Genomic DNA, 72,089 nt, shown 5'->3' with positions numbered 1-72,089 from the left:
TCTCTTTTCCTCCTCTTTTATGTATATTGTATTTTTCCGTGATAATGCATAATGTGTCGATTTCCGCTTCTGTAATGGAACTTCACCCTTCCTTCAAAAATGTCGTGACGACCCATTTAAATTCCGACTCTTCTATAATGGCTTAAGAGATTTAAATCTGCATTCCTTTTTTGGCCCGAGCTGGATTCCCCTACTAATGATTTCAAGAATGCCTCCCCTAATAGGCAACCGACTGAGTTGTTGCACAGAATGTTGTTGCATAGGTAGTCGGCTCAAAAGTTTACACAATGTTGCGTATTCCATCTCTTAGTCCATTTACAAATCGTTCAGCCTTCTTCACCTCCATGGGCACTAGGTCAAGGGCAAAGCAAGAAAGCTTATCAAATTCCTCCTCACGTTCCTCCACGGTTATTACTCCCTGCTTCAAATTCATAATTTCCATCTACTTGTTGTATCTCACAATGGCAAAAAAATACTTCGCATAGAACCATTCCTTGAACTGGTCCCAAGTTGCCTGTCCACCATTAGTTTCTATCACTCATTCTGTTGAGCGCCACCAATGTTGGGCATTCTCAGTGAGTAAGAGGACGGCGCATTAGGATTTCTGATCTTCGGGCACTTCATATATCGAAAAATTGTCTCCACAATGGACAACCATAGCTCTACCTTAGTTGGGTTCTTCAGTGGCCCATTGAACGTAAGAGGGTTATACTTTCTAAAATCTCGCAAATGCTTTACTTCCAGAGACAAGTCCTGTAATTTATGATTCTAAGCATGCACATGTGGCGTACTTGTTGTACGGGGATGGTACTTGTTGTTTCTGGGTTTGTTGAGTCTGATTAGTATGAGCTACCGGTTCTGCCACTACGCTGCAAACTAGTTCCTGTAACCTCCCCAACAAAGACGAAGTCATAGCTCTCCCAATTCGCTCTGCCATTGCATCCTCGTCAACCTGAGCACCATGTGGCGTCGGAGGTAACTAGAGATGTCCACGGGGCGGGGCGGGGATGCCATTCCCCATCCCCATCCCCGCCTCATTTCATTCCCCGATACCGTGAAATTCCCCACGGGATCGGGCGAGAAATTTTTCCCCGTTACTTTTTTTTTGTTGTAAAATGTCAATTAATTTAAATCACTAATATGAAAAAAATTTAATTAAATAATTAATTTTATCACTAAATTTTTTATTATGGTTAGTTTTATATGACAATTTGAATTTAAAGATAAATTACTCAAATTTTAGCCTAAAAAAGCTAATTATTTTTTAGTAGAAAGAAATAAATATAAATCAAATTATTTACATATATAATTTAAATTTAAACATATTCATTATCTTTCTCAATAAATAATCAAATTTGAAATTTAAATGTAATATTTATATAATAATAATAATAACATAACGTTAGATAACTATACTAAATAAATATGTAAAAGCTAGTCGGGGTGAAGAGGGGAACGGGGCGGGGACGGGGAATGTCCCTGTCCCCGTTTAGCTCATAGAGAATTTTTTCCCCCACTCCCTCCCCCATTCCCCACCTAGTCGGGAAGGCCCCCCGTGGGGAAATTGGATATCTCTAGAGGTAAGAGTCTTAAACTTGGGGATCTCGAATTTAGGGGTCCTAAACTTGGATCTTGAACTCCTCCCCTAACCTTCCTCTTTACCCTAAGTTTTGGTGTCATAACCTAACGTTCACATATAGTGAGCTCATGTCAAATTTTCTACCAACAAAAACATAGCAATTACAACTGTAATTCATGCAATATTCCATGCATATAATGCTAAGGACTTCTTCTTCTTCTTCTTTTTTTTTTTTTTAGTTAAAGAACATACTTGGTGATGATGAGGAATCCGTTAATGGCCAATGGAACAACCTGGACTTTCATAGTAAGTCAGTCTACAGAACCTAAAAAATTAGACTCTAATATCAACTGTAACGACCTGAATTTCTAGAATGGGAATTGAATCGTTACTACATGCATGTATAAATCTCAAAACAACTTTTTCACGTAAATTGACCAAAGAATCTAGCAAAACAAATTTCTAATATAAAATCTCGAAGATCATAGATCATAGATCAGTTGTTCAGGGTACCCCTAACTTAAATAAAAATAAATAAATTAAATACATATTCGAATAAATCACTCAAGAATTTAAATGTTTAACTTCTAAATTAAAATACGAAAACATGAGGAAAAAATTATAGGTGGAAGCATTTGACAAGTCCTAAGACCTAGTCATGTATTCTTCTTGAATTAAAGTATTCTTGGACCAAACTCCTAAAACAAAATCATATTCAAACTTAAGTCAAATCCTCGAACCTCACCCCAACAGACAATTTGACCTATACAATTCCAAATTACTTACTCAAAACGTGGTTGAACCAAAACCACCTCAAATCAGCAAGACCCAAAACCTAAACGCAAAGTTTTAAGCATCAAACTCGATTTACAACATTCATAATCAATATAATCATCGTTGAAAATACTTATAATCTTAAATATTTACCAAAACCGCCCAAAATCGATCCTTAATATTGTTGGATAGCCGCTTCAAAGGCTCCAAACCTTCCATAAAAAATCCAAAGCATACGACTTAAACCAGAAACTTGTTGGACATTAAAGAATCAAACAAGAAGAATCCAAAATGTCCAAAATCTTACCCCAAACAGCAAAATCCAATGAACTCCGACGAGCAAAAGAGGCGATTGACGAAGCTGACGTCGCGCGTAGATCGGCGACGGCTAAACAGCTCGAAACAGCGATGGACGGTGGCTGGCGGATAGTATGAACGACAGCTGGACGAAACCTCATGCAGTTAGATGGTTAATGACAGCGTGTGTGGCTGGCGTTTGAAGACGAAGGCTCCAACGGCTGACGCGGACAAGCGACGTCCAGTGGCTGGTCATGGTGGCCAGCGGAAGAGAGAGACAGAGAGAGACGACAACCAAAGGGTTCACGAAGAAGGAGAACCTCACTTCTTTTTTCCTTTGGTGGCATGCTTCTCAAGGCAACCCTTATATATATTTCTTTTAAAATCCTGATCCTTTTCCTAAACAAATATACATATATCTTTATAAATATATTCTTTTTTTTCTTAATTTCCTTTCCATTCCATCAATTTCCCCCCTTTCTCCCAAATATATAATTTCCCTTTTACTTCTCAAATTCCAAATTCAAATTAAACCCCAAAAAACTTTTATTAAACGAGGAAGTCTTTTCCAAATAAATATCAATTTCCACTAATTGAATTAAACATTACTTGAATTAAGTTCAATCTTTTCAAAGTAAAACATCTAAGCCTTAAAGATTCAACATACATCCCAAATAATTAAAGTTGATTAAATTAAAATTTACCTCAAAATTTGGGACGTTACATATGAACACAAACGGTTAATACTTGTTTAAACAATATCCTTAGAACTTTCAAAAGTCATTAATATTCTTGACCTTACAAAAAATAATAATAATAATACTTTCACTATAAGTATAGTGATCAAATTCTCCCATTAAAACTTATCAAACCAATAAACAAACAAATATAAAAAGGACAAATTTGGCTACTAACATACAATTTTGTTAAAACATATAAGTCCTAAGGTCTTTTTGGTGCTTTCATTATTTACTTTCTCTTTGTCATAATTTATATGCCTTAACTGAAGAAATGGAAGAGGAAGGTAATGGGTGTAGATAAATGGTTAAATCATTTTTAATCTTTTTTTTAAGATAAAGATAATAGCTCATGCATCTTTTTGAAAGTTTAAAAGTACTTTTGGAACAAGGTATTAACGATTTCAATTCATATATTAACCGTAATAGTATTTTTGAACTCTTATTTAAGTTTAAGGATATTTTTTTAACTTTTGAAAGTTCAAGAGTTTTTTTGGAAAGAAAACATTAATGGTTTCCAACCAAAACTAACAATAAAATTATTTTTTAACATTTTTTTAAGTTCAAGGGTATTTTTTAAACTTTTGAAGATTCCGGAGTATTTTTCACACAAAGTATAAAGTTCAAGGACATTTTTTATATTTTAACGTTTTCAAAAATTAAATGATTTGTTAAATATAATATGTTAACCTCAAAATAAATATAATATGTTAACCTCTAATAATTATTTTGACTTTTTGATCAATTTTAATAATTCTTTTGACTTTGAAAAGTTTCATTTCTATACTTTTTGAGAATAGGTGTGTTCAAAAAACCCGATAAACTGAAAATTTTGATCAACCAACCTATCCCATACAGTTTGGGTTGGGTTATCACCTCATTTGGGTTGAGTTGGATTCAAATAAATGAAAATTTTATGGGTTGAGTTGGTTCATAGTTCACCTTAAATAATTCAAACCAACCCAACTCAATCCGAACTCATTATTAATTTTAAAAAAATTATTTAGGATACAATTGTATATACATATATTTGTTTTAATTTTATTTAACGTCATTATTTTTTAGACAATTACATCTGGAGATGGCCCTACACATCATATTTTGGCCATAAACCCTAAAAATGAAAAAACGGTTATATTCCCAATTGGATATTGTGGGTTTTCCTAAAATCATGGGACTTTTTTTTTTATTTGTTGGTGTGGGTTTGCCTAAAAAGAAGGAAAATATACATCATCCATATATGGGAGGCATTGGAAAATTATGCAGATGGACCCTGTACATCATATTTTGGCCATAGATCATAAAATGAAAAAACGGCTATATTTTCAATTAGATATTGTGTTTTGGCCATCCAACACAATTTCTCTATTTAATAAAGATCGTTTGGGTTGAAGAAACTTACAGCCCGAACAATTAGATAAGGTCTAAAAAGTATTTAACCCAATTCAATCCAATATATGAACACTCCTATTTGAAAATTGTCGATCCCATTTCAATTAATTAGATAACTTTTTTTTTAAGTACATTTAACTTTTCAATAAGAGAGGATGAGAAAGAAAAGAAACAATAACTTACTTGAATATATGAGTAATTAATGATGAAAAACCAAATAGTTATATTACATATATAGTAACTAGTGAACCAAGAAGTTTACAATAAATTTATTGTCTACTTCATATTTTCTGTAAGAATTTTACATTACAAATATAAACATTTGACAAAGAATGAAATAATGTCCTATTTGTAAGTAGCACGATGTCCCTAGTATCTAATATTAAGATGGTAGTCAATAAACAACTTACTTTAAGGGTTGGTTGGAATTTTGTAAAAAGTATAAATTGATTGACTTATAAAATTTTTGGAATTGATTTAAATCATAAATTTCGACATAAACTAATACATTTACGATAGTTCACGTCATAATTAATTTAGAGATAGAGTTAACTTCAAATATAATTTTAAAATTCACTGGTTACCTCTATAATTATAGTTCTGATTATAGTTCTAGAAGATATCAAATACCATCCCATCAAATTGTATCATTAATACGAAAAGATTTTTAATTCTATCCCATGATTAAGAAAATAACACAATCGTTTTTTATTCAGGCCAAAATTTAATTCCAGTTGTGAATGAGCTTCTGATCTGCAAATTGGCTCCAATGGATTGGCATTAGGCAGTGTGACATATATTAACTATCCTAAGTTAAATCAAATGTATTAAACCAATTTGAAAAATCTTTCAGATTCTATACATTAGAAAGAAGATAATGTAGAGTGAGAGGATTGGGAAAGAAGTTGATGATGAGCATTGCTGCATCAAACACAGTTAAAGTTCTTCCAATATTCAGAAACGTCCTCGGCGAACTCGGGCCCAGGCTAAGGCTGCAACTGCAGCACCCCCCAGGTGCGCAGATCCTGAAATTTGGCTGTCATTCTGCAGAGAACATACAGATATTTATGAATTTGTCTAACAGGAGAAGACCAGTTATATGTAACAGCGATAAGAACTGAAGGTCGAGTTGGATGGAGAAGTTTAGGTATTCAATTAAACATCCTACCTCTAGTATCCTCAACATGTCTTTTCCAATGAGAAAAATGCCCTGTAATTAAACAAGGAATCTTTCAGGATTTTTCATAGTGAACTGTGATTCTTTCTACTGTTTAGGGTTGAGCTTACCAGTAAGATGGCAGGAACAGGTATAAAGAATTCGAGATAGAGGGTCGACTTTGGGAAGAGGAATATATCAAGCAGCATGATAGCATTTACCGCTCCGCTCGCGCCCTAAGCAATCAAACAAAACAAATACCAATGATTATACAAGTTCTAATAAGTATGTTTGAAAGTCAAAGGTGATCAATATAATGCACACAGATATTTCAGAAAAACAAATTTCATGTTGGAAGTGATCAGGTTTATTAAGGAGATAACTGAGTTCTTCAGTTGGCTTCTACATTTGAAGAAGTAATAAAGCGAAGAATTTCCAAAAGCATACCAATCCTTGTGCTCGTACTGGGTCCTTTCCCCAAAATGGTCGGCTCTGTAGAAAGCAAGAAACCAGCAAACAATGTTTAAGATTCAGTTTGTAAATTAATCGACAATCGGCAAATAACTTGCATCAAAGAAAAAAAACAGTAGCCTAAGGGCAGGGGTTGAGGAAACCCCCTCCCACAAAATGGATATGTATATTCATGAATATATCAAGAGAAGTCCAATCGAAGTGGTTTGTTCCACTGGTAGATGAACTTCCCTTCTACCATTGTGAATGCACAATTGATATCAAAGTGCTCTCAACTACATGAAAGACAGCAAACGAAGCTCAGGTTCTGGTTTAGTCCATTGCATCAGCACAACATACATCTAAATCAAATTGTTTATGTTGCCTTTACATCATATAAGTAGCAGTTACATCTCCACTCGGAAAATTTTGCAAGACAAGCGTCCCTGCAATTTGAATGAAAGAACTGAGCCCATACACAATTTGCATACCTTTGAGGACGATGCTTGAAACAGATTATGCGCCAAGTAAAATGCTGACCCACCAATTGCTCCAGCCAGATACAATTTTAACAAAAACTCAGGACCAAATACCCTACCAATCTGTTAGAGGCAAAATATATAAGGCCAGGTATCAATGCTAAAAAGGCTGGGGAACAGGTCAGTTTTAACATTAATGAAGTATTATCATATTCTGGAAAGATCGTGGCAAAACAGTAAGACTAACTTTATAAGTAGCATACAAACTTGTGAGACAAACAGAATGGATTGGATTATAGTTCACATGTGGACTAATGGTGAGCTTGGAATGCACGGTTCCTTGGCGAGCACTCATAATTTTTTTTTTTTAAAAAAAAAAAAACATCGTACGGGAATTTTGAAACACTCTTTTAACAGGCTTGAATACATTTCACATATCCAAAAGCCATCTCAAGCTCACCCTATAACAACTTGAATCAAAATATATTACTCCGAATCCAGTATGAACTCTAAAATTGACATAAAAGGCACTCATAATGTTCATTAATCAATATTTATTGAAGCAAAGCAAGTATTTTCAAAATTCTTTCTAATCACAAGGCATAACTTTAAGATAGACGGTCAAATTTGGCTGTTAAAAATATTATATTACCATAGCTACCCCAAAATGAGATAATACCAAAGCGACAAGCAGAGTATATATAACTACGAGATTATGTTTAAAAAAATGCAACTACAAGATTAGAATATAAGCCAAAAAGTGGAAAGCAGTAAAGATCAGATCATAACAAACAGAAAATTATATCAGCCACACACATGTAAACAGAAAAATAAAATAAAATAAAAATCAGGACCAAGTAGAAGTTCAAAGAAAGAATGCCATACGTTCATCCCAAAGAAGTATAGTCCAATCATGTTGGATACTATATGGCCAATTTCTTTATGACTGAAGGCTGATGTAATCAAAGTATGTATGCGGCCGCTTCTAACATTTTCTATAGAGATCTGTGTAGAGAACATTGAAACACAGAAAATATAATGTAACCAACGGAGAACAGTTGAATTGAATTTCCAAGCTTTGAATCTTTAAACTCAAAAACAGCATCTAATATCTTTCTTAACCTTGCCACAAATATTTCTCAAACCATGATAATCAATTTGGAAAATAAAAATAACAAATAATAATAATAAAGAAGAAAAACTATTGATGATGTTAAGTTGATCACAACTATTAGGGCCATTCATTTTGAGAAGTCTTGAATGTCGGTCGGCGTGGTGGATATCTCAAATTCCATGTATCTCTTTCAAGGAATGTGGTTTACTGAGCATCGTGGGTGTTTAAGAAGCCAATGGAGGGATAATTTGGATATCGATGAGATGAATGGGTTTTAAAAATATATATTCTATTTGTAATCTAAATCCACTCGTTGCAATTTATAGAGGCATGAGTGGGACAAATGGATGTTTCATCACAATTATATGGACAAATCTAATATATTTCGTTTCTAGCTCAACAATGCAAAGGTGGGAAATCGAACTATCAACCTCTGGGATGGTAATTGGCATCTCTAACCACTACGACTACTCAAATTGGCAACGTAGTTATCTAATATTTTCAGCCATCATTACAAAATTGTCATGAATATATCAGCAAAACCAAAATGAGTATTCTTGATTCCTAGCCATGCAAATACCCATATATCTAGATTTTTAGACATTATTAACTCCCATAAATCCTGATTCCCTCATGAATGGCTTCCCATACACCCCAATCCCCTCATGAATTGGCCCTTAAAGAGATCCTATGCAAATTGAGAGGTGAGAAGAAACAATGTCTAGACGTGCCTACAATTCTGAGGCATGTAATTGCAATCGAGGGACTTACAGTAAAGTTTTTTGACATAAAGATAGGATCAGCAATCTGCCAGAGGAGGAAAACAGCAACATTAGCTATAATCAAGCCCAACACCACATCATTCGGCGTCAGCCTTTGAAACCATGATTGCCTGTGAATAGGAGAAACGAAAATAAGGACTTCCCCAACAATCAACACTGTTTATCAGATACCAAGCATCCTCCCCTTTGTTAAAAAGATTATAACCTGTTTTATTGTATTCAATTCTAAAAGATTCACCAAGCCAATTCAAATGCAGATGATTATGAAGTTATTTTGATATGTTATATAACGAGTTAAGAAGTAACCCATGATAATAACAATGCTAATCACCAACAAAGAAGAAAGTTTCATAACAGCAAGCACTAAGAGTCTATATGCTATGGAAGACAACTAAAATACACGTGCTAGTCTCCTATGAAACAGAAAGCATCACGACGTTATCCCTACAGTTGTAAAGATCAGGTTCCAAAATTTTCAAGAACTCCCAATATCAAAGAATAACCGTTTGTGTTCTAATGTCTACATAAAACCCAGATAATATTTAGTGAAAATGCAGTAATTGGGTACAAAGAAATTTGAATGGTTGAACCTATGTGACCAAGTCAGAAGTTTCACGATTTCCTCATGTCATTTCCAGTAGTAATCAGCATAACAATTGTTCTTGAACAGGACAATAACCGTTTGCAAACTTCAACAAGACAATACAATTGGGAAAATTCGAATTCACCATCGAAAAATGAAATTATGGACATCATGATATTCAGCGCCGAATGAGTTGATTTAAGCAAGGACTTCACATTCTTCGGCGATGAATTCATTTGTAAGAAGTCAAGTTTCTGATAAAACAGCTAAAGATGCAAAAAGAACAAACACATTACCTGCCTCCCCATTGACGATCAAAACCTGGTTTCAACTGAAATCTCAGTTTCGAAAATGGGGTTCCCGTAAAGAGCGAACTGCTTTCTACTAGACTCTTAATTGACCCCTTAAAAAGGGTGTTTGAAGGATTCAAGATGAATCTCTTTCCGACCACCGCGACTGAGGAAAACCCATGAATTTTCTCCGCAAAACTTCGATGTGAACTCCATGAACGCGAGCGATCCTGAAGTGGGCGAGTGAGGGATGAGGCAAAGAGATGGTTTTGGTTATGGGTTCTCACTAGTGTGGCAAAAGAAGCGCAATCCTTACAATGTTGAGAGTTGGCGAAGGAATTCGAAAGCCTTGATGCAAGTTTGCGAGAAAAGAGCTTGTTCATGTTTTCCTCGATTATGAGCTCTGGTTAGGAGTTACTAAATTCCTTTATTCGGGAGTTGATGTTGATGAAACAGGGTTATACTTGGAGTGACTATGTCTAGGTGGATCTATAAAGAGGGGTGGATTTATAAAGAGGGAAATTATAGAGAAATCAATTCAAAAACCTCATTTTTAAAATCTATTTTTTTAATCTCTTTTCCATCTTTTTGCCAATGAGTGAGGGACCATCTACATGAAAATATCATTTTATCTCTTAATTAATGGTCATTCAATTGCCTTGAATATAAATGGTCATTCAATCTTCAATTTCACATTATTTTCAAGATAGAAATGTTTTATGTGAGAGTCCCAAACAATAATCCTTTTTAGAAGGTCCTAAGTTCAGAGGAACAATTTATTTCCTTTTTAAGAGTTCCAAAAATGGTAGGTATATTGAAAAGTAGTCTTTTATTTTTTTTATATTGAAAAAGTAGTCGTTTGTCTCGTAGAGTTGAGTTTATAAGTAAGTCTTTTGTCTCGTGAAATAACTTCACAAAACAAACTTACAACTTTACGAGACAAATGAGATAGACAAACGAGATAGTCTATCATTTGTCTCGTAAAGTTATAAGTTTGTCTTGTGAAGTTACTTCATGAGACAAAAGATAGAAATGAACTCAACTTTACGAGATAAAAGATTGACTTTTGTCTCTCGTAAAGTTGAGTTCATTTTTGTCGACAAAGAGCTTTCAAGTTAATTTACAAACTTCCCATTGTTGCTTCTCGTGAAGTTACTTTACGAGACAAAAGACTTACTTACGAACTCAACTTTACAAGACAAACGACTACTTTTCAACGTAAAAAATAAAAAATAAATAAATAAAAGACTATTTTCTAATATACTTGCCTCTTTTGGAACTCTCAAAAGAGAAAGAAATCGTTCATCTAAACTTGGGACCCTCTGAAAATGATTATTCCTCTAAAGTTGTGATCCTCACGTAAAACATTTTTATCTTGATAATAAAATATGAAACTGAATATTGAAGTTTCTAATTTAAGATATGTGAGTTAGGTAAATTGGATGATTTCATATTCAAGACAATTGAATGACGATTTATTGAGGGACAAAATGGTATTTTCACCTGATGGATCCCTCCACTTAAAGATTGAAAAGATGTAAAAGAGGTTAAAAAAAATAGATTTTAAAAATGAGGTTACTTCTGAATTGGAAAATACTTTTTGGGTCAAAATCAACAATTCCCGAAATTATACAACTTTGAATTCTCCCTCTCCCCTCTCAAAGGTTGAATTCTTTTTCGATTAGTAGCATCTACTAAACTTTATATTCACTTTATATATTTGGTTCTAACCTCTAGCCTCAAGATGGAGAATCGAACCATTCACCAAAAGATTGATAGAACAAATACTATGTCATTTTAGTTATGCTCATTTTGACAATTCAACCTCTATTCATTCATGATTAACACATATACATGTGTTTAGTCCAAATTTGTGTATGCCTAATAGGTTTTTTTAAATATATATATATATATATATAAGTTTTTTAACTTTCAAATGTGTCTAATATAACTCTTAATTTTGTGTCTAAATGATTCACAGACTTAAATATTATCTACTAAGTTCTTGAGCTTTCAATTTTGTAATATGCTTATGATATATTCAAAAATTCTAAAAACTAAATAATTTAAGTTATAATAGGCTAATCTCTACAAATTATTTCGAAACTTTTAGATAAATTTTAGTTCTCTCTCTTTCACTTTGAAAAATCCATTTTTATCCTTATAAAATGGATCCGATGGATGGATAACCCAAAATTGGGGGAGAAAATAAAATTTTCCCTACTTTTTGAAGTCAAGGTTTTTTTTACCCTTTTACTGACATCATATTCGAGTGAAATTAACAAAATGAAACCTTCGCACGCGGATTAGCCTTTCGCTCTCTCGTTGTCTTGCTTTCTCGCTCTCTTGTTGTTTCAATTGAAGGAACTTTTGAAGGTCCTTGAGCAGAAGCGTGGACGATCCAAAATTTATTTTCACATAATCAAAATTACAGAGTACAAATGTTATGCTTAATTATAAATTTACGGCATGCAAACAAAAAGGAAATGAGAGAATTAGGGTGAGAGAAAACTTACCCTTGAAAAACTTTCTTCACGTATTTCCTTTCTCCTATTCTGTCATGAACAAACTCGATCCAAATGGTCACCACCACGAAATGAGTCTCATGTATTCTCTAATGGGATGAGAATCACTAAAGAGTTTTGGGCTCTTAGGATTTTGGAAGAGAGAAAGTGATTGAGAGGAAAAACTGTTTTTCTAGAGAAAAATTTCTCTCTCTTTTTGGAATTTTTGTAAGTTTATTAAGCACTACATCCACACATGCATTAAAATAGAGAGATAAGGGGAATGGAGTTACAACTCCCTCCCAATATCATTTTCAAAATAAATTAAAATAATTTAATATATAAATATATGATAACTACCTTATCATAAAATATATATTATACTATATGTTATATCTAATATAACACATAACGTATAGTTTAATATTGTATCAAATACAATATAACATATAGTTTTCATTCTCTCAACAATGCATGATATTTAATATAAATCTTATTTATATTAAACTTAATTATATGAAACCAATTCACATAATTAATATCTGAATTAAATTCAAATACCTCAAATAATGTATCAAATACATTATAGTAATTATATCATATATAATTAAGTGGAATGAATTATATCACATATAATTAATTCCCTCAATTAATTTGAACAATCCAAATTAATCCAAAATTGATTATCATTTAATCCCTGTTGAGCTACAGAAGGGACCTTATAGACCTGTAGATTGAAACTCTAATGGTACTTGAATAATTAATTAAACTATTTAATTAAATTATTCAACATCCATTAAGTGTCAGGTACTCCACTAAAGACCGACAACTGCACTCTTCGCATTATAGATATATTTATGTGTCCATTGGATATAACCAGTCAACAGTACGATGACCTTTCACAAATTGCTCGTAAGTATATCTAGGCCAAAATTACCATTTTGCCACTATAGTTACATCTAACTCCTTAAGTTTCACTGATCCCTCTAATGAACAATAAATCATAATCTAACTATGACCAAATCCCTCTCGGGTCAGGAGAGAGTGTGGCGCCACATTGTTCAAGCCCCGGAATCAACTCTTAATGGAGCAATTTATCTACTTTCCCCGACATTGAGGAATGAGTAAATTTCGTCTTGTGTAGTTGTGTTCCAAGCTCCTCAAAACGTTAGGCTTATTGAGTTGGCGATCTAGCCACTCTCGCTCATACAAATCAAAGGACCGCTTGAGTTCATAACTCACTCCGGATTCAGGTCATGTTACCTATGGTCATTATGGTAAAATGTAAGTCTCTATTGTGAATGGTGTTATATAATAAGACTAGTCATTTCGTGGTTCGGACTCATACAAACTCCTTTGTATAAAATATCCCTGATGTCTCCACATGAATGATCTAGATCAAATCATTTGTAGCACTTTACAATAATTGTAACATCTACAAAGCGGGTTGTACTCATAGTATTACCAAGATAAAGTATCCAACCTTATTCATCTACTACAAACCATTTAGATTATCACTTAAACATGATCCACCAATATGTCTCTACATACATGTTTAAGCTACAAGGTAACCTTGGATGTTAGTTTATTTGTTTGTGGATTAATGCAACTAAATGTCAAATAAAATATCACATATTTTATTAAATAAATAAAATGTTTGTACATTATAATTACAAACTATAGGACCCTACGAGATTTAGGGCATCAACCCCAACAATCTCCCACTTGAACTAAAGCTATTGGAGTGTACAATATATAAGTCAAACTAATATACAAAATACACAAACAATAAACTAGGGCATAACATGCCCAGTACAAATCTTCCACTTGATGTCTTATAGACTAAGGATGGCAACAGGGTCGGACCGAGCCGGGGATGCATTCCCCATCCTCGTTTTGGAGGGACGAGGGACGAGGTCGAGGTCGAGGAATTCTCGGTTGGGGATTCAGATCCCCGCGGAGAAAAATCCCCGTTTTTTATTTTATTATATTTCTTCTATAAAATTAACTAAATATAGTATTTATATTAAAATTGTTAATTTATTAATAAAATAGTATATTGTTACATATATGTTGTTTAAGTAACAATTAAAAGAAATTTTTTTAATTTTATTATTAGAAAATTAAAAATTAAAAAAACTAACTAAACGGTAGCTTTGAAGCTATATATATAATAATAAATAATAATAATAATTAGAAAAAATGTATAATTTGAAAGTTTTGTTAGTTTTTTTTTTCTAATTTTATATTAATATATTCTATTATACTATATGTATAATAAGTTAAAAAAATGGCGGAGGCGGGGCGGGGATCGGGTCTACAGGTTGGGGAGGGGATCCCAACCCAATTTAAATCCCCGGTTTGACCCCTATACCCGGTCAAACTGGGGATTCTCCGCCCCGATGAGGTCGGGGACCCGACCTCGCATGGAATTTTACTATCCCTATCATAGACCCATACTCTGTAGGTGACCCTCAAATACCTTACTCGTGAGGGCATTTGTAAATAGATTAGCAACGTTGTGCTCCGAAATTATCTGCGTGACAATCATGTCCCCTCGATACACAATCTCTCTGATGAGATGATACTTCCGCTCTATGTGCTTCCCGTGCTTGTGACTTCTAGGCTCTTCGAAATTAGCCACAACACCGATATTATCATAATAAAATGTGATGGACTTTGACATATCTAGAACAATATCCAGATCAGTCAAGAATTTCCTGAGCCAAACAGCTTCCTTAATAGCTTCACAAGCCGCTACTTACTCAACCTCCATGGTGGAGTCAGCAATGCACCCTTGCTTGGCACTTCTCTAAACTACTGCCCCTCCGTTAAGGGTGAACATTGATCTTGATGTGGATTTCCTAGAATCCTTATTAGTTTAGAAATCAAAATCTGTATATCCTATAAGGATCAGATTCTTAGAACCATACACAAGCATGTAGTCTCTCATTCTCCTTAGATACTTAAGCATATTCTTAACGGCGGTCCAGTGATCATATCCTGGATTAGACTGATATTTACTGACTATCCCCATCGTATAGCAGATATCAGGTTTAGTATATAACATCGCATATATTGGGCTGCCAACAATTAATGCATAGAGGATCCACCTCATTTCCTCAACCTCTTGAGGTGTCTTAGGACATTGTTCCTTAGATAGTATAACTCCATGCTTGAAAGGTAGTAAGCCTCTCTTGGAGTTTTACATCGAATACTTGACAAGCATTTTGTCAATGTACGATGCTTGAGACAGAGCTAACATTTTGTTCTTTCGATCTCTAACGATATGAATTCCCATAACAAATTGAGCCTCTCCCAAATCTTTCATTTGGAATTGGGTTGCTAGCTAGTTCTTAACTTTAGTCAGTTGACCTACATCATTCCTAATGAGTAGGATATCGTCTACATACAACACTAGGAAAGCTACTGAATTATTGATGATTTTCTTGTAAACACAAGGCTCATCAACATTCTGATCAAAGCTTTAAGATTTGATTGCAATATCAAACCTTTTGCTTCAAGATCGAGAAGCCTGCTTCAGTCCATAAATAGACCGATTAAGCCTGCAAACTTTTTGCTCTTGACTTTGGGATATAAATCCCTGGGGTTGCTCCATATAAATGATCTCCTCAAGATTGTCATTCAGAAAGGCAGTCTTGACATCTATTTGTTAAATCTCTTAGTCATAATATGAGGCAATAGACAGGAAGATCTAGATAGACTTTAACATGGTAACAGGTGAGAAAGTCTCCTCATAATTGACTCACTCAACTTGGGTATAACCTTTTGCCACTAGTCTAGCCTTGAAGGTTTGCACATTCCTATCAACACCATGTTTTCTCTTGTAGATCCATTTGCAACCTATAGGTTTAACCCTATCAGATTGATTTGCAAGATCTCAAACTGAATTAAAGTACATCGACTCCATTTCGAGATCCATAACTTTGATCCACTCATCTTTGTCAACATCCTTCATTACCTTCTTGTAAGATAATGGATCCTCAACATCTCCGTTAGTTACTATAGCTAGGATTTTTGTTAAACCTATGTAATGGACAGGGGTTTGCAACCTTCCCACTGCGTTAAGGCTCCCTCAACACTTGAGGTTGATTTGACCTACTAGATGATCCAATTTCCACAACTCTTATTGAGGTATCAGGTTCTTCAACAACTCTTGTTGAAAGTTCAGTAGATTCCTTGGAAAGTTCATTCAACACAATTTTACTACGGGGCTTGTGCTCCCTTATGTGGTCTTCTTCTAGAAAATTAGCGTTTGTTGACACAAACACCTTATTTTCCTTAGGGTCGAAAAAGTAACCAACTCTCCTTTGGGGTAGCCTACAAATAGACTTAGTTTTGAACGAGGTTCCAATTTCTTGGGATTTACCTCAAGCACATGTGCTGGGCAACCCTAGATTCTAAAATGATGTAACTAGCTTTACAACCATTCCATAACTCCAAAGGTATTCTAGTAACACTCTTGGACAGAACACAACTCAAAATATACATTGTAGTCTATACTACAAAATCACAAAATGAATCAAGTAAAGAAACATAACTCATCATGGACCGAACCATGTCCAACAGGGTTTGATTTCTCTTTTCTGATACACCATTCTGCTAATATGTATTAGGTGCTGAGAGTTGGGATACAATTTCATGCTCTATCAAATAGTTCTGGAATGTAAGATCCAAAAACTTTCCACTTCAATGAGGATTGAAATGTCTTAATTGTTCTATTTAATGCATTTTCAACTTCGACCTTAAATTCTTTGAACTTTTCAAAGGAAGAATTCAGACTTATGTTACATTAAATAAACGTATCCATATCTTGAATAATCATCAATAAAGGTGATGAAATATTCAAACCCTCCTCTTATTTTTACATTCATTGGACCACAGAGGTCTGAATATACTAGCTGTAAGGGTTATTTGACCCTGTGATCTTTTTCAGTAAAAGATCTTTTAGTCATTTTGCCTTCAATGCATGACTCATATACTGGTAAAGAATTTTCTTCTAACTCGCTTAGAAGTCCATTCTTCATCAACCTCTCAATCCTATTGAGATTGATGTGTCCTAATCTCAGGTGCCAAAATTTGGCATTTTCTTTATGAAAAATTCTAAGTCTTTTATTTTGAGTTACCGCAGTTTTAAATATTTCAATGTTATAGAGGGCTTTAGTTGCTAACGATCATAGCACATAAATATTGTTTTCCAACTTTTCAGAACAAATATTAATACCATTCTTTGAAATAAATACTTTATTTACTGAGAAGTTAACACAATATGAATGTTCTAACAAACACTTTACAGAAATTAAGTTCCTCTTCAAACCAGGAACTACATATATATTTTCTAGTAAAATAAATTTATTTGGTAAAGTCAACTGGAAACCTCTCACTGCCATAGCTGAGACGACGTGCCCAGTTTCAACTCACATCGTCATCTCCCCAGCTTCCAGTTGCCGCCAGGAACTAATTCCCTAAAATGAAGAACAAACGCAATTAGTAGCGCTCGAATCAATTATCCAGGTCGAATCATCATTCTACACTAATCAGGTTTCCAAAACAAGTAAATCATATTTACCTTGCTTGGCCTTCTTCTTTTCCGCCAAGTATTTAGGACAGTTCCTCTTCCAATATTTCTCCTAGTTGCAATAGAAATAGATTCCTTTGCAACCTTGGCTTTCTTGCCCTTGTGGGTAGCAGCTGGTGGGTTATCTTTCTCCTTTCCACCTTTCTTCTTCTTTTTCCACTTTTTGGTGTTAGAAGAAAAAGGCACAGACTTCGTCCTAGAGGTCGAACCTCTGTGGAACTTCTTAGAGGACAAAGCAACATTTGCTTCATCCTTTTGTTCCTTGGTTTCATCAAAGACGGGAAGGTTTATAGCTTGTTGAATAAGGTGGTCAGGTTGTAGTCAATCTTATTTACAACAACATTGATACGGAACTATAGGAAACTTTCAAATAAAGATTTTAGAATGAAGCTAACCTAACTAGCTTCATTAATGACGAACCCATTTATCTCCACCACGTTGAAGTGGACCATCATGTTGAGAACATGTTCTCGAACAGATGTCCTTTCTTGCATAGGAGCATTGAAGATGTGTTTGAGAGCATCGTGCCTGAGTTGTGCGGACGATTGTCCAAACATTCCCCTCAGGGACTCCATGATCTCATGGGCCGTGAGTATGAGCTCATGCTTCTTGGCCAATACTTCGAAAAGTTTTGCCAAGATGTACGTTCAGGTCTTTTCGTTTTCCCATGTCCAACGCTCGTATGCTTCTCGAACATTTTGAGAAGCATTTGGAGCTAGAATGGGAGGACAATTCTCTATTAGGAAAAAATGGATGTCATCAATGATTAGGATTCTGTTGACCGTATTTTTCCAAGACGTGTAATTTATGCCTGTTAATTTATCAGCAGCGAGCAAATTAAGTGTTGCGGAAGTCATTATGAAAAAGTTTGTTGAAACCATACAAATTATTTATATTAGTTTATTTGCATTAGACCACTTAGAAAAACCAATCAATTTTTTTAGCAAAATAATCTAATGCACCCTAAGCACGACATCTATTTTAAAATGATATTTTAGTGAGGCAAGACAAAAGTCACCATAGGGTGATCAGGTGCCACCTTCACTAGAATGAAACAATCTCAACCAATAGACAGAACATTCCTTGTTACTATAACTATCAGTCACCATTGTTCGATCCAAAAATTGTTAAACTCACTCAACATTTCTTGTAAGTGTAACCTCTCATTTTAGATTCTAAAGTTCCACCCTAATGAGTCAACCATAGGGAAAAATCGATTGGGATATGAAACTAAAGTAACCCTATCCATTGCTAGAGTTTGAATAAAGCGTCATGCAAAAATGTCATCCATAGGGGCACACTCAAGGTGCCACGAGGCCGTGCATGAAACTTTACTTCAAACTAATGAGATGTGTTGTCACATGAGACCGTGGGATGTGTTGTCACACGTCCCGCTCCCACTTACTATAAACACTCTCTCCATTTACTTTGATATTGATCTATGCAAATACTATCCGTAGGGAGACACTCAAGGTGCCTCGAGGCCGAGTATAGATTTCACGGTGTGTAGGAAGAAACATGAAGAGGAAAAATGAAGTATCATATACCTCATCTTCCTCCCACTGAGTATTTTACCTAGGGTTAATTAACTTAGAAAAATTCGGCTACTAACTTTAACTAAGTGAATGTTTAATTTGTCCAAAAACAACACTTGCTTTAGATAGTTAAACAATTTTTTATTAAGGTTTATTAAACACTTTAATAAACTTTAATCAAACATTGCATGCTTGTAATAAATCTATCTAATTCATATCTTCAGGTAAGTTTCCTATATAGGGGTGTTATGTTTCCGTCAACTTAAATACCCCAGCCCAGACAGAACTAGCCTTAGACAAAATATCCCTTATAGATACATTTATTACAAATTTAATCTTTTAATTAAGAATCAATTTAATCCTATTAAACCGATCAAAAGATTAAACTTAAATTTCTAATCTCATTAGAAAAGTAATCTTAGGTCTATATGAATCATATTTTAAAACAATTTTAAAAGATGATTTTAACTTAAGGTTTGCATGCAATTCTGAATAGTTGATTTTAATTTCTAAATTCATTTAATTATAACGATTATAAAAAAAATGAAACTAATTAAAACTAATCAATTGCATCGAATGACATGCTTAATAAATTATAACAATTATAAATTACCTAATGTAATGTCATGCTTCATGCAATTTCATTTCATTACTAACTATATATAATAATGTAATGAAATAATTAATAACATCCATCCATACATACTCAAAACTATATATTATAACATTTATAATATAAATGATGCATAGCAATGTTATTAATGCATGCAAACATATAGTATAACACTTATATTATATGATGCATGAGCATGCTATATTAATTAAATCATGCAACTATATATATGAGAACACTGATAATATAAATGATGCATGACATTTAAATGCATAATCTACGGTGGGATTTTTACTATATGGCATACATTATGACATATAATAATAAATATAAATACATCAAATGCATAATTTAAAAAATAATAATAATTGGACCGGGATTGGACACCTTAACAACTAATTAAATTAATATAACATTTATATTAATTAAATTAATTAGAAAACTAACTATTTCAAAATAATAGTCAATCGGTTCGAAATAAGTGAACCAGACCTTGAACCGCTCGAACCGAACCGCCACCAATGATTTCACAGTAGCGATCTCTTAGTAGCCATCTCTTAGCAAACGTTGAGAGATTTCTTAGTAAACCCTGCGCGATCTCTTAGCAAACACTAAGCGGTCTCTTCCTTATCGTATCGTTGCTTTTTTTTTCCTCCGAAACACACCGGGAATAGCATGAGAGACTCAAAACTTTAAAATACATACTCGATCACAAACAATAATGCCCAAAATAAGGGCCCCTACAAACCAATCTATAAATTAAAAGCGATAAATCTAAACAGTCCAATCTCGAAAATATCCAATAATTGTAAATCATTCACATTCACAAACATTCATCACTTAAGCATATATAGAATGCTACCCACCAATTCTGTAAAATTAAAATCTGGAACAATAAAATTAGGGATCAAAACCATGCTCTAATACCAATTGAATGAACCTTTGAAGGTCCTTGAGCGGAAGCGTGGAGATCGATCTAAAATTTATTTTCACATTATCAAAATTATAGAGTACAAATGTTATGCATAATCATAAATTTACAGCATGCAAACAAAAAGAAAATGAAAGAAATATAGTGAGAGAAAACTTACCCTTAAAGAACCCTTCTTCATGTATTTCCTTTCTCCAAATCTGTCGTGAACAAACTCGATCCAAATGGTCACCACCACGAAAAGAGCCTCATCTATTCTCTAATGGGATGAGAACCACTAAGAAGTTGTGGACTCTTAGGTTTTTTTAAGAGAAAAAGTGATTGAGAGGAAAAACTTCTATCTCTATTTGGAATTTATGTAAGTCTATTAAGCACTACATCTAAACATGCACTAAAATAGAGAGAAATAAAGGGAAGGGAGTTACAACTCCCTCCCAAAACCATTTTCAAAATAAATTAAAATAATTTAATATATAAATATATAATAACTACCTTATCATATAATATATATTAAATTATATGTTATATCTAATATAATACATAACTTATAATTTAATATTATATCAATTACAATCTAACCTATAGTTTTCACTCTCTCAACAATGCATGATATTTAATATAAACCCTATTTATATAAAACTTAATTATATGAAACCAATTCACACAATTAATATCTGAATCAAATTCAAATATCTCAAATAATGTATTAAATACATTATAGTAATTATATCATATATAATTAATTAGAATTAATTATATCACATATAATTAATTCTCTTAATTAACTTCCCCAATTAATTTGAACAATTCAAATTAATCCAAAATTGATTCTTATTTAATCCCTGTTGAACTACGGGACCTCATGGACCTGTAGATTGAAGCTCCAATGGTACTTGAATAATTAATTAAACTCTTTAATTAAATTGTTTAACATCCATTAACTGTCGAGCACTCCACTAAAGACGATAGTTGCACTTTTCGCATTACAGATATATTTTTGTGTCCATTGGATGTAACCAGTCAACAGTACGAGGACCCTTCACAAATTACTCAAAAGTACAACTAGGCCAAAGTTACCGTTTTGTGCCTGTAGTTACATCTAACTCCTTAAGTATTACTGATCCCTCTAATGAACAATAAATCATAGTCCAACTATGACCAAACCCCTCTCAAGCTAGGAGAGGATGTGGCACCACATTATTCAAGCCCCAGAATCAATCCTTAAGGAAGCAATTTATCTACTTTCCTCGACGTTAGGGAAGGAGTAAATTCCGCATTGGGTAGCTATGTTCCCAGCTCCCCAATTAGACGAATTCCCAAAATGATAGTTTTATTGAGTTAGCAATCTGACCACTCTCACCCATACAAATCAAAGGACCACCTTCATAGACAGGAGTTCACACCTCACTCAGGGTTCAGGTCATGTCATCGTGGTGAAATGTAAATCTCTATATTAACGATGTTATATAATGAGACTAATCATTTCATGGTCCAGTCATATACAAACTCCTTTGCATAGAACACCCCTGCTCACATGTCTCTACATGAATGATCAGGATCAAATCATATGTAGTACTTTACAACAATTGTAACATCTACAAAGTGGGTCGTATTCTTAGTGTCACCAAGATAAGGTACCCAACCTTATCCATCTACTACAGACTATTTAGGCTATCACTTAAACATGATCCACTTGTATGTATTTACATATACATACATGTTTAAGCTACAGAAGATAACTTTGGATGTTAGTTTATTGGTTTTATGGGTTAATGCTACTAAATGTCGAATAAAACATCTCATATTTTATTAAATAAATAAAATGTTTGTACATTATAATTACAAGCTGTTATAATTCTATAGTTAAGGTTTTCCATTCTTGTAAATATTTTGTGATATTTTTCTTTTCTATACTTCGACACTTGTATATATTCATATCTTTGGTGAATGAATAGAGTATTCTGATTCTTTCTCAAACCTAAGAGTTTTACATGGTATCAGAACTCTCTAAACAAATTTAGAGTTTTATGAACCTTAGGGTTTGAGAATTTTGAACCTGTTTGTGATATGTCTAGGATTTTGTGGAGAGGTGAGTTTACACTTTTGCTCACAGTCGCCATCTTCAATTCATTCGCCATCGTTAGCTGCGCCACCGTCGAAAAAAAAAGCCGTTTTTTTTTCAACACCGCCCAGTCCAACGAGGAGCCCAGCTACCGATCTACAAAACCCCAAAGTCCGGTTGCCATCTGACCAGCGCATGAGTCTCACGCGCAAACTGTTTCCATCTTGCCATCCGTCCACCTGCGCGCTGGCGCGTATAGCCGTGTGCGCCGTCGTTTTTTCGTCCGTCTTCTGTGGGTTTCCTCAAATGTTGTTGGCTCTTCTTGGTGGTGTATTTTGTTTGGGATATATAGATATACTCACTGCTTGTAAAGACATCTCTTCAGTAAATTAGGGTTTGATTCTCTGTTGTCCGGTGTCTATTTTTTGAGGTAATGGTTGATAAAAAACCAGTAATATCTGAGATTGTTCCTATGATGTCAAAAGTAACTGAACACAAGTTGAATGGATCCAACTACTATATTCATGGAGATCAAATCCAAGAGGTGTTGTTTGCTATTATTGTCAATAAACCTGGTCATACGAAACGTGAATGCAGAAGATTGCTGAATAAGGGTCAAAGGATCCATCACCCTCTGCACATGTCACACTCTACTCCTGATAATCTTGACAAGTCAATTACGATTTCTATAGAGGAGTTTGCTAAATTTCAATAGTATCAAGAGTCATTGAGGGCATCATCTTCTACTCCCATTACGAGCATCACAGAGATAGGTAACATTCAATAATGCCTTCTTTCCTCCACGTTAAAATGGGTCATTGACTCTGACGCTACAGACCATATAACAGGTAACCCCAGTTTATTCTCTACCTTTGTACATCTATCTCTTCACCTAATGTCACTATAGCTGATGGAACCTCCACTCCTGTTTTAGGATCAGGAACCGTTCATCTCACTGAATCAATTTCTTTGTCATCAGTTTTAAATTTACCAAATTTCTCATGTAATTTGATTTCGGTCAGTAAACTCACTCGTGATCTTCATTGTTGTGTCTCCTTTTTTTCCTTGTTATTGCTTATTTCAGGATCTTACGACGAAACAGACTATTGGTAAAGGGCGGGAATCCAGAGGTCTTTACATCTTTGAACCACAAACACCTACGGCCATCACATGCTCTAGCGTGTCATCTCTCTTTGAAGAGCATTATCATTTGGGTCATCCGTCTATCTCTGTGTTGAAGAGTCTTCGTCCACAACTTCAACATTTGTCTTCTTTCGATCGTAAGTCATGTTAGTTTGCTAAATTTCATCGTTTGATTTCATATCCTCGAGTCAATAAACGAGCTAGTGCTCCTTTTGAATTAGTCCATTCTGATGTTTGGGGTCCATGTCCTATTGAGTCCAAATGAGGGTTTAGGTATTTTGTTACATTTGTTGATGACTATTCTCGTGTTACGTAGTTATATTTAATGAAAAGTTGTTCTGAGTTACTTTCTCATTTTCGTAACTTCCATGTTGAAATTCAAACTTAGTTTAGTGGTACTCTTAAAATCCTACAGAGTGATAATGCTAAGGAGTATTTCTTTCATACACTAAAGTCTTATTTAGATGCCCATGGAATTCTTCATCAATTTTCTTGTGTTGATACTCCATCTAAAAATGGGGTTGCAGAATGAAAGAATCGTCATCTCCTTGAGACAGCCAGAGCTTTGATGTTTCAGATGCATGTTTCAAAATCCTTTTGGGCTGATGCTGTTTCCACAACTTGTTTCTTAATAAATCGCATGCCCTCTTCCATTCTTAAGAGTGAGATACCTTTCTGTACTTTATGCCCCAAGTAACATTTGTTTCCCATTCCACCCAAAATATTTGGTTGTACCTGCTTTGTTCGGGATGTTCGGCCTCAGCATACCAAGTTGGATCCAAAGTCCTTAAAATGCATTTTCCTTAGTTATTCCTGTGTCCAAAAGGGGTATTGATGTTATTGTCCTAGTCTAAATAAATATTTAGTCTCTCCTAATATCACGTTTTTTTAACATACCCCATTTTTTCATCATCGTCTTTCTCTTCGAATAAGAGTCAGGAGAAGCATAAGGAATTAGAGGATGATTTCCTTGTCTACACAATTATTTCTCCTTCCAATCCTCTTCCTGATTCATCTCTACCTGTGGCTACATCTACTTTTCCTCCCATCGTTAAGGTCTATACTCGACGACAACATCCTCCAGTTCCATGCCCTGTACCAGAGTCTTCTTCGTCATTGGATCCAGAAACGGGTGATGATCTTCCTATTGCTCTTTGTAAAGGTAAACGTATGTGCTCATCCTATTTCCTCTTTTGTTTCATATAACCATTTGTCGCCTTCCACATATTCATTCATTGCATCCTTAGAGTCTGTATCCATCCCGAAAACTGTTCATGAGGCTTTGTCTCATCCTAGTTGGTGTGCCACAATGGTAGAGGAGATGACTACCTTAGATGATAATTGTTCTTGGGATTTTGCTTCTCTCCCTGTAGGAAAGAAGGTTATCGGTTGCAAATGGGTGTTTGCAGTTAAAGTCAATCCTGATGGTTCTGTTACTCAGTTAAAGGCGTGCCTCGTAGCGAAAGGCTATGCACAAACTTATGGCGTTGACTATGTTGATACTTTTTCTCCTGTAGCAAAAATGCCATCTGTGAGGTTGTTTATTTCATTAGCTTCAATCAATCATTGGCCCTTACATCAGCTTGATATTAAAAATGCATTTCTTCATGGTGATCTTTAAGAAGAGGTGTATATGGAGCAACCACCAGGGTTTGTTGCTCAGGGGGAGAATGGAACGATGTGTCGCCTTCGTAAATCCTTGTATGGATTAAAGCAGAGCCCACGAGCTTGGTTTGATAAATTTAGTCAGGTGATTGAAAGCTTTGGAATGCGGAAGAGCGGGTCAGATCATTCAGTCTTTTTTAAGAGATCTGAGGGTGATGTCATCTTGTTAGTCGTATATGTGGATGATATTGTGATTACTGGTGATGATGCTTTAGGTATCCAGTCTCTAAAGACCTTTTTTCATAGTCAATTCCATACAAAATCTTTAGGCATGTTGAAATACTTCTTTGGAATTGAGGTAATAAGAAGCAAGAAAGGAATTATATTATCACAAAGAAAATATGTATTTGACTTGTTAACTAAAACAGGAAAGCTAGGGGCTAAGCCATGTAGTACCCCAATGATGTCCAACTTATAGCTCACAAAAGATGGAGAATTGCTAAAAGATCCTGAAAGATATAGGAGGTTAGTGGGAAAACTTAATTACCTTACAGTGACTCGACCCGACATAGCCTATTCAATAAGTATTGTGAGTCAGTACATGTCATGCCCTACATTTGATCATTAGACTACATTGGAACAGATTCTTTATTATTTGAAGGTTGCTCCCTTGCGTGGTTTGTTATATAAGGATTATGGTCATACTAATATTGAATGTTTCTTAGACGCCGATTGGGCAGGATCTAAAGAAGACAGAAGATCAACCTCAGGGTATTGTGTTTTTGTTGGAGGTAATTTGATTTCTTGGAAGAGTAAGAAGCAAAATGTGGTATCACGTTCAAGTGCAGAATCGTATAGAGCAATGGCACAATTTGTGTGTGAATTGATTTGAATATATGAACTTCTTGTTGAGTTGGGATTTGAAATCACCACACCGACAAAGTTGTGGTGTGATAATCAAGCTACGCTTCATATTGCGTCTAATCCAGTATTTCATGAAAGGACTAAACATATTGAAGTTGATTGCCATTTTGTACGTGAGAAAATTCAACAAGGGTTGGTATCTACAGGATATGTGAAGACTGAAGAACAATTAGGAGATATCTTCACGAAAGCATTGGATGGAAGACGTATAGATTATCTATGTAACAAGTTGAGCATGATTAACATATAGCTCCAACTTGAGGGGGAGTGTTATAATTCTATAGTTAGGGTTTTCCATTCTTGTAAATATTTTGTGATATTTTCCTATTCTATGCTTTGTACACTTGTATATATTCATATCTTTGGTGAATGAATAGAGTATTCTCATTCTTTCTCAAATCTAAGAGTTTTACACAAGCTATAGGACTCGATGAGATTTAGGGCATCAACCCTGACATCAAACCTAAGAGTCTCACTCTTCTCACTCTCTCAACCTCTCTTTCTCCCAATTTCCTCTCTCGCTCTCCTCTTTTTCGTTGTCTCGCTCACACTCCTCTTCTTGGTTTCCTCTCTCATTCTCTCTCACTCTCTCTTCTTGGTCTCCTCTCTCTCGCTCTTCGCTCCTTTACTCTTTGCTATCTTGCTCCACTGCATATGGCGTTCTGATGGCCGATGACAACACCTTTAGAACGTTCCAATGGTCGACAATAAATGGAGAATGGCCGGTGCAAATGGAGGAAGGAAATTTGAGAAGAAGAAGAAGCGGAAGATGAAAAAAGAAAACATGTAGTTTTGTAACTTTGGCTAACAATGATATATGCAAGAGAGCAAAATTAAAAAAGTAGGGCAAAAACCATTTTAAAGTTTGAGATTGTCTTTTAATCAATTATCTCGAGTAAAATTGTTAATCTCATTCCAGTTAATTAGTATCAATGGATTAGTTAACTTCTCAATTATAAGTATATTACTTAATCAGTAGCATCTTATACATCAGCCCATAAAAATAATCTAAAGTTACTTCATACAAATATAACAAATTCATCCTTTCCTACAGAAACAAGTTCTAAAATTCAACACAAACTTTAAACAGAAGTTACATTTATTATTGATCTTCTTTCACTTTCTGTTTGAATTTTCTTAGAAAGTTTTAGACAGTTTTCTGTCAACTGTAGAACACTTGATGTGAATTACATAATCCTAGAATCTATTTTCACTTTCTCAGCCTGTTCACCAGTGTTGTTGACAATAAACACAAACACCTTTCTAATAAAAGAACTCAGAACTAAATAAAACAGGAGCTTTCTGAGTATTGTGGTAGAAGGAAAAGCGTATGAGCTTTCTATCCGTCATTGAAGCAAAAGTAATTTTTGCCTTACGTTGTTTTTGTATCTTGCAATTGCCTTTTCACTAGTGCAGTGTAGACACCATCCTTGCTAAGAAGTTCTTCATGTGTTCCACTTTCAAGAATTTGACCATCAGAAACAACGGCCACGGTGTCTGCAGTCTTGACGGTAGATAGCCTATGAGCAATGACCAAGACGGTTCTGCCTTTCATCAGAGAATCCATTGCATCCTAAAACCCGTCCATTGATGAGAATTTAGAATTATAAATATGAAATCGGAAACGGGGCAGGGTACTTTTTAAGTTTCTAAAACCAAACCAAAAGTATTCACAACAGACCTGCACAAGGTGTTCACTTTCAGCATCTAGAGCACTTGTGGCTTCATCCAAAAGGAGAATTCTTGGGTTCATAAGTAGAGCTCTTGCTATAGCTACTCTTTGTTTCTGACCGCCTGACAGCCTTACCCCGCGTTCTCCGACATGAGTTTTATACTTTTCAGGGAAATTTGATATGAAGTCATGTGCATTGGCCATTTTCTGTCATTTCAGTAGTTTTAAGTTAAACAATAGGTTTAGCCCTAAAGGTTTCCAAGAGACAAAAGGACATAAGATCTTACAGCTGCATTTTCTACATCAATGCTATCAACTTTGCCATCTAAACCATAGGCTATGTTCTCCTCTATAGAGCAATTGAAAAGAACAGGCTCCTGACTGACTATACTTATCTGCAATTGACAAGCAGACCATCATAATTCGAAACAAGACCATACAGAATAGATTTGTAACGCAACCTGAACTTTCAATCGAGTTAGAAAGGTAAATTTTCATTTAAACTTCTTACCCTTTTGTGTAAATGGTCATGTGATATCTCTACTAGAGGAACCCCATTAATCAAAATCCGCCCTTTAGTAGGATCATAAAATCTTTCGATCAGATTTGCTATGGTGGTCTGTGGCAAACAAAGAAACATGCACTATGTTAAGCAGGCTTTTAACACGTAATAACTCTCAGATTTCTTGTCATAATCAGTATAAGAAACACGCATTCAGCAAAACAAAGTAAATTACTTTTCCACCACCACTCGGACCAACTAGAGCTACTTTAGAGCCAGGCTGCAATCTCAATGATATTCCCTGTATCATGGAAGTTGTTATCATTCAATAACACTGCATAACCTGTCCCCACATAATTAAAATTTAAGAGAGTAATTACCTTCAGCACAGTGTGATTAGGACGGGACGGATATGAAAACCAGACATCGTCCAACTCAACTTCTCCATCTTGATCACTACATTAAATCATTAAGTGTAATTGTTCTACTCCTATTGAAAAAATTGAAACTAACAGTTCTTTCCTGTTCGTGTAGTCACATTTGCTCGCTCTTGATAGAATTTGTCATCTCAAAAACTAATAAAATAAAGCAAGATGAAAGAACCCTGAATAGTAAATACCAACTAACTAACCCAATGCTCAAGAAACAAGAAAGCCTAAACGTAAAAATTATCCAAACACTCCCCTCCAAAATAGAGGAGGAAATTTCATTTTCAATTCATAAAAACAAAAAATTAGCATACCCAATGGGGCACTTGTTTCCTGAATTAGTCATCGTAGATACACGATCAAGGAGCTGAAAAACTCGTCTACTAGCTCCAGCAGCTTTCATGGCTACAGTGTACAGTCCTGACAACCCCGATACGGACGTTCCAACTACAAACAGAGAGCTGATTGCAGTTACTTTTATTGTTCCTGTGAAAAAGTAAAACCCCATAAAACAAAGAAATCTTACCAGTTAAACTATAAAGGATGAAAGAAGTCAGAGCTCCCGGACTCATGAACCCTTTGATTGTCAGATTAGCTCCATATATCACAACAATAATAACAGATAAGGTCGATGCTGCATAGAGACCTCCAGAGAATAATCCAACCACTTTCTGTTAAATGATAAGATCGGGAGTAAGAGCTATGAGCCTGCAGAAAGATAGACACATGCACAAGCTCAAAAAGATATTTTTCACTTCCAAAATAAACTCACAGCTTGTTTAAGTCCAAGTTGCAATGTCTCCTCGACTTTCTGAGAGTACCGTGATATCTCATAGGATTCTTGAGCAAAAGATCTGACGGTGCGCACGGCACCAAAAGATTCCTAAAACAAAAGCATAACAATGACTTTTTCTTTATTTACTCTGGATTTCATCATGTAAGATAATAACCAACTTGTTCACACAATGTGAGTTTATACCTCGGCAATTGAAGCACAGACAGCAGCTGCTGCTTGAGTCTTGTGAGAAAGCTCACGAAGGAAGCGACCAAATTTACGAACAGCAACAGAAATAACAGGGACAACAACCAAAGCCAATACTAGAAATGATAAACCAGATAAAACAATGAGCATATTGGGACCCTAAAAGTTATATGTTAACTGCTTCTGCTTCAATGTTCAAATTCTTACATGTTAACTTCCAAGAAGTTGAAAACATGAAGGTCAACCCAATTATTGCAGTTGATAGATTTCTTAGGGCCTCAGAAAGATTGGTAGTTGCTGCATTCTTAATGATTTGGGTATCCTCAGATAGCCTACTAAGAAGTTCCCCTGTTCGAGTGACATCAAAGAAGGCTATTTCCTACAAAATTCAACAACCGTTCCAGAAAACTTTCACATGCTAAAAGTAATGAATATAAATTAGACTTTGTAGCTTTATGTTCCCCTTTTTTCATTGGGGGGGTACCTGATTAAGAAGATGAGTAAACAAATTCTTCCTTAAGCGAGCAACAACTCTCTCGCTAGCAGAAGAAAATAACCAAGCTCGAATAGCTGAGCACACCGAACTGGAAATCCCATTTTTCATGAGTGAGTGCCATAATATTTTTCAGATGACATAATAATGGATCTAAGATAGTTTGAATAGCCCAGAAATATATTTCAAATAGACGTCTAAATCATAAAGCAGAAGCCAGTTCACAATCAAAGCTATTAGTCTGCCCTTCTATCTGGTTTAGGATTTGCCAACAAGCATAATCCCATGGCAGTTTTATATACAAGACAATGACTCCACATATTGTGCCTTAAGTTTAAAACGTCTAAATAATCATACCCAACTAAGACGATCGATGTGATGTATACAATGGTGTTAGTGACTTCCTTTAGAGCTTTGCTTTTCTGTTCGGGTGTGTTGATGTCTCCAGATACAATGTCAATAATCTTTCCACCAAATTTTGGCTGCAGGATCAGCATTTCGAAGAGTATTATACAGTAGTAAAATCATAACTAAGTTCATGGCCATAATTTCAATTTTGTGACCATGGAATAGATACATAAAAACACAGAAAAAAATGCATACGATCAATATACTTGTCGTGGAAGCAATCAGAAGAGCAATGGTAGCAATTATCAACTTCCCCACTTCAGGCTTTGCCTGCAATACAATTCAGATGTTGAGCGCTTGAAAGGTTTAGACAGCAGAACTGATGGCTTCTGCCAACAAAACACCTACTCACTTACAAGTGAAAGTACTCTGCCGAATCCAACATTTGCAGGCTGAAATTTGCAAGCATAATCAGCATCAGAAAACAAACAAGAAACAATCAAACAACTAGTTAAGTGAATAATCCCCTCCAATGAAATCTTTACTTCACTGAAGATCTAATGGAAAACATTACCGGTACAGCATCCCCATGTTCCAGGTCTGTCAACTGACGATCTTCTGATGTGCCATTGCTCTTTCCCCCTCCCTACAAAAAACAAGGAAACAAAAACAAAAACCGACGAACACCCACGTAAACATAAACATAAACATCAGCATTATAAGCCCCATTAACAATTTATTCATCCATTTCAAGCTACAAAAAGTAACCCACGAAACTTTGAAAGTGATGCTAGGATCAAAATCACTTCCAAATAAGCAGGCACGTGATTGAAATTCAAACAAAGCATAAAGAAGAACAGTAAAATCCCACAATAGAAACCAAATAAAGAAAATAATAGAAAGCATTCCATCGATTCATTCAAAAGGGACCAAATCATTGTTCACGAACACCATGGAAATGGAAAAATAGCTTACCCCACGATCAAGTAGCGGAACTCTCTGGCTTCCCATGCCTCTCATCGTTGCAAAACTTCAGAAAATCAGAACCGGCCAACGAGGGGTGCTGCTAAAGTCAAGTCTATGTGGAGTTCTATGCTCCAAATACGAAAATTAAAGGGCCCAAATGAGAGAATTTGAATTTTATATATTTCTAAGCTGAAGCTGACAAAAGTTGTGGAGAAGTTTTCGAGGCCACTTAATTGTGGAGAAGGCTTCCCCTCCTTGAGATGATTATGGGAAAGAGACAAATTCCCATTTCCCTTTTTAAATTACATTGATCAATTTTAGCAAAAAACCATTTCTTTTTTCTAAATCACATTGTTTGAATTTTCTGATGAAGGTGTAAGCATTTTATAATTTCTACTCCGTTTAGGCATATTTGTTTGACCAGGAAATCGACAGAAAATCAGACAAAATACTAAAAATCCAAGCTTCTGCCTCGATTAACCAAGTTTTTTTTTTGTTTGATTGTTTTTTGAGATTCAGTTTTAAATATGTTATCTATCCAACAAAAATATGTATCTGAATATATTATGATCTTATTATTCAAGAAGAACACAGATTAGATTGATTCTTTTTTATTGTCAGGGGAAAAAAAACAGAGAGAGAGATTCTTTTTTTCCTTGTTTTAAAGTTAAACTTTGTTGAATAGTTTTTTTCAAAGAAAAATAACAATAAATAAATAATGTTGAGCAGGCTTGTAATTTAGAATAAAGTTCTTTCTAAAAATTATATATTAAAAAAGGATTAATGTTCATTTAAAATAAGGTTAAGAAAATTGTGCTCTTGATTTTTTTTTCTTTTTTTTTTTTTAGAATTCCGAAAAAAAAAAACAGTTTGATTTCAAAAATAGAAAAATAAAGAAAATTATTTATACATTTTCAAGAATAGAAAAATAAATGAAACTATTTATACAAAATAGCAAAATTTAAATTAACCCTTGAATGGTTTTGCCAACTTTTATTTTAAAAAAATAATAAAAAATAAAAACTCGACTCTAATGACATCCTTCTTTAAAAAATCATCAATTTCATAATTTGTATACATTTTATAACAGATGTTAGAAATTTGAAGCGAGAACTTTTAAAGGGTTAAAATTATAACATCTTTTAAAGTTTAAATCGAAGATTGTATCATTTATCCAAGTTCGAGGTATGATTTTAAAAGTTTGCCGATGTATTAAAGGTTATGTTGTAAATTTATTTTCAAGATTAAAGTTGTATAATATATTTTGGTCAACTTAAACTTAGTTCAGTGGTAATTGTCATACATTTTCTCTGGTCGGAATGGCTCGATCTCATCTCCACGATTGTTGTACTAACAAAAATCTAATGTTTTTAAACTTTAAAATGGCTAGGAGATGTTTTAGACTTTCTCAATATATTCTATATCTATTACAATTATTTATTAATTAAAGTTATGATCTCATTAGACACGTTAAAAACTCATGGTCTTATTAATATATATAAATGGAAAGGGAAATGTCTTATTATAGTATTCTACCTTTCTTAAAATATCAAACAAATCAATAACGTATTCTATACATAACATTTAAAAATTAAAGGACATCCTTTTTATTTATTTATTTATTTTAAAAAAAATTGGTAATCTATTCAAAATTTAGAATCTAATATATCGTATTGTTTGGGGAAAATTATATTGGTATAATTAGTTTATTGAATATATCATAATTGTAGGACGTGTTTGGAATACATTTTAAAGTGTTCAATTTAAAAAATAAGTCATTTTGAAATAAATTGAAGTATTTGATAATGAGTCAAAATAATTTTTTTAATATATTTTAATTAATTTTTATCAAAATGTTTAAATAAAAATGATTTTTTTTAAGTCAATCCAAACATACTGGTAATGTCTCAACTAAATAACTATATATTATTGATGTACTTCTAGAAATTGAGAATAAAATAAATAAAGTTAAAACTTTTGGTTCAACAGCCCAAATTAGACCAATTAGGTTCATTTGATATATTGGTCATTCTTCCATTTGTAAATGGAACTTATAAAACAATGTATACATATATTATACATTCCTTTCATTAATCTTTAAAAACGACTCTATATCTTTTAGTCAAACTTCAAAAATAGAATATTATCGTTCTTTTTTTTTTTGGTAAGAAAAATAAAATAACATTTGTTTATTAAAAAATAGGACAAATATCAATTTATATCCCTGAAAATTTAAACCCTAAACTAATTATTGTATCAATTTAAATTCGGAACTTTAGAGATTGTATCAATTTAAACCCTGAACTTTCATAATTGTATCAACTTAATCCTCCATTATGTTTTATTTGTATACATTTATGAATGTTCAGGGTCTAAATTGATATTTATGAAAATTCAAGATTTGAATTGATACACTCATGAAAGTTTAAGGTTTAAATTGATATAATTATTAGTTAAGGGTTTAAATTGATACAACTCTCAAAATTCAGGGTTTAAATTGATACAACCCCAAAGCTTAAGGTTTAAAATGATACAATTTTTAGTTTAGGGTTTAAATTAATACAATTCATAAATTTAGGAGTAAAATTAATATTTACACAAAAAAAAATAAAAAGTGACTTTTAAGTCAATTGGTCAATTTTAGATTATATAATTATACATCTTTTAATAAACAAAAATTGTGACCTTCAAATGGGCGGCCTCTATGAAGCACAGATACTTTATGTGAGGCAAATAATCCATATACACATATGGTAGGAGTGTACATGGTCCGCGTTGGGCCGGATTGAAAGAATTTTGTGGACCAACCCAAAAAACTGAGTTGGCTAATAATGAACTATCGTTCATTTTTAAGGGTCAACCCACCCAACCTAACCCAAAATTTTCGGTTGGATTGGGTTGGGTCACCGGATTTTTTTTTTTTTTTTTTTTTGAATTTTTGACTGTTCTTTTTCGTTACTTCCCGTTGGTTGAACAATTTGATTTTTGTAGGTCAATAAACTTCCATATTTATAAAAGTGAACTAATTCTAAAATATATTATCAATTAATAAAATTTAATAATAAAAAACATGTTAATATTGTAATCTATGCGAATTTTACATTTACATTAAAATACAACCACCAATATATATTTTCAATATAAACTTCAAAAGAAACTTCCTCAAATAATTCAATTCAAATATTCGAGTTCAAAGTCTCTACTCAAAATATTCAAGTCTACATTCAAAATAGAAACAAAAAGTCCAAGTTTAATAATGACTAGTGGCCTATTACATAAAATTCCAAGTTCAATAATAACATTCAAAAGCTCCAAGTTCAATAATAACATTCAAGAGCACCAATGCATCATAAGGCATGACGAATGACTTGAGTGAGCTTTCTTCTTTATCTTTGGTCTTTTCACTTCTCATTCTTAATGCCCGAAAAAATGACAAATATATTAAACCAAGATGATCATTTATAGGTAATAATAATATTTGATCTTATGGTAGTAAAACTTACCATTAAAATCATCATTATGCTCCAAATCCAATTCCTTATTTCAAAAGGACGGAAGATGATGGACGCTTTACAAAACAAATCATGCAAAATTAAATATATTAATTATTTGAGCATAATACATGTTATATGTGTACAATAAACAATTTAGATATGTACAAAAAGAATTCATTTAATTACTGACTTAATATTCACACGTCTCTAACTCTTTAAGTTGTGGATGGAGATCTAGTAACACTAAGCCACCATGAATCTAATTTTGTGTACATATCAAGGCCTCCACTATTTTTGGAGTCAAAGAACTTCGAAAGGAATCAAGAATCCTCTCTACTAAAAGTGGAAGCGACTATAGATATCGGAACCACCAAAACATCTCGAATAATTTTTGATAAAATGGGATATTTGTTGCCATTTTTTTCACCAGTACAATATCTCAAAATCATCTTTATCTTCTATATAGACAAATAAGAAGTCAAATCATTCTCCACTTCCAACGAACTTCCTTATTCTCTCAATCTCTTAAAAGTTATCCATGGATCATCTATCTCTTCGTCCATCCCATGATCATCTTCATTTATAGTGACAGTCTTTGACTGTTGAGAATCATTGGTACTATGACTATCTCGAGGAGAAGTGTTATGCGATTTATAAAAGTCATATAGACGATACAAATATAATTTCACACTCTCAACCATATCCTTAACCACATCACGGTCATAAACATTGGAAAGACAATAATTTAAGTACTTTAACGTGTACCGAGGATCAATCACCATAGCCACAAACATCAATTTATTCATTTTCTCAAGCGAACCTCAATACTTATCAAACTTTGTTTTCATATTCATAGCCATCATACTTAGAATAGAGTTTGTATTATTGCTCCATTTGTTTAAAGCAAACTAAATTTTATTAATTTCCTTATAACCAATATTATAAGTTACATATGAAGATCCACATATTGTGGTGGTTTCATAAAACCTTTTTAAAAACTTAATAAACACACCTATAGTCAATTAATCCGATGTACTTGGGGGCCCAATCTTTTATTTCCACGGTCATCTTCCTTGAAGTAATCAACAAAATCTGTCATCTTTCTCCTCCTTTAAAGTTCTAAAAGTTTTCTCAAATTTAATTGCATGTTCAAGCATTAAATAAATAGAATTCCATCTAGTTGCCACATCTAAACAAACAAGAGCCTTACACTGAATTTTTTCTTGTTTCACACAAGCTTTAAATTTTTCCATTCTCTTAGGTGATGATCGAACATATCTAACAACATTATGAACACCGGCAATAGAATCATGCACATCTTTCAGTCCATCATTCACAATAAGATTAATAATGTGGGCACAATACCTCATGTGTAATAGTTCTCCATCTAAAACAAACTTTTAAGTCTTCTCTTAACATAAGAAATAGTCACATCATTAGAACTTGCATTATCAACGGTGATCACTGAAGCACTTTTCAAACTATATGAAACAGCCTCTCTATACTTGAGATTCAGAGTCGTTTGGGAAGAGTCCTTAAGCGGCGGCATAACGGAGCTCGATTAGTTTCTGCTAGACGTATTCAATCCCTCATTCCAACAAACAACTCTCAATCATCTTCGCAATAGTCTCCCCCTTATGATTAGCAACTTGATAAAAACTCAAACTCTTATTATGCAAAACCCATTCAAAATCAATAAAATGTACAATAATGACCATGTAGTTCACATTTTGTAGCAAAGTCCATGTGTCGGTAGTAAGAAAACTCTTTGAGAGCTTTTAACTAGAAATGATTTCAACTTTTTTTCCTCCTCAAGATAAAGTTGATATACATCTCTAGCGATTGTGACTATCGATGGAACATCAACCTTAGGACACGAAACACTACAAAAGTGTCTAAAACCCTCTGTCTCAACAAATTTGAACGAAAACTCATTCATAATTATCATCTTAGCGCATGCTAGTCTACACGCTTGTTGGCTAAACAATGTCGTCACAAAATTACTACCATTGACTCATTTTCCATCATTTGAAGGTACGAGAGTTAGGGTGGTTTGTCCTTTTTCTTCTTCTTTATATGGGTACTTTTTACATTGATTTTTTAAGTGCTTCCATAAAGTACTGGTTCCACAAGTATTACTATCACATGTGTAATCTTTACCTCAATAGTTACACTTGCACCTAGCTCCATCATTAGCACTTGCTTTCATTTTTGTGAAATGATCTCACACATACGATGTTGGTTTATTAGGTCTCTTTCGATTAGACTTGGGAGGCAAAAGTGGTATATTTTTAGGAGTTTGGCTAACATTAGGAGGGGGAGGAGGAAGATAAGATATTTCATTATTACCGGTTCCACTTACATTACCACTACTGCTGTGTATCTATAAAATAAATTAAACTAGTAAACAACTAATTACACCTACCTATACAATTAAAAAAAAAAAAAAAAAAAACACTAGCTTCTCAATTAACTCATAACAACTCATGTATAAAGATCAATCATCAATCAATCATACATAAACAGTATATGTACACAATAAAAATTAGTTATTTTACTCACGGGGAAGTTTGAAAATGGTGATTCAGCAGTGTTTGATTTCGTGTCCGTTGTGATGACTTTAAAGAATCAACTTAACTGTTCTCAAGACACTGCGAGATCGAACAAAAATTAATTTATTAATAAATCTGCGTTAGAATGGCACAAAAAAAAACTTGGACAACAATCACGTTTGAATATAACAAAAATTAATTTATTAATCAATCACGGTTGAATGGAATAGCGCTTTACGATTCAAATGAAAGCTCTAATAATTTACAATTGAATTTGAATGGAACAATTGAATGACACAAAAAAAAAAAAAAAAACTTGGACAACAATCACGTTTGAATGGAACAAAAAATAATTTATTAATCAATCACGGTTGAATGGAACAAAAAAAATTTGGACAGCAAAACAAATGAAACCTCTAATAATTTTCGTTCAAAAACTATCAACATTTTGTAGACAACACAATAATATGTGCAAATGTCTAGAAAAACAGAAGAAAATAGCCAATAGGATTACAAATCCCAAATAAACCCCCAAAATTACATAGATAAGTAAAAGTACCAAAAAAATGTACCGAAAGCGAAAGCGTGAGTTAATACCGAACTGGAAGCGAGGGGACTGAGGGAGACCGAGTCGGAAGCGTGAGCGTGGCCGGATTCTTGACGAGGGGACTAAGGCAAGACCGGATCGGAAGCGGAGGGTTTTCGTTCGGCTAAGGCAGAGGGGTTTTCATTTCGACGGAAGCGACGAGGCGCGAGCGAAAAGAGCGAAGGTTTTGATCGGGTGCGAAGAGACGAGGTTTGTTTTCAATCATTTTTGGATCGGAAGCAACAAGGGCCACAGTGAGCTTGCGGCGAGGCGAACTAACGAGGGTTTCGTTTCTTCGAATTCGGACTTCGATTTCTCTTTTATGTTTTGTTTTTATTTTTAATATATATATATATAATAAAAATTTAAAACACTCTCTCTTAGACTCTCACTGTTTAGGTCCGTTCCGTCACTCTCTTTCTGCTTTGCTTTTATATATATATATATATATATATATATATATATATATATATTTGGGTTGACCCAACCCTGAAATGGAGTAACCCGAGACTTGATCCGGATTTAATATTTTTGAAAATTTTTAACCCAACCCTTACAGTTCGGGTTGGTCGGGTTATTGGGTTTTTTGAATACCCCTAGCCTATGGGATACCGATACTTTCAAATACTTCTCAGATATATATATATAATACGCGATTTAATGTATCTATTTCTACGCGTACCATTTTTTAAAGAAAAAAGATAAGTAACTCATCTAATCTTTCCCAATCTAAAACCAGACAACCTATTTAAAAAGCTCACTACTCGAGTCCAAAACTAAAAGAAAAAATAATAATAAAATACCAAATCTTAGAATCATTTAATCTTCATCTTCATATTTGAGTCCCCACAAAATCTACCAATATATAAACCATTTGGATATCTTCAACAATTCAATGAAGAAGTTCTTCGTTTATCTTCATACTTTTCCCTCTAATCTTCTTCTTCTTTTTGTAATATGAGTCACTTTTTTATTGCATTTTATTAATTATCGTACTTCAACATCTTAGATGTTGTTGTTTTTGTTTTTGTTTTTTTTGGTATTTCAGTGCTTGTATTATATTTTGTGCAATTGTTATTAACTTATATGCTAATTTTATCTATATCCTAGATTTTTTTAAGGAAAAAAAATGTATCTTCAATGTAAATGTATCAGTATCCTCGGTTTTTAGAAATATATATTAAAAAAATATATAAAAATATTTCGTATCCTTAGACGTATCCGTATCTTAGTCTTTAAGAAATTGACGGATCACCGTATCTTATCATATTCGTATCGTAAAACCGTACCTAGGTCTAGGGCGGCCTTTATAATTGGAATTCTCACAACCGATTTGGCTAAAATTAATATATTTTACCGTTTCATTTGAAAAGTGTAATTCAGTTATTAAGTTAATTATGAGGTCATTTTTTGATTAAAGACGATTACATAAATTTATTTTCAATAACTATATATAACTATTTTACAAAGCATATGCATTCAAAATTTTAAATTTAGAGGCTCGAGAACTTGGAACGAAAATTTATTAATAATATTTCATCCCTATTATATATTTTTATAAAGGCAAAGTATCCAAAGAAGGCCGGAGAGGAAAATGGGCCCTTTTTTCTTGGGTTCTTAAAAGAGGAGTTTGGGCCTTAGGATTTGGGCCTTTCTCGACTTCTGACCGAAAACCATGTGTGGACTGGACTGGATTGGACTCGACTTGAAAGAATGGGCCTTCAAAGCCCAATTCAAAAATTGAATTTCCAAGTTTATTCGGATCTCAACAAATTAGAAAATGAGAATTAATTGATGTTTGCATTTGGCTGAAAAATAAAATGTATATAATGGAGCTTATTGGGAGAAAATGATTTTCGGATACACTCAAATGTTTTTTTTTTTTTTTTTTTTTCCTCTTTTTCCTTTCCTTCTTCTTCTTCAAAGCAAGCTTCAAAAACTACTCAAAAGTATTGTGGTGGTGGTGGTTATAAAAATTGAGCACTCAAAATTATACGAGTATTGAAAATTGAATCCTTAGACTTATATAATTGTAGAAATTATAATAATAGTATAAGGGTTGTTTAGAATGACAAAAGAAAAAAAAATGTTTTTAAGTAAAAAAAATCATTTTTATTTAAACTCTTTTTATATATATATAATGGTTTAAAATACGGAAAATTATTTTAAGTGACAAGACTAATGAAAATATTTACAAATTATAGTAAAATATCACGTGATAGATCGTGATAGACTACTATATGTGTCTATCTTAGATAGTAGTCTATCGTGGTCTATCGCAAATAAATAATGAGATTTTGCTATTATTTGTAAACATTTTGGTTTCATTTTCTTGTATTTGAAAACAACTCTTAAAATACACTTTGAAAATGTTTCAAAAGCTCTTTTAAGCGATTGTCAAAACATTTCATTTTTTTCCAAAACGACTAACTTACACAACGAAACACTTAAAAAAGTTAGATCAAACACATCCTAAGTTTAAATGCTCGATTTTTATCATTTAGAGGTCAAATTCTTGCAACTCTTATAAACTCTAGGGTTCAATTTTAAAATTTAAATAAGTTTGAGGGCTCATTTTACATTGAAAGTTTGATGGTATAATTGCCAACACAATATAATTTTTAAGATTTATTTTAAATACAACAAAGTCATTTGTCACGACCAATAGTGGTCTAACATTTAATGTATTGTGTAAGTGCACTAGATACTATAAAATTCAAATAAATTTATTAAGTATATTAAATAATTAAGTTGGAACAAAATTTCATTAATAAATTAGAAGGGAAAGTTAGAAGTGTAAATGGGCAAGGAATTAGGAGTAATGATCTTTTGCCTTGAAATCTGTAAAACATGTCTCCAACACCCCAACCATTTTGAGTCATTGAAACCTAAAAACCCAACATAACCTTTGCCTTTTCAATATACTGTTCATTTGATGTTTCCTAAACCTATATTTTATTTCTCAAACTTTTTGTTGCAATTTTACATATCACTAGATATGGTTTTATTTTCATGAGTGCTAGCTAGAAAAGATTTAATTTTATTTTCCTTCCCTCTAAAGATTCAATCTTTATTGTGACTGAAATCAACTCCAATACATAAAATTAGAAACAATAAAATTTGTTTTAGATTGCATTTGGGTTTTTGAATTTCCAAATATAACAAATTTATTCTTCAAGATAACTTACTCGCATTCTTGATTCATTTGTCTATTTTTCCATTAAGCACTAAACGAAATGTTGACGTAAAATCTTGAAGGGAAAAAGGAAGAAGATTGAAGGAGAAAAGAGAGAAAGAAAACGGATGAGAACGAAGGAGAGAAGAAGAAAATAAATAAATAAATAAATAGGGACTAAGAATACTATAATGAACAAAGTTTATTAGAGATCAAATTGTTTAGTTTAAAAGTTAGACTTAAATACAATCGAAATCAACTTCAATGGCCAAAATTATTAACTTTTTCAATCATATTTTTTAATCCCTATTTTTTTTTTTTTTTTTTTTAACATTATGTGGGTGAGGTTGAATCTCAGACCTCGAAATTGGTTCTACATGTTATGTAAGTTGAGTCATGCTTATTGATAGCGAGGATTCTACCATCGTTAGCAAACCTCTATTAATCAGAAATTTATAATACTGAACTCGATAACTACTACTACGATGGTGTAGCAACAGTGGCAAGTATGAGTCGATAAGTAGGAAACTAGCATGAGTTTTTCGTTAAGCCAATTTCCTAATTAGAGCGGTAAATTGGGGAGGGGGTAGATAGTGATACTGATAGTGAAGCGTCAGGGTAAATGTAAACTATGGTTGGATTTATTTAGTTTCAAGAGCAAGAGATATCCTATGTAATATCAATCATCAAATACTGGTAATTAGACATGTATTCAATTTATGTGTGCACAACAACTTGCTTGACACAACCAAACTAGTCTCCACACTGACAGACAACTAGCTAGAGTCGAACCAAGAAAGCGTCCTAAATATTAATTAAAGCTGGAAAACCACACCCTAATTAAACTATATGCTCCTAAATATAGAAAAATTTGTATGGATGACCTATATTTAGGAGCCATTCAAAATTTGACCTCACTTTTATAAAAAAAAAATGAAATTGAGCATTTTATCGATTTCAAGCTGTGAATTTACCACTTTAACCCTTCTTTCTTCTTCTTCATTCCTCCTCTTTTTTCACACCTTTTGTTTTTCTTCTTCCTTTTTTTTTCCTGCTTTTCTTCTTTTCTTTTCTTTTTTCATTTTCGGTGAATTCTTTCGTTTACATTGCCCTCTAGGCGTTTTCCCCTTTTCCTTCTTCATGGATTTCTGTTTATGTCGCTCTTCTTCTCATTTTTCTCTCTTTATTTTTCGTTTTGCAGTTTTTCTCAAAGAAAAAGTTTCAGGTGTATCTGATAAAGAACAAGACGAATGAGAGAGGAGCGGAAGCGAGAAAATGAGATGAAAAATCTGAACAAATGAAAAGAAAAATTGAAGAAAAATTGCAGTTGTGTCTTGTGAGGATCAAGACGAATGAGTAAGAAGTGGGAGTGGGAGTGAGGAGCTAGCAATAGGCCATTGCATGCATTAAAGGTCAAATGGGTACCTTCACATGTGGATCACGTCAGCAAGAGGCCAAATTTCGAGCATTTTTTAAAGTGAGGACAAATTTCGAGTCGACCCCTAAATAGGGGCCATCCATATAAATTTCCCCTAAATATACTGAGTTCGATAGCGTCCGTATAGAGATTAAAAAAATGCACATTAATCTTTAGGATCCTATTGTATTGATTAACCAATTGAACAGCCTAATCAATTAACCAAATTTATCTTCGAACCTAACAATACATGCATTCTAGGTATAATCATCAAATACACGATTAACTATTTGCTACTAAGTTGACTGAGCTAGACATTCGAATGTGAACATGACATAGCTATGAATCGATTAGCAAGGGAATATATGCTTCTGGATGAATAGTCAACAACACAATCATGCTTATTGACATGGAAGCGGATTCAAAAAAAGCATAAAAACATATATATTCAATCCACAAACAGAATTTTCAAGAAATTACATGGGTTTTAAACAGAATTTTCAAGAAATTACATGGGTTTTTACTCCCAAAAACTAAATTTCAAATTACCTCATTGATTCATAGATAAAGCAAGGAGGAGACCTTCAATCCATTGTTTACAACTCAAAAGAAAATTAAAAACTAACCTACTGATACTAAAAAGATAAAGAAAGAAGAAGAAAACTAAGGTTCACTTCAGTCTCCATCAAGATCAACATGAAAAAGCCTTAAAAGTCGAAGAGAATATTTATAGGCAGTGTGACAGCGTAGGAAGGCTACTATCGAAACGTAGCCCTCAAACGTTGCGACGTTGAGCGTAATGCAGTGTGTCCGTCTGTCAATATTTGGAGTGTTGCAACACTCCCTAATATGCACGAGACTGCCTTTCAGCGTAAAAGGCAACGTAAAGGGGAGGGTTGCAACACTCCTACCAGCGGCATTTTGGCCATTTCACGTCTTTGAAACTCCTGGTGCCCGATTCACTTCCAATAGCTCCAAATCAACCCCAAACAGCCCGTAATACTTTGAAATGCATGATTTGCCCAGATTCCTACAAAAATAGGTATTTAATCATTTTGAACACAACAAGCAAATGAAACGAAAGATATACAAATAGTTATTTTTTAGAGTTATCAAACACCTCTAACTTAAATTTGGAACATTCAGTTTGATACTGTGATAAAATCATATGGCTTTGACCAAAATGTTGATGAACCTTGTGTCTACAAGAAGATCGTTAATGGTTCAATAGTTTTCTTAGTGTTGTATGTAGACGATATCCTACTCATTGGGAATGATGCAGGTCTACTGACTGTAATTAAGAATTGGCTAGCGACCCAATTCCAAATGAAAGATTTGGGAGAGGCTCAGTTTGTTCTGGGTATATATATCTTTCAGGATCGTAAGAACAAAGTTCTAGCGCTGTCTCAGGCATCGTACATTGACAAAATGTTGCTCAAGTACTCGATGCAGAACTCCAAAAGGGGTCTACTGTTGTTCACGCATGGAGTAACTTTGTCTAAGGACATGTGTCCTAAGATGCCTCAAGAGGTTGAGGAGATGAGACGGGTCCCATATGCATCTACCGTTGGCAATTTGATGTATATGATGCCCTATACTGATCATTCATGTGGGGATGTGCATGTGGGGTGTTCTATACAAAGAGTTTGTATAAGGTCTGACCACGAAGTGTTAACGTCTCGTTATATAATGTTGTTCATGACAGAGACTTCACTTCACTAGAATGACTATAGGTAATATGACCTCAATCCTGAGTGAGTTGGGAACTCAACTACACAAGATGGAATTCATTCCTTCCCCGAAGCAGAGGTAAGTAAATAGATTGCTCTCTTAAGGGCTAATCCCGAGGCTTGGACGATGTGGCGCCACACACCTTCTCATGGCCCGAGAGGTGTCCATACATAGTAGGACTATGTTGTATTTTTCATTAGAAGAATCAGTGGTACTTAAGAAGTTAGATGTGACTATAGGGACAAAACGGTAAATTGACTCAACTGTACTTACTAGCATCTGTGAAGGGTTATCGTCCTGTTAATTGGTTATATCCAATGGACACAAAAATATATCTATGGTAAGAAGAGTTCAACTGTCGGTCTTGAGTGGAATGCCTGGTAGTTAATGGATGGTAGATCTCGTGGTTAAAAAGTTTAGTCAGTTATTCACGTATCGTTGAAGCTTCGAGCCATAGGTTCATAAGGTCCCCTGGATAGCTCAATGGATTCAAGTTGAGAATAAGTTTTTTGGTCAGTTTGAAATGTTCAGAGGAAGTTCATTATAGATGATATAATTGAACTTATTAATTATATATGATGTGATTGACTTTATGTATGAGATACATGAATTGGAGGAAAATGGATATAAATATGATTTATATCTAGTGGAGGAGAAAACACTATGGTTGATATATGATATTAAAATATAGGTCAATGAATATAATATGATTATATTTATTATTTTAATTTTGACAATTATGGGATAATTGGCTGCCGTTTTCTCCGTAACCATGCGTTAGTAGGAAGTTCAATCAGTTTTCATAACTGAAAAATAAAATGAAAATTGTTTTCATTTTGCAAAGACACACAGTTAATTGCTCACAAAGGTGTTGGTTGCCTATTTCTTAGTAAATCTGAGACTATATGATAGCTTGAGTTTACTACACAATCGCTGACACACGCGCGTTATCTTCTAAACAATCGCTTACCTTTTCTTAAACGATCGTCTAGCGTTGAGCTTTTACTAAATGATCGTATAGAAGATTGCCTACCTTTTCCTACACGATCATGTACTTCATGTAAACGATCAAGAACTTTGTCTATACGATAGACTTAGTTTTCTCCCACTTGTTTGATCGTTGTATATGATCTCTTTTCCTCCTCCCCTCTAATAAATCCTAACAGAGCTAACTCTTTGGATTCTCACACTGAGAATACTAAGGGTTCCAAGTGATGGTATCATCCCCATCTTTCTTCTGTTCGTGTGGAGGTCATTTGTGGTAGACGACCGGACTTTTGATAAATGATAGCTTGCAGTTCCAGCGAGAGCGAGAGTATCCGTTCGTGGAGAGAGCGAGATTTGTCGAGAAGAAAGAGTCTTCAACTGGTAAGTTTCTTTGTTCTCTTGGTTGTTTATTTCTTAGCATGCCGATAATTTTATAGTATGATGCATATTTTTTTTTTTTGAATATAATTATGGTAATTCTGTCACAATGTCTTTGTAAAGATCCGCTTTCGCTCAGAGGCACTCTTGTATAAAAGTTCCTTCAATTATTAAAGGAAATCGGACTTGAGGATTTCCATGAGTAGTGGAAGGATCTTTCCAAATTTCAATCATATATGAACATACACAATTACAGTCACAAACAGAAACAATAGGCTAAGCGCAAAACAAAAATTACAACATGCTTTTCTACAGATCAAGGGAAAGAATCAACAAACCTTTGAAGACTCATCTTCAAGTTCCTTGATCACAAACGCTCGAACAAACCGTAACACTGCAACACTCGAACGCTCGTACAACACAACCACTACACTGCACGATCACAGCGAACTTGAACAAAGTGATCACAAATTCCCAAACATCCCAAACACCACGAACGGTCTCCACAGAATCTCAACTATGTCAAGTTGAGTATGATACTACCAACAAGGTTACCTCGGTATTCTCGGTGTGAGAATCCAGAGCGTGGGCTCTGTGTGGACTTGGTTAGAAGTGAGAAACTGGAGGAAGAATAATCGTGTAAACTATTGAGCAAGTGGGAGAAGATAAAGCGTATCATATAGGTCGATGCCCAATCGTTTATCAAAAGCAATGTGATTGTCTAGAAAAAACTATGCAATCGTTTAACTAATCGTCCAGCTGAGTGTCTATCGCGTAGGAATACTCCACGTTCGTCTAGTCTCTCCAAGCTATCATTTAGTAAATCTGATTTACTTGACAACTCTTTCGTGAGTAATTTTCAAGATTGGAAAACTAAAAAAAAAACATTAACTAAATTTAGGAGAACATTTTTCCTTTGATCTCACGGTTACCATGAAATCACCAATAACCTCCCACTCAATTGATTATTAGAGAAAAAGAGATAATTATCCAATAATTAATATTATTATAAATATAAATGATAACCAACTTATCATACTATATTTATAATTTATAGTTTTAATATTTCATCTCATGAAACATACAAACCATAGCTTTTTTCTATTCCATGGAACTTAATGTAAATCTCATTTACATTAACCCTCCACTTGATGTATCTCATACACCATACCAATCATATCATATATAATAGAATTACCTCTGGTCAATTTGAACATTTCAAATCAACACCAAAAACTAATCCTCAATTTGAATCCATTGAGCTACCAAGGGGACCTTATGGACCTGTAGCTCGAAGCACCAATGGTACGTGAATAACTGATTAAACTCTTTAGTCACGGGATCCACCATCCATTAACTGCGAGACACTCCACTAAAGACCGAAAGTTGAACTCTCCTTACTACAGATATATTATGTGTCCATCATAAGCAATCAACAGTGCGATAATCCTTCACAAATCGCCTGTAAGTACAGCTGGGCCAATAACCATTATGCCCCTGTAGTTACATCTAACTTCTTAAGTACCACTGATCTCTCTAATGAACATAAATCATAGTCCTACTATGATTGAGTCCTCTTTTTCAAAAAGAAGCTGTAGCCATTATGTTCAAACCCCAGAATTAGCCCTTAAGGGAGCAATCTATCTACTTACCTCTGCTTCAGAGAAGAAGTTGATTCCATCTTGTGTAACTGAGTTCCCAACTCCCAGATCAGATAAGTCCTAAAAAAGGTAGGCATGTTGAGTTGGCAATTTGACCACTCTCATCCATACTAATCAAAGGACCGCCCTCAAAGGCAGGAATTCCCAAACTACTCAGGATTGAGGTCATGTCACCTATGGTCGTTTAGGTGAGATGTAAGTCTCCAGTATTAACGGTGTTATATTCAGAGACTAGTCATCTCATGGTCCGGTATTATACAAATTCTTTGTATAGGACACCCCCGATAGTATGTCTCCACATGAATGGTCAGGATCTATAATCTATAGTAGTTCACAACACTTGCAAACCTCTATAAAGTGGGTCGTATCCATAGTGTCATTAGGATCGGGTATCTCACCTTAATCCTTATACTATAGACCTATTTATATTATCACTTAAGGCATGATCCACTTGTATATCTCATATACATGCTTAAGTTTACATATGATAACCATAGAGCTTTGTTTATTGGATATGAGTAAATGTCAGAATGAAATAACTCTTATTTTATTCATAACAATGTGTATATATTACAAACAACGAGACTCCGGGAGAATTAAGACATCAATTCCAACAATCTCCCACTTGTCCTAATGCCTCGGGAGACTAATGTACAATACAAGAAAAATTACATGTACAATATATAATAAACTAGGGCATACCCCAATATCATCTCCCAAAGCCATCATAGGGTGATCAAGTACCCCTTCACTGAAATGAGACCATTTCAACCAATATACAGAACAACTTTTTGTTCTTGTAAATATTAGTCACCATTGTTCGGTCCATAAATTATTAACTAGTTTAATATTTTATTGTAAGTGTAACCCCTCATTTTAGATTTAGAGTTCTGCCCTAACGAGTCAACCGTAGGGAAAATCCAATATGGGCAAAAACTAAAGCAACCCTATCCATTTCTGGAGTTTGAGTAAAGAGTCATGTAAATGTTATCCATAGGAGAACACAAGCAAAGGTGCCTCAAGGTCGAGCATGAAAATTTACTACAAACTAATGAAAGAGACCGTGGGATGTGTTGACACACGTCCCACTCCCACTTACTATAAACACTTTCTCTATTCACCTTGATATTGACCTATACAAACACCATCCGTAGAGGGACACAAGCAAAGGTGTCTCGAGACCAAGTATAGGTCTCACGGTGTGAACTATGAGGGAGAAACGTGAAAAAAAAAATGAAGTATCATATACCTCATTTTCCTCCAATTGAGTGTTTTACCTAGGGTTAATTTAACGTAGAAAAATACGGTTATTTCTTGTACTAAGTGATTATTTAAGTTTTCCCAAAAGTAACACCTACTTTGGATAGTTAAACAATTTTGATTAATGTTCATTAAATATTTTAACAAACTTTAATCAACAATTGCATGCTTGTAGCAAATCTATCTAATTCACCTTTTAAGTCAGCTCCCAAGTAGGGGTGTTTCGTTTCCGTCGACTTAAATACCCCAGCCTAGACAGAACTAGTCTTAGACAAACGTTTCTTATTGATACATTTGCTACAAGTTTAATATTTTATTTAAACCAATTTAATCCTATTAAACTGATTACAAATATTAAAACTAATTTCTAATCACATTAAAAATATTGTGATCTTAGTTATATGTGAATCATATTTTAAATTATTTTTAAAAAATGATTATAACCTAAGTTTGCATGCAATTATGGATGATTGATTTTAATGTCTAATTTTATTTAATTATAATGATCATAAAATAAATGAAACAAGTTAAAACCATTCATTGCATTTGATATTATACTTAGGGAAAATTATAACAATTATAAAGTTACCTAAAGTAATGACATGTTTCATGAAATTCTCATTTCATTACTGAATACACATAACATACATATGCTAAAGTAATGAAATTCATAATGACATTCATCCATACATTCTATCCTTCCGTTCAGTAAGGGAATACAAGCATTACGGGGAGTTTTTTAATAGGAATATGAATATGACTCTTCCAACTATACATTATAACAATTATAATACAATGATGCATGATAATATCATTAAGCATATAATCATATATTATAACATTTATATTATATGATGCATGAGCACGCTATAAAATTAAATCATGCAACTATATTATAAAATTTATAATATTCATGATGCATGATTAAATGCATAACTTATGGTGGGATTTTCTATATGGCATACATTATGACATATATTAAATAAAAACAAACCATACATCAAATGCATAATTTAAAGAACAATATATGGACTGAGATTAGATTTCTAAACAATTAATTAAATTAATATAACATTTATATTAATTTAATTTATTAAAAACTAACTATTACATTAAAAAAAGTTGTTGAGCCAGATCAAAACAGGAACCAAGCCACAAACTACTCGAACCAAATGAATTGCACGCAAACCGATTGAACGAAACTGAACCAAACCGCTCACAAATCACATCATTTTTTTTTGTTTCAGAGCATTGCAATGCTACTGAAAAATCCATCTATTTGCCTCTTTGCAGCGTTGCAACACTGCTGTACAGTCACCTACTGTACAGCAGTGATCTCCATCGAATTTACTTCGGTTTAGGCCCCATTTTCTCCAGAAAGTCATTGGAAAAGCCACGAATGACACAAACAATAAATATACAGACTCCATTGCATATTAATGCCCAAAACAACAGGCCCTTACAAACCAGTTTGTAAATTAAACCAGTAAATTCTAAAGCTCAATCCCGAAAATATCCATAATTGCAAAACCCATAACCATTCATCAACATGAAGCAGTATAGTAGTGCAACCCATCATTAAAGAAATTTTAATTTCGAAAATATTAAAATTGGGACCAAGAACGCCGCTCTGATACCAATTGAAGGACTGTGAGGTCTGATACCAATTGAAGGACTGTGAGGTCTGATACGGAAGCGGGATTGTTTCCAATTTCAAATTTCATGGTAAATTAAAATTACAGAGAACTAAATTATGCATTCCAATAAAACTTACAATATGCTTGAAAAATAAACAGAAGAGAGATCAAGGTTTGTATTCACACTTACCTTTGAAGACGAGATCTTCACGAATTCCTCTGATATTGGTCATGAACTCTTAAAAACGAACACCCAAAAACCACAACAAAAACAACCCAATTTGGACAACACCAAGAGGTAGTCCTCTGTATTCTCCCTGGGGTAGAATGAGAATACAGGAATTGTGGGCTTTGTTAATTTTGGGAGAGGGAGGAGAATTTTATGAGAGGAGAAATTTTATGGAGAAAATACGTTGGGAAAGATTTTTTCTTCGCATGTAGACCTACTCTGTGTTGGGTTTTATGCCCTAAAACTCGTAGATAGTGAATGTATTTAAATGACCATCATTAATAAATAGTTATTAATATTTTTTTTATCAATAAGTGCTATTGATGTTTTATTTAATTTTATCTTATTAACCCTAAAATCCAATAAACTAACATCCTAGGTTGTCTTATGAGTCTTGAACTGTATGTAGAGACATATAGGGATCAATGTTCAAGATACAACCTAAAGGGTTTATAGTATAGAGATAAGATTGGGTACCATATCCTGGTAACACTATGGATACAACCCACTTTGTATTTGATACAAACGCAGTGATCTCATGCGTTCGTGTAGGAGACACGTGAGTGGGGTATCCTGTACAACGAGTTTGCATAAAATCAAATCATGAAATAGTAACCACTAGATGTAACTTCATTGACTAGTTAGGTTTCTATTCAATAGGATGACCTAGGAAACTTAGTCTTGCTCTAAGTATATTATGAACTCTTGTTCACGAGAAATTGTCCTTTGATTTGTATAGGCGAGAGCGGCTAGTTCGCTGACTCAATATGCCTACCATTTTTGTGATAAGACTGAGTCAGTAGTTGGGAACATAATCATACAAGATGGATTTCATTACTTCCTGACTTCAGGTTAAGTAGATGAGTATTCCTTTAAGTGATGTCTCCAAGACTTGAATAAAGGGCCCTACCCTCTCACTGGCCTGAGAGGGGTTTCTGTTTAATGGTTGGACCATAAACAGGTTGTTCATTAGAGAAGCACTAGTACTTAACGATGTAGAGGTAATCCAGGGGTAAAACGGTAATTTGACCCAACTGGTGTTACGAACACTCGTGAAGGACTAACTTGCTATTATTGGTCTATATCTCTGGACACAGAAATATATCAAGAGTGAGAATAATGCAATTGTGGGTCTTTAGCGGAGTGTACCCACAGTTGACGAATATTGATTAATTTAGTTAATGAGTTTAACAAATCAATCTCACATCGTTGGAGCTTCTGGTCTGCATGTCCATTAGATCCCTTTCCAAGCTTGTAAAGGATATTGAGGTATTTTGTCATTAAATTAAATTTGAAATGTTCAAATTCAGAATTGAGAATTTTTTAATGTATGTTCATACATTTTAATATAAAGTTTAATTTTAGACTTTATTATTAATTTTGGATATAATTCAAAATAAATAAATGAGAGAACGAAATATTTGAAATGAGTTCAAATATTAATTTAATATGAATTAGATTCATACTAAAAACTATAGGTTAAAAATAATGTGCATTAGATGTACATTAAAACTATAGGTTAAATGAGATAAATATTTTTATTATGATTCAAATGGGAAATTAAATTAAATATGTGATATTTAATTGGATGATTAATTAATTGAAGAATTAATTAATTAATTGATTTTGAATTTAATTAAATTGATTAAATCAAAACTATAGGTTAAATTTAATGTACATTAGATGCTCACTAAAACTATAGATTATGTGAGAGGAAATCATTTAAATATGATTTAAATGATCATTTAATTAAATATGATTAAATTAATTAATTTAATTTAATTTGAATTAAATAAATTAACTCCTCATTTTAGGGAAGTTACGAGAAAACGTGTGATCATTCCCACGCTTTTCTCTCCCTCTCTCTAACAAAAATGTTTTGTTTTGTAGAGGGAGGTGAAGGCTCTATAGCTCTCTGTGTGTGTTTTCTTCTTCCTGGGAAAAGAAAAAAAAAATTGTTATGTGATATTCCTAAATCCTATAAGAGAGAATCCCACAATTCTCCATAGTCCCTGCAAGAATATAGAGGTTTCCAAGTAGTGGTGCCCAATCCCAATTCAACTAGGAAATTCTACGTAATTGTCAAAAGGTTTGCAATGTAGGGTTTCTTCCCCTGTATAATTAATCTTTTTGGAAATATCATGCTTAATCATTATTACCTTTTAATCCCATGCAAGATTGTTTTGATTTTAAATACCCATTTAAAAAAAATGAAATGGTTATGTGTATTGGCTTCCGTTGTACCTTAGGGTTTTTATCCCTTCACCCTGATGTTCTTTGAAGAAGATGAAGAAAAAAACGTAAAAACCAAAAGCTCCTCACTAACATGATTGACGATCGGAGAAAATAGGGAGAGGGAATTATAACTCCCTCCTAAATTAAATTCATAACTATTTAATGAAATAAAATTTTAATATATATATATAATAACCAACTTATCATATAATATATATTAAACTATATGTTATATCAAACATAACACATAACCTATATAGTTTTTATATTGTATCAAATACAATTAATCTATAATTTGAATTATCTCAATAATTTGTGGTATTTAATATAAATCAAATTTATACTAAATTTAATTATATGAATTTAATCCATATAATTAGTATTTGAATCATATTCAAATATTTATTTCTTCTCATGATAAACTTTATATAATGTATAAAATACATTATATTAATTATATCAGATATAATTAATTCGCTCAATTAATTTAAACCATTCAAACTAAACCAAAATTAATTCTTAATAATCCTAGTTGAGTTAGAGGGGATCTTATGGATCTGTAGATTGAAGCTCTAATGGTATTTTAATAATTAATTAAACTCTTTTAGTTAAATTACTCAACATCTATTAACTGCTGGTCACTTCACTAAAGACCGACAGCTGCACTCTTCACATTACAAATATATTTATTTGTCCATTGGATATAATTAGTCAATAGCGCGATGACCCTTTACAAATTGCTCGTAAATTTAGCTGGGCCAAAATTACCGTTTTCCCCATGTAGTTACATCTAACTTCTTAAGTACCACTGATCCCTCTAATGAAAAATAAGTCATATTCCAATTATGACCAAACTCTTTCGAGCTAAGAGATGGTGTGGCGCCACATTGTTCAAGCCTTCGAATTAGCCCTTAAGGGAGCAATTTATCTACTTACTCTGACATTAGGGAATGAGTGAATTTCGTCTTGTGTAGTTGTGTTTCCAGCTCCCCAATCAGACAAATCCTCAAAATGATAGGCATATTGAGTTGGCGATCTAACCATTCTCACCCATACAAATAAGAGGACCGCCTTCATAGGTAGGAGTTAACAACTCACTCAAGATTCAGGTTATATCACCTATGGTCATCCTAGTGAAATGTAAGTCTCTAATATTAACAATGTTATATAATAAGAGTATTCATTTCGTGGTCCAGTCTTATATAAACCCTTTTGTATAGAACACTCCCGCTCATATGTCTCTACATGAATGATCAGATCAGATCATTTTTAGAACTTTACAACAATTGTAACATCTACAAAGCGAGCTGTATTTGTAGTGTCACCAGGATAAGGTACCTAACCTTATCCATCTACTACAGACCATTTAGGTTATCACTTAAACATGATCCACCTGTATGTCTCTACATACATGTTTAAGCTATAGAAGATAACCTTGGATGTTAGTTTATTGGTTTTGTGGGTTCATGCTACTAAATATCAAATAAAATACCTTATATTTTATTAAATAAATAAGCTGTTTGTACATTACAATTATAAACTACAAAACCCATGAGATTTAAGGCATCAACCCCAGCAGAAAGAAGGGAACAAGAAAGAATGAAAAGACTCAAGGGACTCAAATGAGTCCAAAGTAGAAAAAGACTCTAAAGACTCTTGAGAACAAAAGGAAGAAAATTAAAAAAAAATATACGAAAAAGACTCTAAAGGCTTTTCAACTTCTAACTCTATCATCTGAATCTTGTCGGGTGTAAGGTTGGATCCTTCTTCTTCCTCGACAACTGGGGCTATCCATGGCATGGACTCCTCGTCGTCAAAATATATTACCTCATGACGGGGCACCTGGGTAGTCTCAAGGTGATAAAGCCTCAACGGGGATTCCTCTAGCCTTATAACCGAGTCAACAATTTGAGGGAGCTGATCAATCAAACGTTATATCTCAACTCTAGTCTCTATTGCAAACTGAAGACTGTCCTGTTGTATTCTAAAATTCTTCTGTTGAATAGAGAGATTTTTGTTATGCAACTCTAACTAAATCCTCTAAAAACATACTTTGGTTGGCCTCCTAGGCAAACTCTAACAGGTTAGGGATATCGGGATGGTTGTTGTGTTGTGGTGGTGCATAGGAATTACCATAGTCATAGGAATGGGTGGCCCATCCAGGATGGATGCAAGGCTTAGGCTCCCAATAACTAGGGTGACTCCTCAAGGCAGGACTCGTTGGCATTAGGCTACTTTGCAGTTGCCTTTCCGCCAACAGCCGAATAGACGAGACAAGATCACCAAACATACTTTTGAGCTCAGAAATTTGTTTGGCCTCTTCATCTCTCTGTTGGACAGCTTGCCTTGCGCGTTATGCATAGTACATACTATATGCTCCATTAGACATAGCAAACCTGACACAAGAAAGAAAACCAATCAAAAGCAAAATAAAACTCTAACTAGAAAAGTAACTAAACAAAAAAATGAACTGGCTTCCTTGGTAACGATGCTAATTTGATAATGAGGATTCTGTCGTTGTTAGCAAACCTCTACTAATCAAAGGAAATTTATAATACCAAACTCCACAACTACTCCTACGATGATGTAGCAACAACGGCAAGTCGGGTCGATCTGTAAGGAAGCGCTAACATGAGTTTTTCGTTAAACCAATTTCCTAATAAGAGCGGTAAATGGGAGGGGAGGTATGGTGCGGATAGTGATAGTAAAGTGAGAAAAATAAAATGCAAGGGTAAATGTAATCTAGGGTTGGATTTATTTAGTTTCGAGAGAAAGAAAGATCTTGTGCAACTTCAATCATCAAATTCTGTTAATTAGACATGCATTCGATTTACGCGTGCACAACAACTTGCTTGACACGATCAAACTAGCCTCTACAGTGGTGAACAACTAGCTAGGACCAAACCAAGAAAGCGTCTCAAATATTAATTAAAGTTGGAAGCCATGCCCTAATTAAACTACGTGCTCCTAAATCTATTAGGTTCCACAACGTCTATATAAAGATAAAAACATGTGCATTAAGTTTTAGGATTCTATTGTGTTGATTAACCAATTGGATAGCTTAATCAATTAAGCAAATTTATCTATGAACCTAGCAATACATGCATTCTAGGAATAACCATCAAATACACGATTAACTATTTGTTACTAGGTTGATTGAGCTAAACATTCGAGTGCGAATGTTACGTAGCTACGAATCGATTAGCAAAGAAATACATGCTTATGAGTGAACGATAAACAACACAATCATGTGTGTCCAAATTGAAATGGATTCAAATAAAGCATAAAAACATATACATTCAATTTAAGAATAGAATTCTCAAGAAATTACATGGGTTTTTACTCCAAAAAATTAAATAGAAAATTACCTTATTGATTCATAGACAAAGAAAGGAGGAGAGCTTCCATCCATTGTTTACAAGCCAAAAGAAAATTAAAAACTAACCTAAATATGCTAAAAAGATAAAGGACGAAGAAGGAAACTAGGTTTCACTTCAGCCTCCATCAAAATCAACACGAAAAAGCCCTAAAGATCAAAAAGAATATTTATAGGCAGTGTGGCAACATTACAATGTTGAAGGCAGCGTAGCAACGCTCCTATCAAAGAGTAGCCCTCAAACGTTGTGACGCCGAGCGTATGCTCGTCCGTTAATATTTGGAAGGTTGCAACGTTCTCTAATATGCACACTACTACCTTTCAGCATAAAGGGGAAGGTTGCAACGCTCTTAATAGGGCATTTTGGTCATTTCACATCTTTAAATCTTCGGATGCCCGATTTCACTTTTGATAGCTCCAAACCAACTCTGAACATGCCGTAACACTGCAAAATGCATGATTTGCTCGAATTCCTACAAAAATAGATATTTAATCATTTTAAACACAACAAACAAAGAAAATTAAAGATATAAAAATAGCTCTTCTTGAAAGCTATCACTCATGTTCGACATTTTTTATTCAATCCTAACTAAGAATTTTCCTCTCAGCCCACATAAATATAAGATATTTTCATATATGACTTTTTATACACACATTCCTACGAGGATCAAGAAAGCATACACACTATGCAAACAATTAGATATGTATATTCTTTTCGATAGTGAGAAATTTGTATGCATAAACACAAAACATTATTAACAAAAGCAAATAATGCACAAAACTTTGAGGTGATTTTTGCAAATGTTTCATTTCATTTCAATACACACTTATTGATTGATTGACCAAGTCAAAAATTGTGTTTTAAGATTTGTGAAATTTGTTTTGTTTTGTTTTTTTTTTTACTTAAAATCCGTTGCGATGTCTCCAAGATTCCAGCAGGTTGACCTGGTCAAAGATCTTTTGCCTTCACCAAATTAACACCATAAGTAATCTATTGCTTCAATCAATGTTGTCCACTAGTTGTTACCTACATGACAACCTTTTTCATCATAACATTTCTACAATAATTAACAAACCTAGGCTACTAATGTGTCAAAATCTCATTCAAATATCAACTCATCTATCTTTTTTTCTCATTCAAATTATGTAATCGTAATTTTTCATTTATGCACTAAAAATGATAAGGTTAACCTGTAAGATTATTACAATGTAAAATTGGAAATTCATAGATCTAGTTATAAACTTTTTAAAGTGCACAAAAAACATAAGATGAATAACTTTAAAAGTGTAGGAATCTACTTAAAAAGATCCATGCCAAAGTTAATTATAAATTAACTTTTCTTAGTGATAACTATGGTAAAAGTGAAGAATCGAACCATCAATTTTCTTTATGGTAATAAGTGTCTCATTCATCAAATTATACAAACCTACTATTGAGGATTGTAACAAAGTTGATAGGTTATTGATTAAATTATGTTTAGGATTGTAACAAAGTTGATAGGTTATTGATTAAATTATGTTTAAACACGGGGTATCCCATACAAGTTAGGAGCCAATTTTATAATTAATATTGTTTTTAATTGAGGACTTTTGAATTCAGAATTTATAAGTGTGTCCATAAGCTGTCGATATTTCCCAGACATTGCCCAAAGGTTGTCTTTGCTCAACAGTTAGTTGACGTAGAGCCATTGTAATCCAAGCATTCAATGTCTAGATAATTCAAATTTCAAGCACATAAACAAAGATTTAAACAACACTCACCTCATAATTAATCCTAATTAATTAATGATTAATATATAATTAACCAAAAAATCCTTTCACCTGTTGCCAAACAGACCCAACATGTGTTAATTCCCACAAAGAAACTCATGTATCTTCCTATGTTTAAAACCAGACAATAACAGCTTTCATGGTCGAGATTACTAGTAAACAAAAAGGATTCTTGTTTTTTTCAATGTACCTTTTTAAAAATTATCGAAAATATCATATACTTTTTTGACAATAATATATGATGATAATTTTATAGGACATTTGAGATAATTTTTTAAGGAACAATTTTAGAGGCCAAGAAAGGTAACTATATATATATAAAGGAAAATCAAACTTCTAATTTCGAGATGATAGCTAATTGAACCATGCTTATTTTAATATAAATTAAAAAGGAAATCTTGGTAAAATGCCCAATATTAGAAGAATAATGGTATGGATAAAAAGTATAATTAGACTTTGCTTGATGATATATATTTTTATTTGAAAAGGTTGTCTATTCATATATAACTTTACTTGTTTTGTGTTGTGTTTCTACTTTTTAAAATCACTTTTGAAAATCTTAGTCAAAATTTGAAAACCCCCCATTTCTAACCTAAACTTTGACTAGGTCTATGAACACTTTTTCAGGTAGTAGTTGAGAATTGGAAAGTTTGTGTTTGGATTTAAAAAAGGAATGAGTTTTATATGCTTGAAAATAAAGAATTGAGTATTTTAGTTTATGTGTGAGATTTTCCAAACAATGCTTGAAAATATTAATTAATTAATTAGGTCATATTTACCAATTCATAATAAAAATTGATGTAATCGTAATGAGATTCTATTGAGAGATCATTCGTAATTGACCATAATCACAAAGGTAATTGGATTATTTTTTTCAATCACATTTACTTAGAATTATGGATCTATCACATTTGCGATTATCGTTACCGTTTTGGGTCAAACGATAACAATAATAATAAATGTCATAATAAATATCACAAATTCATATAATTCTGATGTTATAAAAGTAACAATAATGATAATCGTAACAGTAATGTTATCGACTAGTGGGTTCCATGTAATTTTGGAACGCAATTGGATTGATCACTCTTTGTGCTTCAATTCGATTGTGTTCTTCGATTACAGACTTGGAAGTGGGCCTCATATTTCATTACGATTACGGAATACATATAAACAACTGTAAACATAATCAAATTGACCAAATTTTTCAGATCATCATTGATTTATTACGTTTTTCAAAACAAATGTGACCTTAATTCATTTTGAATTTTACGATTGCATTGTAGGAGATCAAACCAACAAATTCTAAGATGGATATGTCTTATCTCTACTAAACGAATTGTAATTATTTGTTTATTAATAGTATCCTTTTTAACATCAAATGGTAACATCTAATTAAAGTTTAATCTTTTTTCAAGGACCAAAAAGATTCAATCCTCTACATGTCAATTACCACTAAGTTAATTAGGCTATTCACATTTTAATTAATTAACTAATTAATTTATTATAATATTTGCATAAAAATTCATTAATTAACATAATTAAATCAAGACAATTATTTGATTTTTAATTCACATAAATATATGATTTAATACTTTATAATTCAATTCAACCAATAATGAGTCAATAATATTCCAGGTCAGAAGGATAAAAAAAAATCTTAATTAGAAATTCCTTGATTTGATTGTTTCCAAACTTTTGTACCTTTGTTCCACTTTAAAAAACGTGATTCCACATATTTGAAAATATTGAATTCATGTAATAATAATAATAATTTAAAAAATCATGTTCATATTTTAAAGATGGTTGAATTTGAGTCTATATACTCTCACTTGTTCATTTTTAATTTCCGTGTTTTCAATAAATCTTAAAATTAATCTATTAAATTTAATTTTTTTTATCAAAAATTAATAATTTTCATGCAAAAATTAAACACTTTTAAAATATAAGGATAAAATTTGAACAAATTTCAAAATATAGGAATCAAGATAGAAAAACATCGATTTCATAATATTTGTATTAACATGACCAGAAGGTCTAGAACTAAGTTTTATGATTAAAGTTTATTTTTAAATATGAAATGATTAGGGCATTGAAAAGAAAAAAATGAGTAGAAAAAAAAATTAGAGAATAATGTGCTTTTGGGTCAGAGTAGAGAAAATTAAATGAAAAGATATATATAGGAGATGGAGAAAATGATTGGAGGGGTGGGAGAAAAAGGCTATCAGCTTTTTCTTTTTCTTTTTTTTTTTTCTTTTTTTCTTTGTGGAAAAACAAATCCTTTCTTCATGGAGGCATTAAATTAAACAATGTCTTTTTACAATAAATAATACTATATATTAAAAAAAAAAAAGATCTACATTAATAATTTGTTCAAACATGAGCCATGCGATGCACAAAAAAGTCAGATGATAAGAGTGATTATTGTCTAAATAAGAAAATTTAGACACTTAAAAGCAGATTTTTGTAGACTTCTTCTATTTAAATCAACCTAATATATATAGTTTGCATCCACATTAATTAATTAAAAACCCTTTTGGAATTATATATAATTTAAGAAATAGGTTAGAAGAGTCGACATATACTAATTATACTAACAACGTGTAAGTATCTTTATCTTAAAGTTAAGAAATTTTCGTGAAAGATGTATTTTTTTAATTAATATTGATAAGTTACTTGTTATGCTTCCCTAATAAACTATCAACAGTAGATAAAATATTAAGGTCTATTTGAATCGTAACATTATTTTATGGATATAGATATTAAATATATGAAATTTGAATGTCTGGATTTTAAATGTCTGGGATAATTAATGATATGCATGATAATTAATGTTCGGAAGTTAAATATGTATATTCAATTTACCAATTTTGTATATAGAAATCAAAATTAAATAACTGCTTAATTAAAAAGAAGAGACCTATTATTGTTGTCATCAAATAAATTTAGCATTATTTAATCAATGAATACTTTGATATTAAACCTTTATTAAACATAATTAATTAATTAAATTATTATAAATTAATTTGAATATCGATAATCATCATAGTATTAATAATTTATATTAAATAGTTAAAATAACATAAAATATTAGTGGTAAAGATATTAGTTGAAATTTATTAACTCTAATTAACATATTTATATTTAATAATTAATTACAATTAATGATAATGAGTAATTAATATTAATTTATTAATTAATTAAACTATATATATATTTTTTTTTTGTTGATCATCTACCCAACATAAAAATCCTACATTTTTGTAGGGTATTAAAAAAGCTTCAGATGAGTTTTGAAATTCTTTGGATAATAATATATTAAATTTTAAAATTTAAAATTCTATAAAATATAAAATCCCATAGAAAACTTGTGAAATAAAGAGGCTTTTAAAGAAAAATGTACCAAAAAATAAAAGGAGATGAAGAAATATCTTAGTGAAGGAATATCATAGATATAAATTTGGTCCCAATTGCCAAATTAATTAATCGTATCTAATCTACTTCATGATATTCTTCCATAAGAATAATAAATAAATTAACTCATGGCTTTAACTTCCACTACGTCATAGTAAAAACTTAAAACAGTAATATAATACATATACATCCAAATATATGGAGATTATTTTTAAATATAGAAAAATAATTAAAATATTTATCAGTATTGCAAAATTTTATTGTATTTTTAGGATAAGTAGTCTATCAAATGTCATGATAGACACAAAATGTTAATCTATCACGGTATATCACAAATAGATTGAGATATTTTGTTTTATTTATTAATATTTTCAATAATTTTATCATTTAAAATTATTTTTAATTATATTAGTCTATAATTTATTTTGTATATATGGAGACTTATTTAATTGTTGTTTATATATTTGATAAGGATTTAAATGTGTAACTCATATATTCTCAATAAAACTTTAAACTAGCTAGTCCAACAATTCTTCAACCTTGCCTTTTAAAATTTGTGAAATATATATCCACACATTCATATCATGTCATTTCCTTGAACAAAGCTTACTAAATTCTCTCTTGTCAAATCAAATGAAAAATAAACCTTGGTTTTTTTAAAAAAAAATAAATAAATATAAGTAAATTAAAATAGACAAAGTGATACCCACATGAACATAGAGTTGAGAAGAAGGAAAAGTCTTGCATGTCTCCCTCTTTAACTCATCTTCAATTAACAAAAATTGTACTCAAAATTATGACTTTAAAGTTTTCTCTTTATTTAATCTTCAAAACTGAAAAATAAAAAGTTGAAAGAATGTCATGAAACAACTGAACTTCTATATACTTTATAATAATATGATATTTTTCACTTTAGAGATAAATTCTCTTGATTTTACTTTTGATTTCAACTAAAATATTTTATACTAATAAAAATAATTGTCATCATTTATATATCCACAATTTGTGACTGTATTTACATTCACAATAAAGAAGGTAAAATCTTATTATTATTTCTGCGAAAATTTATGGCCCTCACCTATGGTTATGCTTTTTAACAGTTAAAAGGCATTTACTCATTCTATTAAACTTAAAGATACAAACCTTCATCCTATGTATGACATTAAATTTTGTCTGACATGTTACATTTTCTTCAAATAGATGATTCAATCTTTAGTAAATCAACATTTTTATTATACGATAAAAAATTCATGAAACATACAATATTTTACTAATATTAATATATAATGCAAATAATAAATATTTTAAATAAGAAAAATACTTTGGTGCATTCCGACACATCCAAGTATCCAACCACAATTTGTCACATGGTAAAATTTTATTTTTCTAACATCTTTTTCCTTTATGATCAAAGAAGATGCATGAAGATATGAGTACAACCTAGATTGCACCAAGTATTAATCCTTAAATAAAACATAAAATGCATATTTTTTTCTTTTTCTTTTTTTTCTTTTTTTTCTTTTTTTACAATTTATTTAGAAATATTAATCAATATGAATATTTTCATCGACATTTTTTTAGAATTTAGACTTCGACATTCTATTAACATTGATATTTTACATTTTCATTCCACATGTAGACTTCGTCTGAGGTTGTTATAGCTTTTAAAATAATTGCTGTCGGTTTTGCTTTTTGAAAAAATCAATTGTGGAATGAAGTAAAATAATATTTGGTAAATTTTATTTTTAAATTAGAAAAACTAGTTATGGTGTTAGATAAATGAATAATAATTTGATAACTTAATTATATGAATCAGAATAGATTTATTATTAATATTAATTTATAGTTTATATATATATATATATATATTATATGATCTGAATTTAACTAATTGTTTCTAACTTATTTAATAAAAGTTTAAGAAAAAATAATTGTTATAAAAAAGTGAATCAATTAAAATTTAACAATACATCAGTAAAAATATATTAATATAGAAGAATATATTATAATATATTTATTTAAATGGTTAAGAAATTAACAAATTTTTAGAAAAGTTGAATCTAAAAGTTACTATTATAAGTTTTCACATGATAGTTATAATTTAAAAAGTGATTATCCTATATTATTTAATATTTGATTACCAAACAATAAAGATAGTTAAAATTTGTCCAAGATCACTTCCTACTATTGTAAATGAATCCAAACCGAACCGTAGTCTAGTTAAAAGAGAGAGGAGAGAAAAAAGTACTAAAGCATGAGACCAAATAATATTTTAACATAAGAATTTTTTAAAGAGTAGCAATATTCTTTCCCTCCAAGAAGCCTCAAACTGCTTCACAAATTCTCTATAAATACTGTTAGCCCACGCATTTCGTCTTCACCATCTTCTCTCTCTCCATCCAATTTCTTCTCTCTTTCTTCAATATTCCTCAAACAACAATGTCTTTAGAACATGAATTTCTGTTCTTAATTCCCTCAACAATGGCAAATAATCTCAATATTTTCCTCTGTTTCCTTCTTTTTGTAGCCTTTTTCACCCTCTGCCTCAGCCCTGGCGGTCTAGCTTGGGCTCTAATTTCAAAGCCAAGAAACAAACCCATCATTCCTGGCCCTTGTGGCACTCCTCTTTTAGGTCAAGTTTCTACCTTTACCAGTTCTTTAACTCATAAACTCCTTGCTAGTCTTGCTCATACCTTAAAGGCCAAATCTTTAATGTCATTCTCAGTTGGGTTCACTCGTTTTGTGATTTCTAGCAACCCCATCACAGCCAAAGAGCTTTTGAATAGCTCAGCTTTTGCTGATCGTCCTATTAAGGAATCAGCTTATGAGCTTTTGTTTCATAGAGCAATGGGGTTTGCTCCTTATGGGGAATATTGGAGGAATCTTAGGAGAATTTCAGCCACTCATTTGTTTAGTCCTAAAAGGGTCTGTGGATTTGGGGTTTTGAGGGAGAGGATTGGGGTTAAAATGATGGAGGAAATTAAGGGTTTGATGGAGAAGAATGGGGAAGTTGAAGTTAAGAAAATTTTGCATTTTGGGTCATTGAGTAATGTTATGGAGAGTGTGTTTGGGAAAAGTGTTGAGTTTGGTGATAATGAGATTGATGGATTGGTGAATGAAGGGTATGATTTGCTTGGGAGTTTTAGTTGGAGTGATCATTTTCCTCTTTTGGGTTGGTTGGATTTGCAAGGTGTGAGAAAAAGGTGCAAAGTTCTGGTGGGGAAAGTTAATGTTTTTGTTGGAAAAATCATTGAGGAGCATAGAATGAATAGGAGGGTCATTGGCAAAGAAAATAACCCTAATGTTAATGAAGATGGAGATTTTGTTGATGTGCTGCTTGATTTGGAGAAGGAAAACAAACTCACAGACTCCGACATGATTGCCGTGTTATGGGTATGTGTTACTATTTTATTACTATTCTCATATTCTCGTATAATGGGTTAAGAATCGGTTTGAAATGACTTTTTAATATTTTATTTATCTTTTTAATTTTTTCATATATATTCTTTGTTTTGTGTTTCATAAGAAGCCATAAAATTAAATTTAGTTGATCATCATACTTGGGATAATCAAAATCATCTCTTTTAATTTCCTTCTCTCTTTTTTCTCTTTATTATTTATTATGTACATGATTTGTTTTTACTATTTATTATTATTTTTTTTTCAATTAAATACGGCTCCTCTTAGCTTACACGATTTTAATTGAGAATTACTTAACTGTAACTTAGACTACACTCATCTCTATTGATCTCTTTCATCATAAAATTTTTTGTGTGACAGCTTATGATTGGGATACTCGATAAGATACATAAAGATGAGTGCACGGAATATAATGTACCCAAGAATTTTTTGTTTAAATTAGCACAAAATCCATTGAATAATCTCTACTTGTTTATCTTCATTAAATTACCACTAGATCCAAAACTTAGATTCTCTCATCTAAATCAACACAAAATTCAATAAATAATTACATGGGAGAATTTCGTTTCATTTGATACCATGTTCTTAACGAATTTTCTCTTTAATAAATGACATATAGGAAATGATCTTCAGAGGAACAGACACCGTGGCAATTCTCCTAGAATGGATTTTAGCAAGAATGGTTCTTCATCCCGATATCCAAGCCAAACTCCAATCCGAAATCGACCGAGTCGTTATCAAAACCGGCAGAAACATCTCGGATTCAGACCTCCCAAATCTCCCTTATCTCCATGCAGTCGTCAAAGAGACTCTAAGAATGCACCCTCCGGGCCCACTCCTCTCGTGGGCCCGCCTCGCCATCCACGACACCCACGTGGCCGGCCACTTCATTCCCGCCGGCACCACGGCCATGGTCAACATGTGGGCCATAACCCACGACGACCAAATCTGGCCCGACCCGACCACATACGACCCGGACCGGTTCATTAAAGAGGACGTGGCAATAATGGGGTCCGATCTACGGCTCGCGCCGTTCGGGTCCGGAAGAAGGGTTTGTCCTGGTAAAGCCATGGGGTTAGCCACGGTCGAGCTTTGGCTCGCTCAGTTGGTTCAAAGGTTCAATTGGGTTCAAGCTGGTGGGTCGGAAAATGGAGTGGATTTGTCCGAGTGTTTGAAGCTGTCTCTGGAGATGAAACACCCTTTGATTTGTAGGGCTGTTCCTAGACTTGTGGGGTTTGAGTTTGAATCTCACCCATGATGATCAAAAAGAAAGAGCAGTTGAGGGAGATTATTATATTACTATTGTATGTTGAAAATTATCTGTGTTTGTTTGTGTTTTTTCTTTTCTTTTTTCCTTTAATCAGGGAAGAAGAACTTTGGATGTAAAAGGACTACTTTGTGTATTGGGGTTTAGTGTTGTATTTGCGTGGAACAAATAGTGGCGGATTCAGAATTTTATGTATGAGATCGTAAATGTAAATCCGCTATTAAGTGTGAAGTAATGTTTTTATAAAGTCATGTGTTGTTTGTGTAATATGTGGTTTTTTAAAGAGTAATATGTGTTTCTAAATTAGTGCAAATTTAACACTCAAAGTTTATAGTACATTATATGTTTCTATCAAGTATTATTGTATAATTTGTGATCTTGATCAATTTTGCTAAACTTGCGTCGAAGGAAATATGGAAGTCTTCATCTTATCGAAATTTCGATGAAAATACTGATTTCGATGGATATAATAAAAACAAAAAATTCAAAAAAAACAAATTTAAATTCGTAAATAAATATTTTATTATTTTCAAATAAGTAAACATATCAATTATTTATATTAATATTTCTATTATATTTATTTTTTTGTGTTTCGTGAATTTTTATACACTATAATGAAAATATCTGTCCATATCAAACTCTTAGAAAAGTGAAAATATCGACGTATCGATGGAAATAAAACTATAATGATTGCATACAACTTAAAACCATGAAAATTAAAATTCTGCGTTAATTTGTATATATTTCAATTTTGGTTTAAATCTAACTTTGGGTTTTGAATTTTTTAAAGATTTATTAACCTTAACTTTTTAAAAATAATTATTTTAACTTTCAAGTTTCAAAATATATTTATTTGGAATGTTGTAAATATAGTAGTTAGACCCAAAGTATTAGCATATATAATATAATATAAAAAATTACAAATATGACAAATATGACAAAATTTAGATAATTTATTCGTGATAGACGATATTGTTGGTAGGAATCTATCAGTCATAAACTATATTGCTGGTAGGAGTCTATCAACAATAGAAGTATATCGTTGATAAACCTTTGCTATATTTGAAATTTTTTTAAAATGATGTAATACACTTGATTATTATCCTTAAAAATGCTATCAAATGTAATTACCCTATTTATTTTAATCCTGAACATCTCAAAACTAAACAACTTATGTAGTTTCAATAAACATATACTCAAATCCCCTATATATACACGTCAATATACATACTTAAAAACATAAGTTATTGATATGTAAGAAACAAAATTTTATTTTACTTTTTAATTGAGAATTAAATAGACATTGAAAACTTAGAAAATTAAATCAACTTTGAATTAAGTTTATATACTAAAATTAGGGGTGTACATAGTTTGGGTTGGGTCGGGTTGGAAGATTTGTGTGGACTAACCTAAAAATTCGGATTGGCTAATAATGAACCTTATTAGTTCTTTTTTGGAGGGTCAACCTAATCCAACCCAAACCCAAAATTTTCGAGTTGGACCGGATTGGGTCACCGGTTCTTTTTTTTTTCTTTTTTTTTTTTTTAATTTGACCTTTTTTTTAACTTTTATATATATGTGTGTCGGGTCGGGTCGGTTGACCGAACCTGAAATGAGGTAACCCCAGACCCAACCCAAATTTAATATTTTTTTAACATTTTTAATCTAACCCAACCCAACCCTTGCGGTTTTGGTTGGGTAGTCCGGGTTGGTCGGGTTACTGGGTTTTTTGAACACTCCTAATTAAAATAGATATTTAAAAATATAAAGACTAAAATGAACCTTTTTTTAATACAATGATAAAACAAGTCGTATTTGAACTACGGATCTTTTGACCGTTGACACATCCACATCTACATACAAGTTGAGCTAGCCTCAACAACTTATTTAAACTTTCCATTTATGTTAATACTCACTTCTAGTACTTCATTAAGACATTTTTCTCATAGTTCAATAATGAGGGATGAAGATATTATATTATTATTATTAGAATAGGATATTAAACTTGCTCGATGAATATTTTATTTTGCCTTTTATTTTTTATAAACTTTTATGCATATTTTGATTATTTTTTTTTTTAAAAAAAACTTTATCAAATTGGACAATAAATCAAGCTGAGATGTTGTGTTCTCTTTATACTTTTCATGTATTTATATTATATATGGAGGTTAAATTATATTTAGTTTTTTAAAAATCTTTATTAGAAACTAAAAAGGAGAAGTTAATCTTTCAAGTAAAAAGAGGGGAGGTTTGAACTTGTGACCTAAATATTTAATCTTTTTAACCAGTAAATTATCTAATTAACTAATAATTTTATACCTTTTTAACAGAAATTATTTACATTTTTTTTATCCATTAAAAAAAGGTGAGTCATAGAATCATTTTTTCTCTTTAGGAAAATAAAATCAAAGCTCTCCAAAAAGTTAAAATTATATCAACATTAATACCATTTGGAAATGTTTTTTTCTTAAAAAAAAAAAAACGTAGAACTTTTTTTTTTTTTTTTTTTTGAAAGAGGTAGAACCATTCAAATTAGTTGACTACAAGTCCATCAATAGCTTAATAATAATACAAAAAAAAAAAAAAAATCAATAATCCAAGACCAAATAGGCTAAAAGAAAAAGAGATCAGAATATTTATTTAAGAAATAGAAACCAAAATCTTTGCTAGATTTAATATAATAATATTATAAATAATTTACAGAAATACACAACATTAATTGATTAAAATTAATTAATTATTCCCTTTCGAAATATCTCCTCTCCTTTTTCTTGGCAAATTGACTCGTGTAACTTTAATCCCTTTGAATATGCTTTTGAGAAGGTTAATAAAAATAAAATAAATCACATTAACTTTATTTAAAGCCGAACTAATATTCTTTTAATTAAATTTAATAATATATGGTGCGAGTAATATTGACGTCAAGTATAAGTATATTTAATTACAGTGTGAGACATGAAATCATTGAGGAATGAGAACCCAAAAAAAAAAAAAAAGTAATAATATCATATATTTGTTTCCCCTTTTTTATGATCCAAATCACTCCCTCCAACAAATAATATAAAACATTTATTATATGTAATATAATATGTATATTTCACCATAAGCTTCGCTGGTGAAAAGCTCCTCTGCTTTTTCTTAAATTATTAAAAAATTATTATAGTGTCGTGAAATTGAGGAACGCAACGGAACACAATAGATATGAAGGCATAACATAATAATAGTAAATAAATAAAATAACTAAAATTATATAAAAAAAAAATTAATAATATAAAAATTTAGTGAAAATTTGAAGTGGATTTCTTACTAATGTGTGTGATTTTAAGATCCACCAAATGTCATTATTTATAGATAAAGTTGCAAATAAGATGTGGTTTTATGTGTATAACATAAAGATCAACACATGACTTTTAAAATACTAAACAATGGACATCTATTTTTTATAATATTTATAATATATGGGAATTTCTTTGAAATATATCTAATAATAATTCAAAGGCATTTTTATGGTTTTTTTTTTTTTTTTTTTTTTTTAAAAAAAGGGTTATTTAATTGTTTTGATGCTGCTTGTTTATTCCAAATGAGTGCAAGCTGCAATGCACTACAAAAAATGGCTTCTTTTTTAGCTGGTTCTTTTATATATATATTGTTGTCCTTTTTCTTCTCTTTATAGGACACATGCATGCAACATTAAGAGGGCAGTCATTTCAGAGAGAATACTTTTCAGCTATGGGGTGAAAAGAGGGTTTTTTTAAAAAAAATTTATTTTAAATAATGTAATTTAATTACGTATTGATAAAAATAATGTGGATCGAAAAGTATTGATAAATTTAGGGTTGCTAATATCATATGCCCCTATATTATTTGCTGTAAATGTAACCTCTGTCCACGTTTTGGGGAGAAAAATTTAGAGAATCTAATTTTAGAGATAATTTGATTTTAGAAGAAAAAAAAATGTTTTTGTTTGCCGATTTTATAGAGATTTTTTTTTATCTCAATCTCTATAACTTAATTTTATAGAGGATTTGGAGAGATTTTATAAGATTTTTCACTACCTTGGTCATCATATATGATATGTAATACAGGTATACTGTCTCAGTCCCTCCATATTTTTCTCTTTTTTTTTTTTCTTCCTTTTCAAATTATGTTGTCAATCAAAACATTTTTGTGTTTTGTTTCAAGGAATTGAGGGAACTTAGCCTTTGTCTTCCTCATCTTGTAATTCTGAATTAATAAAGTGTTAAAAGTTTTGTATAGTTGATGTAGGTGAAACGTCAAACATAATTGCTATATACGTTTCTTCTTCTTCCTTTCTCTCTTCGGAATCTTTAAGTTTTGTGAATGTTTTTTTTTTAGAGAAGAGTACTTGTTTTCTTCTTTGATTTGCATGAATAAAAATATGAATTTGGTAAAATGATTTGATAAAGATTTGAATGAGTAAAAATATGAATTGACAAAGTGATTTGATAAAGAAAATACACTTTTAAGAAAGAGTGATATGTGACATTAGTATATGACTACATGAGTTTCACATGTGAAGGCAACGGATTTAACAAAAAGCTAAAATTGTATTTATGAATATTTCAAAAAAAAAAGAAAAAGAAAAGAAAAGAAAATGAGTGTATCTGGATTTAACCCAAAGCTAAAATTGAGGATGATTATTCTTTATTTATTTTTTGTATTATGAATAATTTTTTGTATCTATTTTTTTTTTTTTTTTACTTAGGAATACTTCATAAAAACTAACAATTTAGTCTTTAAATTCTATTTAAATATATGTTTGATAGTCAATGAGTTATTTAGGGTAATATGTTCTAGACAAAATAAGAACAACCGTAAGTGATATTTTAATAAATTTATTAACATATTTCATGTTATAAAAGTTAAATAATTCTTATTTTTAAGATTATACAATCTATAATATATATATTACACATGTTTTAATTTCAAGACAAAATAAATGAGTTTATAAAATAAAATATTTACGTCTATTAAAGTTTTTATCTTCTCTTGATGTAGTTCCTCCTTTCCAAAATTAAAATTTAAAATATAGAAACGTAGAAGTGCTGATTACATATACCATAATCACAATATTAAAAAAAATTGTATTAAATAACAAATATTGAACGTATATTTATTTAATTCACTTTGATTAATTATTTTCTTTAGTATTGTAAAGAATTAGAGATTCTAACCACGAATCTCTAAATCTTCGTCGATTATAAATATGCTAGATGAGTTAAAGCTACCCTTAATAAAAATTGATAAAGATGAGATCTTTCTCTATATATACAATCGATTATTAATTATTAATAGTGATACGTTAATATTTATCGAAACGATAATAAATTGGCACTGATTACAATTTTTTTTTTATCGAAGAAAAATCATAAAGTAACAAATTAAATGATTGTATCAATAAAAAGTATAAGAAATCCTATCTCAACTATTTAATATGATATAAATAAAATCAATACGAATGTGTCACGTATAAAATTTTAGTAAGATTTGGGTTGAGTCATTAGGTTCTTAAAAGTGAACAAGAACAATTGGAATAATA

At 32.3% G+C, this 72,089-nt stretch overlaps 3 protein-coding genes and 1 long non-coding RNA gene across 4 annotated transcripts; 1 reads left to right on the top strand and 3 right to left on the bottom strand.

Moving 5' to 3' along the window:
• Nucleotides 1–5,463: 5,463 nt before the first annotated feature.
• LOC120082747 (RHOMBOID-like protein 12, mitochondrial) lies at nt 5,464–10,111 on the bottom strand. The gene is made up of 8 exons (XM_039038035.1): nt 9,640–10,111; nt 8,750–8,870; nt 7,750–7,869; nt 6,877–6,987; nt 6,383–6,427; nt 6,067–6,171; nt 5,948–5,989; nt 5,464–5,823 (listed from the first exon to the last, which is right to left on the bottom strand). Exons 1-8 carry the CDS (start codon nt 10,014–10,016, stop codon nt 5,734–5,736), a joined length of 1,011 nt encoding a protein of 336 aa, XP_038893963.1. The 5' UTR covers nt 10,017–10,111; the 3' UTR covers nt 5,464–5,733.
• Nucleotides 10,112–27,630: 17,519 nt separating this feature from the next.
• Nucleotides 27,631–32,232, bottom strand: LOC120084239 (ABC transporter B family member 25). Its single transcript, XM_039040140.1, has 17 exons — nt 31,950–32,232; nt 31,549–31,620; nt 31,391–31,426; nt 31,230–31,304; nt 30,984–31,108; nt 30,618–30,717; nt 30,341–30,512; nt 30,131–30,249; nt 29,924–30,034; nt 29,678–29,822; nt 29,466–29,598; nt 29,104–29,179; nt 28,959–29,024; nt 28,733–28,840; nt 28,509–28,616; nt 28,231–28,428; nt 27,631–28,122 (listed from the first exon to the last, which is right to left on the bottom strand). The coding sequence occupies exons 1-17, from the start codon at nt 31,992–31,994 to the stop codon at nt 27,922–27,924; spliced, it is 1,890 nt and encodes a 629-aa protein (XP_038896068.1). The 5' UTR covers nt 31,995–32,232; the 3' UTR covers nt 27,631–27,921.
• A 2,842-nt stretch (nt 32,233–35,074) lies between these two features.
• On the bottom strand, nt 35,075–38,890 carry LOC120082775. The gene is made up of 3 exons (XR_005483278.1): nt 37,997–38,890; nt 35,444–35,508; nt 35,075–35,353 (listed from the first exon to the last, which is right to left on the bottom strand). It is a non-coding gene; the product is annotated as an uncharacterized LOC120082775 (long non-coding RNA).
• Nucleotides 38,891–64,249: 25,359 nt separating this feature from the next.
• On the top strand, nt 64,250–66,701 carry LOC120083664 (cytochrome P450 78A5-like). Its single transcript, XM_039039500.1, has 2 exons — nt 64,250–65,235; nt 65,882–66,701. Exons 1-2 carry the CDS (start codon nt 64,282–64,284, stop codon nt 66,518–66,520), a joined length of 1,593 nt encoding a protein of 530 aa, XP_038895428.1. The 5' UTR covers nt 64,250–64,281; the 3' UTR covers nt 66,521–66,701.
• Nucleotides 66,702–72,089: the final 5,388 nt, after the last annotated feature.

This window comes from Benincasa hispida, chromosome 8, assembly GCF_009727055.1.
Source record: "Benincasa hispida cultivar B227 chromosome 8, ASM972705v1, whole genome shotgun sequence".
In the NCBI taxonomy this organism is placed as follows: Eukaryota; Viridiplantae; Streptophyta; class Magnoliopsida; order Cucurbitales; family Cucurbitaceae; genus Benincasa; species Benincasa hispida.
Note: the sequence above shows the minus strand (reverse complement) of the source record. Positions and strands in the feature narration are given on the sequence as shown.

What these genes read in the sequence shown, in the direction of transcription:
- LOC120082747 (XM_039038035.1), bottom strand. Translation starts at nt 10,016, where the DNA reads ATGAACAAGCTCTTTTCTCGCAAACTTGCATCAAGGCTTTCGAATTCC. An exon ending in TATACTTCTTTGGGATGAAC is followed by an intron (nt 6,988 to 7,749) that starts GTATGGCATTCT and finishes TGCCTCTAACAG; the next exon opens with ATTGGTAGGGTATTTGGTCC. An exon ending in CAGTACGAGCACAAGGATTG is followed by an intron (nt 6,172 to 6,382) that starts GTATGCTTTTGG and finishes TTGATTGCTTAG; the next exon opens with GGCGCGAGCGGAGCGGTAAA.
- LOC120084239 (XM_039040140.1), bottom strand. Translation starts at nt 31,994, where the DNA reads ATGAGAGGCATGGGAAGCCAGAGAGTTCCGCTACTTGATCGTGGG. An exon ending in AACTTCTTGGAAGTTAACAT is followed by an intron (nt 30,250 to 30,340) that starts GTAAGAATTTGA and finishes TATCATTTCTAG; the next exon opens with TATTGGCTTTGGTTGTTGTC. An exon ending in GTCCGAGTGGTGGTGGAAAA is followed by an intron (nt 28,841 to 28,958) that starts GTAATTTACTTT and finishes TGTTTGCCACAG; the next exon opens with ACCACCATAGCAAATCTGAT.
- LOC120083664 (XM_039039500.1), top strand. Translation starts at nt 64,282, where the DNA reads ATGTCTTTAGAACATGAATTTCTGTTCTTAATTCCCTCAACAATGGCA. An exon ending in ACATGATTGCCGTGTTATGG is followed by an intron (nt 65,236 to 65,881) that starts GTATGTGTTACT and finishes AATGACATATAG; the next exon opens with GAAATGATCTTCAGAGGAAC.